This window comes from Vicia villosa, unplaced genomic scaffold, assembly GCF_029867415.1.
Source record: "Vicia villosa cultivar HV-30 ecotype Madison, WI unplaced genomic scaffold, Vvil1.0 ctg.000045F_1_1_3, whole genome shotgun sequence".
NCBI lineage: Eukaryota > Viridiplantae > Streptophyta > Magnoliopsida > Fabales > Fabaceae > Vicia > Vicia villosa.
In genome coordinates this window covers 307,839-364,181 of record NW_026704979.1, presented here as the reverse complement: position 1 = coordinate 364,181, position 56,343 = coordinate 307,839, and the positions used below count along the sequence as shown (strand labels likewise).

The 56,343-nt window shown below is 35.2% G+C and overlaps 3 protein-coding genes across 4 annotated transcripts; 2 read left to right on the top strand and 1 right to left on the bottom strand.

Annotated features, from left to right (window-relative positions):
* Positions 1-24,017: 24,017 nt before the first annotated feature.
* Positions 24,018-26,972, top strand: LOC131622978 (ninja-family protein mc410). 2 transcript variants are annotated; one of them, XM_058893981.1, is made up of 4 exons: positions 24,018-24,164; positions 24,350-24,520; positions 25,100-26,093; positions 26,242-26,972. In XM_058893981.1, exons 3-4 carry the CDS (start codon positions 25,118-25,120, stop codon positions 26,724-26,726), a joined length of 1,461 nt encoding a protein of 486 aa, XP_058749964.1. In that variant the 5' UTR covers positions 24,018-24,164; positions 24,350-24,520; positions 25,100-25,117; the 3' UTR covers positions 26,727-26,972. The 2 variants fall into 2 exon arrangements, with proteins under 2 accessions (XP_058749964.1, XP_058749966.1); XM_058893983.1 differs by lacking the exon at positions 24,350-24,520 and having other exon boundaries at positions 24,033-24,164.
* Positions 26,973-34,362: 7,390 nt separating this feature from the next.
* Positions 34,363-36,077, top strand: LOC131622971 (E3 ubiquitin-protein ligase ATL42-like). The gene has a single exon (XM_058893975.1). The coding sequence runs from the start codon at positions 34,436-34,438 to the stop codon at positions 35,612-35,614; it is 1,179 nt and encodes a 392-aa protein (XP_058749958.1). The 5' UTR covers positions 34,363-34,435; the 3' UTR covers positions 35,615-36,077.
* A 2,015-nt stretch (positions 36,078-38,092) lies between these two features.
* LOC131622977 (protein phosphatase 2C and cyclic nucleotide-binding/kinase domain-containing protein) lies at positions 38,093-44,750 on the bottom strand. Its single transcript, XM_058893980.1, has 15 exons — positions 43,459-44,750; positions 42,583-42,714; positions 42,010-42,240; positions 41,762-41,887; positions 41,591-41,653; positions 41,408-41,490; positions 41,086-41,317; positions 40,684-41,009; positions 40,328-40,403; positions 40,178-40,244; positions 39,790-40,067; positions 39,625-39,690; positions 39,368-39,489; positions 39,094-39,250; positions 38,093-38,864 (listed from the first exon to the last, which is right to left on the bottom strand). Exons 1-15 carry the CDS (start codon positions 44,503-44,505, stop codon positions 38,619-38,621), a joined length of 3,252 nt encoding a protein of 1,083 aa, XP_058749963.1. The 5' UTR covers positions 44,506-44,750; the 3' UTR covers positions 38,093-38,618.
* Between the last annotated feature and the right edge of the window lie 11,593 nt (positions 44,751-56,343).

Here is a 56,343-nt window from a genome sequence, read left to right as displayed (position 1 = left end):
TTCTCAAGAAATTTATCTTACCCAATAAAGACTGCAATTCTTTCTTCGTGGATGGAGACTTGGTTTCCATTATGGCTTTTGTCTTGTTTTGGTTGATTTCTATCCCTTTTTTGTGGACTACGAAACCCAAGAAATCACCTGCCTGCACAAAGAAAGCACATTTAAGGGGATTCATCTTCAAGCCATATTTCCTCATTCTTTCGAATGATTGGCTTAGATGATCGAGATGACTCATACCCGAGGTAGATTTTACCACGATGTCATCTATATACACTTGCATGAATGTTTCTATAAAGTCATGAAATATAGAATTCATTGCTCTTTGATAAGTTGCCCCAGCGTTTTTCAGACCAAAAGGCATCACAATCCATTCGTAAGTGCCTATTGCTCCTGGGCAACGAAATGCTGTCTTGGATACATCATCTTCTGCTATAAAAATTTGATTGTATCCTGAATATCCATCTAACATGCTTAAGTATTCAAAACCTGCGGCTGAGTCTACTAGCATTTCTGCTACAGGCATAGGATACTCATCTTTAGGAGTAGCTGCATTAAGGTCACAAAAGTCTATTGTCGCTACCGCGAAAATTAACAGAGTCGCCACTAACATATTTATCCTGAAAAGGAAGGGAATGCCAGCAAACCACAAAACAAAACAACGGTCTCACGACCAGAGAAAAAGGGTAAGGGAGTCGGTTACGCGAGGGGAAGGTGCTAGCACCCCTCGCGCCCATCGTACTCGATGGTATCCACGCTTGTGTCTAAACCTATGGGTGTGTAAGCAAAATGCGCTAATCTGGACTAAAATGAATGCATAATGTAGGGAAAAGAAAGTATTATGCTCGCACGGGCCCTACCCCGCTGCCTACGTATCTGTTTTGCAGAATCAGAGCTACCGTAGCTCGGCTAACTAATTTCTGTTTGTTTTGTGTTTTTTAGGTGAACGAGTTACATTCACACTCCGCTGCTCGACCTTTGGAGACTTAAGCTGGGAATGGAGCGGAAATAACAAGCTCTTAAGAAAAGAAAATGAAAGAGTGATTTGTGTTTTAAAGAATGCATGAGGAAAACCTAAACTAAGGGGGGAAAGCTTGCTACCTAATGTTATCATACAAAGGGTACCAGTCTAAACTAAACTAAACAACCTACGGGGGAAAAGCGAATGCAAACAATATAGCACACAAACGAGCATCCACTCGTGAAGCAAACAAACCAAAGGCACTGGCCAAGTGGTAGAAAGGCGGTCCCGCCATAGCCAAGGGGAGCAGCTCAACCCAAGTCAACCAAGCATTAGACCTCGCGAAAATGATCGGGCCATAGACAAGAGGGCGGACCCCTCTCAGCAACCAAACCGTCACGGATCGTAAAGGAAAACGGTGCGTGCGTACACCGAGCATCAACGTCGAGCGACGCGAGCTATAGGAAAGGCGGGGGTCCGGCTGCATGAACCCTTTACCTGACATACTCGATAACAAGATCTTTTGCACGTTCGGAAGCAAGCAACGCGAGGCGTGCGCATACCAAACAGACTCGATGAGACTAGGCGGGGGTTGATTACGAACCCTTGACCGCATGCCTTCCATGAGGACTTAACGGAGTGCCATATAGGACTTATTACACCGTGACTCCCTGCCGCAAAGCACAAATGTAAACACACCAACAAAAACAGAGCCTCTTTCGAGGGCTTGGCCAGATGCATGTCTAGGTCCTACTTCTCATGTTACAGGATGATGCGGAAAAGCGATAAAGCGCAAGAGAAATAAAATGAAACGGGAGACAATACTGAACGGATAGCAAATCCGCAATGAGCTAGCAAGTGTAAGCAAAGAGGAAACTTCACGTAATCTAACATCCAGCAAAGCCAGGAGTCCAGCATAAGCGTCAAAGCGATGCGGTGTGAAAATAAATCACAACCGCTATGTGGTGCGTATAAAACACAACCACACAAGCAACCTGCAAGAAATACAATCCAGACAATACAGGAGTATACATCTCAATGAATGAGAGATCGGATGAATCGCCTCGGGAATAAGTTCGTGTCCCACAAATAAAGTGGAACACGATGCAAATCAAGTCGCATCAGAAGTGAATTCGTGTCCCACAAATAAAGTGGAACACGAAGCAATCAAATCACAATCGAACCCTCTCAAAGTACCTCGCGCATCTCAGCAAACAAATCAGTAATAACAAGGAGACACACACCCGCCATAGAAAATAGAAATTAAATTCTAGAAAATAAGAGAAATTAAATTCTAATTAAATTCTAAAATAAAATCTAACAAGATTAAATTGTTTTTTGTGACATTTTTATCTAACAAGTAATAGAACAAAACTATGTACAAAACAATTAAATCTAACAAAGAAATATTACATGTTGTTATTATATTCTAAAACCAAGATTACATGTTTTTATTCGTTTTATCATGTAAAAACAAAAACTCAAAGATTTTACATTCTATTATCATGTCAAAATATAACAAAAACATCAATGATTTATTATACTAAAAGAGATAGAAGATAGACTAAACTAAAAAAAAACTAATCTAAACTAGAAAAGTTATGTACACAGGTGGGGTGAAAGTTGAAAATAGTGGTGCAGCCTGAGTAAAAGCGCAGGGCCCATGGTTATGGCCCAAGCAGAATGTTTTTGTCACAGTTTTTAATGTTTTATGCCAAAAATGGATGAGTTGCGGGCCTATGGGGATGTATGAATAGCAATTCGTTTGGCCCAAGGTGTTGATCCAAGTCATTCAGATTTTATGATCTAATCTTATTCAATTAATCACTAATCAAAGCCAATTAATAACAATTAATCAGAATTTCAATGTTAATGGGAGAGTTTAATTAAAAAGAGGATTAGGGCTTTTTACGTGAATGGCTACTCATCTTCTTTGAAACGGCGCCGGAATAGTTCTCCCCCTCCCATGAACATCGCGGCGGCGATTTCCTTTCCTCTCACTCCGATCAAACCTCTTGATTCATTCAATCTCATCATTCGTCTCCGCTCATCTCTCTGAGGTCTCACTCCTCTCTATTCAAGGACAAATGGCGCGGCGGCTATGTCCTCTCTGATCTAAAATCCGAGCACCTTCTGAAGCGAAAATGGAGGAGAATCTAGATGTTATGCTTCAAAACCTTCAAGTATGAGTATCTCCCAATCTTCACGCTCCTTTTCTTCTCCTCGATTTCTATCCTCTTTGCGTTAACCCCGCATCCTTCTCTTTCTGAATTCGTAATCCGTAATCCGTTTATATGCTTTCGTTGAAGCTCTGTTATGACGTTGAACGTGTTGCAGGTTGAAATCAAAGACGAAGATTGTTGTGATGATGTTGTTGAGGACGAAGATGCGTCGCGGTTATGATGCAGGAGAAATTTGTAGCGCTGATGATGAATTATTGGAGATTGCCGAAGATCGCACGAAGACGTGAATTCTTGAAGTGAGGTGATGATGAGTTCTCCGATTGAAGATGAAGATTGAATGGGAAGAGTTTGTTGATGACGATGCTTCAAAGATACTGGTGATTCAAGGACGGTGATTCTGAAGATTGAGTTCTTGGGCGTGATTGGAGAAAATTGGTTTTGAGAACTTGTTACGGTTAGTTCTTTTTTGGTTTCTCTGTTAGATTTTCTGTTATGGATCTTGTGGCTGATGATTGGAGCAAGGTTGAAGAAGAGTATTAGAGATTGAATGGAATCGAGAGAGAAGGTGGATGAAGAAGGTTCAGCGATTGTTTGTAGTTATGTTATGGCTGAGAATGGAAGATTGGGAGAAGAAGGTTATGAGAATCGGAAGGTTCAGAGGATGAAGAGAGAAAAACAATGAGAGATTGTTGAATTGAAGATGATGAAGAAGGTCGGTTAGAGTCCTCTGAAAAAGTTTGTTACAGTTCTGTTATGAGGTGTGCTTCCTTTTGTTTTCTGATTCTCCTCTATCCCTTTTCGTTAGAATTTTTCTTCTCGTTTTTCTCTTATCGATCTCCCCTCTTTTGTTATCCAATACTGAGTTTTTGATATGAACCGATCTTTTTTCTGCAGAGTGTGAGGTTTTTATTTTTGATGCAGCAAGTGGCGGCTTAGAGCTTATTGGATTGTATGGAAGCTGATTTTTTGTAATTGAGTTTAAAGATGGTCTTTCTTGTAATGGGCTTTGACTTCTCTTTTTTGTAATCAAACATGTACACATGAACTTTGATTTGCATAATTTTTGTAATGGTTTTTTGGATGAATGATATTTGAATGAAACGATGATGTTACTTGAATGAATGTGAAAATTGATAATGTTGAAATGGACCTTTGTAATTTTCTTGACCGAATTTGGATATAACTCTTTTGAACCTTAATGAAAATCCCTTCCCTTTGCGCTTCGATTCTTGAAATCAAGTCATGAAACAATATGATGCATACCACTTAAAAACGACTTTTGATTCATAGTTAAATGAGTGAACAAGACTTTGACAATGAGTCATATGATCTTGGGTGAACTTTTAATTTGAATCCAAATCTCGAGTGAACCCGAGGAATGAATGAAGATTGCATTGATGAATACTATGATGAGTTTTATGATCATGTAGTTTGCATTCCAAACAAAACCATGTGAATGAACCTCCCATCTATGATAATATCTTGTTCACAATAAGGACCTGCAATCATCGTCTCTTGCATCTTGACTCAATGATCTCAAAAATAAAGGGACTCTTTATCATTTTCTCTTGATTTTTAAACGACGAAATAAACGTCATCCATAACTTATAGCTCAGAGAAAGAGGGCAAATTTTGGGGTGCAACAGCTGCCCCTATTCAAACTTCTTGAACCTGACGAGCGAGAAACGAAAGTTTCGAACCGTCGAGGTGGAAGGAGATTGAATACCAGAATGAACTCGAAAATTTGCGCTCTTGATCAATAGAAGATTCCATCTTGCAATAAGAAGGAATGTACCACCCCGCAAGCAGGGAGAAAAAACTTCAATTGACCTGGATAATTAAGTAGCTCCAACTTGCGATAAGAAGGAACAGGCAACCCCATTGCTGAGGGAAAAAACTTCAATTGGACTGGGCACCAAGAGAAGGTCGACATCTTCGGTGGATCTGGATATCACAGCGAAACAGACGTCCTTGGCCGATCTGAAAATCGGAAATAAGAATGTCTTCAACTGATCTGGGGACATCAGGACTGAGCAGACATGTCTTCTTCTGGCGAAAATAAATCGTCAGGTGGGTGGATATCCTCAACTGATCGGAAACATCAGGATTGTGCCTTCTACTGATCTGGGGACATCAGGAAGAAAATGGATATCCTCAACCGATCTGGGGGCATCGGGAATTTTAAAGAATGCTTTCAACTGATCTGGGGACATCAGGACTGAGCAAGCATGTCTTCTTCTGGCGAAAATAAATCGTCAGGTGGGTGGATATCCTCAACTGATCGGAAACATCAGGATTGTGCCTTCTACTGATCTGGGGACATCAGGAAGAAAATGGATATCCTCAACCGATCTGGGGGCATCGGGAATTTTAAAGAATGCTTTCAACTGATCTGGGGACATCAGGACTGAGCAAGCAAGTCTTCTTCCGACGAAAATAAATCGTCAGGTGGGTGGAAGTCCTCAACTGATCGGAAACATCAGGATTGTGCCTTCTACTGATCTGGGGGCATCAGGAAGAAAATGGACCTCCTCAACCGATCTGGGGACATCGGGAATCAAGATTGTCTTCAACTGATCTGGGGACATCAGGACTGAGCAGACATATCTTCTTCTGAACGAACTAAATCGTCAGGGAATGGATATTTTCCGACTGATCTGGGGCATCAGAGGGCTTTCTCCTTCGGAAGATCTTAGAGATCCGGAGGCGGTTCTTTCAACTGAACTGAATTTCAGGATAAGAACAAATATCCTCAACCGATCTGGGGACATCGGGAATAGGAGTGTCTTCAACTGACCTGGCGATATCAGGAATAATAGACAGTCCTCTTCTGATGAAATAAATCATCAGGAGATATCTCCGACTGATCTGAGGCATCAGTGGGCTAGCTCCTTCGGAAGATCTCGGGAGATCCGGAGGCGATTCCTTCAACTAATCTGGATATTAGGATAGGAACAGATATCTTCAACCGATCTGGGGACATCGGGAATAAGCATGGCTTTCATCTGGTCTGACAATGTCAGGGAGAGGGAGACAAACTTCTTCTGACTTGGACATCAGGATAAGCGCCTGTAATGATTAGGCGAGTTGCTCTCTGGGAGGCGTTTGTATCTTGATAACTTTCCTGCAAAAAGAAACAGATATGATATGATTTATGCATGATGCATGTATGAATGTTTGTGGAGTAGTATTCCAATGATGGAAATGCTACACGCTTTTGAGAATGCTATGCGAATGATGCATGATTCGGACGCTGCTTGGGGAAACAACGGAGGAGCACTGAATTGTTGAAGAAGTCCTGGAGAGAGTATGGAACTCTGCGGGGAGGACAAGATGAGTGACCAAGGGTCACAAACTGCGAGCTGGCAAAGATGGATCAGAAATCTGCTGGAGACGATCAAATCTAGACGCGAGCTCTAATTGGGGAATAAATCCTGCTTGGGGATATGGACATCCCGATTAACTGCTTGGGGAATACCCTGGCAAACTTCATTAGAGAAGCAAATTCTCGACATATAGGGGATGTGGAGATAAGGCAAGTCATGGAGATAACTCTGATGGGGAGTGACCAACTTGCTTGTATAGGACGCATTCCGCTGGGGAAATCCTTGAAGGACACAGATTCTGCGGAGGATGCATGTGAATCTCTGCTGAGGAAAGACTCAGTGGGGAAGATGAATACTTCTGCATAACGATCCACTGAGGATATGAGAGATCCGCTGGGGATAAGGAACTTAGCATAAGAACCTTTTGTTTAGGCAACTCCACTGGGGAATAAGATGACTCTCTTGGGGAAAATAAGTCAATCTGTTGGAGAGAGAGACACTCTACTGGGGAGAATGAGGAATTCAGGCAAGGAACCTCATTAAGAGCTTGCTGGGGAATCAGATACCATTCAATCATGATCCAACTGGGGAGAAGATATTCCACCGGGGAATAAGGCTTATGAAGCATGGAGATTGCATTGAAATGTGCTTTGTTGAGGAGATGAGAATCTTGGAACAAAGAAAGCCTCATCTGGATGCACTCAGCTGGGGAATGAGAATCTCTCACTCGGCTAGATCCATCAACATGCTGATACGATGCACTAGCAAGGATGTACCTGCGAGGTAAACAGATGACAATGCCCCAGGATATAGCATGACGTCCACGGGATTTCCTCACATGGCAAAGGATAGTGATGCTCACCCACCATGGGCAAATGCAAGAGCAAACAGATTATCAGACATCTAAGCTTGAAACTTTCCAAACAAGCAATGGATTCACGAGTTGACAAGCAAGCAATGATTAGAACACCAAATAAGTATCGGCCGGAATATCAAACATGCATTGGTTCTCCAAGAGAATGCCACCAGGAAGTGGACTTAAGGGGTCAAGCAAGTGTTGACTTCAAAGGGACCAAACAAGTATTGGACTTTCTGCTTCTAACTGCTGAGGATGATGACCCTGACGGTTTTTAAGTTCATAAGTTGTTTAGCTCACACCCGAACTTTAAACTGAGCACCTCCTGATGAGGAAAGAATGTCAATGCATAGTGCTTTGCCCCAGCCTGTAGGGACTTTAAAGAAATTCATCTCGTAATGACTTCTCGAGATTTGTGCTATCATAGCCAACTTGCCCCAGTATCATGAACTTTGAAATCATGCCCCTGCATGGCCTGTGTTGGAGGTAGCTTCAACTGTGCTTGGGTGAATGCCCCTGATTACTCAACATTTTGAGAGATTCTTTGAATCTTGACCTGATTGCCTCAGATTGAGTGAAAACTTGCTTGTTAGAGTAATCAAACGCTTTTGTGCCCCTGAGGGTGATCAGACTTTGAAATATTGTTGCCTTTGCTCAACGGAGTTCGGAAGACAACTTGTCCTTCGGGAGGATACACTTTTTATCTGAAGCTCATGATGGAAACTTTCTTGGTGTTAAGCACTTGTTCATATGCAAAGAATGTTTATTATGAGAAATATAATTCTAACGCAAAGAGTATGTTTGTCTTGAAGTTTAAAGAAACTTTTTGAAAGGATGTCGTAACATCGAGTTTTTATGAAAGAAAGATGGTGTGATACCAACTCAAGCGTTTAGCGGATCTCCTAGGAGTCAGCTTACTGTATTCTCGTGTATAGTCTGCTTTCGAATTAACCCTGCTTCAATTAGGACTTTTAAGGGTTGTAACGTGGCCAGGTTCACGGTTTGAGAAAAAATGATTTTTAGGCTCAAAATATTTGGTGCCCACCCCCTTCATGATGTTCTCCATTCCTAAGTTCAGTTAACTTGACATGAGCATTCATCTTTCAAGAGGAGTTGGAAATGATTGAGGAATTAATGAGGAGTTCGGACATGGCAGTCACTTTACCTTTTGTTTTGGTGTCTGATCACACGACTTTGTTCTTTTGATGAGGATTCTTATTTTTTAATACTTGTTTTTCTTTCACTTTGCTTTTCTTTTTTTTTTGTTTCCCTAACTTTTGCCTGGACAAATTCTTTTGAATTTTGATTTGGATGTCCAGCGGGATGCCCTAATTTTTGCCTAAGTCACATGTTTTCACCTTGTTGACTTAGCGGGCTTTTTCTTTTTTTTCTCATTCTTTTTTTTTTGAACAAGTCGTGTGATCCTGAATCTCAGATTTGTTGGAAGTGATTATGACTGCCTGAGTCCTTGATTGATGAAGAATTACCATTGTGGTATCGTTATATTTTGACCTCCTGATGTGAGGGATAAACCACAGCGGCTTTGATGTTGGTCTTGACCTCTTGATGTGAGGGATAAACCACAGCGACTTTGATGTTGGTCTCGGCCTCTTGATGTGAGGGATAATCGTTGTGGATTTGACTTTCCTCAACCTTTTGAAAGATAACCATTGTTGTATCTTTAGACGCGTGCTCTTGATGAATTTTGAATGCTCGATCAGGCTAACTGAATACTACCCGCCCCTGGGTTAAAAATAAGGGTTTTTTTTTAATAGAAAAGAAACTCCTACTTCGAAGGCTCAGAGGGGTTATCGAGGGTCTATCTCCCTTATATCTCCAGTGTTTGGGAATTTGAAACAATGCCTGTACATCATCAACAGGGTTCTACTCAAAAGCATACCATTTGAGATTAGTGGTATTATGTTCATCATTCTCCCTACGGAGTTATCATGCTTTATTAACAAGAGTTGAGTATCACAAAAAACATAGAGAAACATATAAGAGCAAAAGCGAATGGATTTTTTCAAGACAAACATATCCCATGCATTATGATTATAGTTCAAAAATAAACAAGTTTTGCATGCAACTGTATTGAACAAAGCAAGAAAGCTTAAACATGAACATGCATGATGATTCAGCAGTTGCCAATGTTGAGGAAATCCTCTCCGTATGGACTTATTGCTTCCGAAGATATGTTAAGTCAAAAGAGAACTTCAATTCTGGCCTTCAGGTGCGAACGTGATAGCCTTTGAGTCAATCAGGTCTTGAACCTTGTCTCTGAATGACTGACAACCTTCAATCAGATAACCAAGTGCCCCTAGAGTGGAAAGCACACCAAGCATTATCATATGTTCATGCAGGACCCTTCAGATTACTTCCCAGCAGAAGATTTTGACAAAGCCATTCATAATTTGTAAGTGCTCAGCTTTAGGGATTTGAGTTGTACCAGTGGTGCACAAACTCAAGATACAAGGTGTCTTGCTTATCCCTCGGTCGGGAGCCCTAAATATAGCTGCTGAAATAGAATTCACCATCATGAATGAAGAAACATTGTATTTCTATCGGCGAACAACAATAGCCTTTAACACTTAGCCATCAAAGTCCTGACTTGAAACACATAATGGTTGTTGGGTAGGAAGCCTTTGGAAGTACAAGTTGCAAGTGATTCTCATGAGTTACTCCTTGAGGAGGATCAAACATTCTACTTGCGGCAAATGGAATGGGATTGACAGGTGGAAACCATTATGAATAGACACAAACGTCTCTGCATTGAGCAAGTCCTTGACTCTTTGTACCTCAACACCTTGTAAGGCTTGACATTATGATCAGGTGCCCCCAGGATGGAAAACACCAAGTATTGTCATCGAAATCAGGAGACCTATCTGTGGTGAGAAACATCCAAAGCATGAATCTTAACCAATTGAAATTCCATCAAGCAGGGAAGCAACTGATCATAAGGCATTAGGATTCTCATCAGCTTGTTACTCATATTCTCTCTGTCTCCGTTGACAAGCGACGTCTACTAAACAAGAAACTCCAGGAAGAGGTGACTTGGGATATGAAGCAGAACCTTGAGAATGAAAGGTGTCTCTGCAGAACACTTTTGATTACTGTCTGGAAGAAGATTCTGGCGAAGTCACACGGAATGTGTAATGCTTTAGGGATTCGAGCAATGCAAATGGTGCAATGCTCAAGATAGACAATGTCTTGCTTATCCCTCGTTCGGGAGCCCCAAGCAACTTCGAATACTTGCAAATCATAACATCACGACCAGGTGCCCCAGAATAGAATTCACACCCAGTGTCATTGTCATCCAGCAGAGAATTTGCAAACATCAATACGGTACGGAGCTTAACCAGTTGCAAATAAAGCAAGCATGGAAGCAAACGAGCATAAGACAAGTCTTAAAAAAGAATCCCAACTGAGCTTTCCTCTTGGTCACCCCACAAAGTTGTTTCATGACTGATCTTTGAGCACACAATAAGAACAAGTCAAGTCTCTGAGTCTAGAGATAGTGCCAAATCTGAATAAGCAATCCTCGATCCTGAACACCTGTTATGCATGAGATGTATGAAATGCATGATATGAATGCAATGCCATGCCATGTTCATTCGATTTCCAAGGAATTCTCATGTTTTGATTTTTAGCAAGAGATGAAAGAGCTTGACACGAGGCTTAAAGATATGATTCCTTGAAAATGGAAGGAACATGCATGCTAGTATGCTAGTTATTTTTTTTTGTACATCATTTTTTGGAAAGTAAATATGCAATGATGCAAAGTGGTGGGACTTGTTGCCGCCCACCAGGCATTCTGCACTGCCGGTAACACACATAGTACAAAGCCAAAGGTTCGGCCCCAAATGATATACCACACGGAACATAAAATGTCAATCCACGGAACCAAAGCCCATAGTCAATAACACACTGGAATAGAACACAGATTACCACTCGAACAAGAACCATAATACCCCACGAACAGGAACCAATAGTACACTCGAACGAGAACAGCGGTAACCCACGAACAAGAACAGCGGTAACCCACGAACAAGAACAGCGGTCACCAACAATGTACCTGTTAAATGATCATTGATTCCCGCCCCACTCACGGGTAAAATCTAGGCCAAGGTAAGGTCATGAAACGCAGTATACGGTCCGCCCGAAGGTAAGCATCATCACAGCGCGTAAGCGGGTGACGATAATACCTCCGTTTGAAACCACTACTCTGCTCGTGGTCACATAATCCATCCCGAGACGTACACCTCGAGACAAACCATGCTCCCACTCTATCCTAGGGTTCCTATAGTTCACACATAGCCTGGGTATTGGGCCTTTTACCTCTTGAAACACCCACCCAACAGACAGAGATCCAGACAGTCCAGAATATGATGCAGAAAAGTAAAAGCGCACATAGGATGCAATGCAAACAGATAAATATGCAAAGCAGTAAAAACACCCAATGATAAACACACAAGCGCTAGGATCGACTCGCTGAGTCCGGACCAGCAACAGGTCAGGATTTCCCCAGCAGAGTCGCCAGCTGTCGCTACCCCGCGAAAATTAACAGAGTCGCCACTAACATATTTATCCTGAAAAGGAAGGGAATGCCAGCAAACCACAAAACAAAACAACGGTCTCACGACCAGAGAAAAAGGGTAAGGGAGTCGGTTACGCGAGGGGAAGGTGCTAGCACCCCTCGCGCCCATCGTACTCGATGGTATCCACGCTTGTGTCTAAACCTATGGGTGTGTAAGCAAAATGCGCTAATCTGGACTAAAATGAATGCATAATGTAGGGAAAAGAAAGTATTATGCTCGCACGGGCCCTACCCCGCTGCCTACGTATCTGTTTTGCAGAATCAGAGCTACCGTAGCTCGGCTAACTAATTTCTGTTTGTTTTGTGTTTTTTAGGTGAACGAGTTACATTCACACTCCGCTGCTCGGCCTTTGGAGACTTAAGCTGGGAATGGAGCGGAAATAACAAGCTCTTAAGAAAAGAAAATGAAAGAGTGATTTGTGTTTTAAAGAATGCATGAGGAAAACCTAAACTAAGGGGGGAAAGCTTGCTACCTAATGTTATCATACAAAGGGTACCAGTCTAAACTAAACTAAACAACCTACGGGGGAAAAGCGAATGCAAACAATATAGCACACAAACGAGCATCCACTCGTGAAGCAAACAAACCAAAGGCACTGGCCAAGTGGTAGAAAGGCGGTCCCGCCATAGCCAAGGGGAGCAGCTCAACCCAAGTCAACCAAGCATTAGACCTCGCGAAAATGATCGGGCCATAGACAAGAGGGCGGACCCCTCTCAGCAACCAAACCGTCACGGATCGTAAAGGAAAACGGTGCGTGCGTACACCGAGCATCAACGTCGAGCGACGCGAGCTATAGGAAAGGCGGGGGTCCGGCTGCATGAACCCTTTACCTGACATACTCGATAACAAGATCTTTTGCACGTTCGGAAGCAAGCAACGCGAGGCGTGCGCATACCAAACAGACTCGATGAGACTAGGCGGGGGTTGATTACGAACCCTTGACCGCATGCCTTCCATGAGGACTTAACGGAGTGCCATATAGGACTTATTACACCGTGACTCCCTGCCGCAAAGCACAAATGTAAACACACCAACAAAAACAGAGCCTCTTTCGAGGGCTTGGCCAGATGCATGTCTAGGTCCTACTTCTCATGTTACAGGATGATGCGGAAAAGCGATAAAGCGCAAGAGAAATAAAATGAAACGGGAGACAATACTGAACGGATAGCAAATCCGCAATGAGCTAGCAAGTGTAAGCAAAGAGGAAACTTCACGTAATCTAACATCCAGCAAAGCCAGGAGTCCAGCATAAGCGTCAAAGCGATGCGGTGTGAAAATAAATCACAACCGCTATGTGGTGCGTATAAAACACAACCACACAAGCAACCTGCAAGAAATACAATCCAGACAATACAGGAGTATACATCTCAATGAATGAGAGATCGGATGAATCGCCTCGGGAATAAGTTCGTGTCCCACAAATAAAGTGGAACACGATGCAAATCAAGTCGCATCAGAAGTGAATTCGTGTCCCACAAATAAAGTGGAACACGAAGCAATCAAATCACAATCGAACCCTCTCAAAGTACCTCGCGCATCTCAGCAAACAAATCAGTAATAACAAGGAGACACACACCCGCCATAGAAAATAGAAATTAAATTCTAGAAAATAAGAGAAATTAAATTCTAATTAAATTCTAAAATAAAATCTAACAAGATTAAATTGTTTTTTGTGACATTTTTATCTAACAAGTAATAGAACAAAACTATGTACAAAACAATTAAATCTAACAAAGAAATATTACATGTTGTTATTATATTCTAAAACCAAGATTACATGTTTTTATTCGTTTTATCATGTAAAAACAAAAACTCAAAGATTTTACATTCTATTATCATGTCAAAATATAACAAAAACATCAATGATTTATTATACTAAAAGATATAGAAGATAGACTAAACTAAAAAAAAAAACTAATCTAAACTAGAAAAGTTATGTACACAGGTGGGGTGAAAGTTGAAAATAGTGGTGCAGCCTGAGTAAAAGCGCAGGGCCCATGGTTATGGCCCAAGCAGAATGTTTTTGTCACAGTTTTTAATGTTTTATGCCAAAAATGGATGAGTTGCGGGCCTATGGGGATGTATGAATAGCAATTCGTTTGGCCCAAGGTGTTGATCCAAGTCATTCAGATTTTATGATCTAATCTTATTCAATTAATCACTAATCAAAGCCAATTAATAACAATTAATCAGAATTTCAATGTTAATGGGAGAGTTTAATTAAAAAGAGGATTAGGGCTTTTTACGTGAATGGCTACTCATCTTCTTTGAAACGGCGCCGGAATAGTTCTCCCCCTCCCATGAACATCGCGGCGGCGATTTCCTTTCCTCTCACTCCGATCAAACCTCTTGATTCATTCAATCTCATCATTCGTCTCCGCTCATCTCTCTGAGGTCTCACTCCTCTCTATTCAAGGACAAATGGCGCGGCGGCTATGTCCTCTCTGATCTAAAATCCGAGCACCTTCTGAAGCGAAAATGGAGGAGAATCTAGATGTTATGCTTCAAAACCTTCAGGTATGAGTATCTCCCAATCTTCACGCTCCTTTTCTTCTCCTCGATTTCTATCCTCTTTGCGTTAACCCCGCATCCTTCTCTTTCTGAATTCGTAATCCGTAATCCGTTTATATGCTTTCGTTGAAGCTCTGTTATGACGTTGAACGTGTTGCAGGTTGAAATCAAAGACGAAGATTGTTGTGATGATGTTGTTGAGGACGAAGATGCGTCGCGGTTATGATGCAGGAGAAATTTGTAGCGCTGATGATGAATTATTGGAGATTGCCGAAGATCGCACGAAGACGTGAATTCTTGAAGTGAGGTGATGATGAGTTCTCCGATTGAAGATGAAGATTGAATGGGAAGAGTTTGTTGATGACGATGCTTCAAAGATACTGGTGATTCAAGGACGGTGATTCTGAAGATTGAGTTCTTGGGCGTGATTGGAGAAAATTGGTTTTGAGAACTTGTTACGGTTAGTTCTTTTTTGGTTTCTCTGTTAGATTTTCTGTTATGGATCTTGTGGCTGATGATTGGAGCAAGGTTGAAGAAGAGTATTAGAGATTGAATGGAATCGAGAGAGAAGGTGGATGAAGAAGGTTCAGCGATTGTTTGTAGTTATGTTATGGCTGAGAATGGAAGATTGGGAGAAGAAGGTTATGAGAATCGGAAGGTTCAGAGGATGAAGAGAGAAAAACAATGAGAGATTGTTGAATTGAAGATGATGAAGAAGGTCGGTTAGAGTCCTCTGAAAAAGTTTGTTACAGTTCTGTTATGAGGTGTGCTTCCTTTTGTTTTCTGATTCTCCTCTATCCCTTTTCGTTAGAATTTTTCTTCTCGTTTTTCTCTTATCGATCTCCCCTCTTTTGTTATCCAATACTGAGTTTTTGATATGAACCGATCTTTTTTCTGCAGAGTGTGAGGTTTTTATTTTTGATGCAGCAAGTGGCGGCTTAGAGCTTATTGGATTGTATGGAAGCTGATTTTTTGTAATTGAGTTTAAAGATGGTCTTTCTTGTAATGGGCTTTGACTTCTCTTTTTTGTAATCAAACATGTACACATGAACTTTGATTTGCATAATTTTTGTAATGGTTTTTTGGATGAATGATATTTGAATGAAACGATGATGTTACTTGAATGAATGTGAAAATTGATAATGTTGAAATGGACCTTTGTAATTTTCTTGACCGAATTTGGATATAACTCTTTTGAACCTTAATGAAAATCCCTTCCCTTTGCGCTTCGATTCTTGAAATCAAGTCATGAAACAATATGATGCATACCACTTAAAAACGACTTTTGATTCATAGTTAAATGAGTGAACAAGACTTTGACAATGAGTCATATGATCTTGGGTGAACTTTTAATTTGAATCCAAATCTCGAGTGAACCCGAGGAATGAATGAAGATTGCATTGATGAATACTATGATGAGTTTTATGATCATGTAGTTTGCATTCCAAACAAAACCATGTGAATGAACCTCCCATCTATGATAATATCTTGTTCACAATAAGGACCTGCAATCATCGTCTCTTGCATCTTGACTCAATGATCTCAAAAATAAAGGGACTCTTTATCATTTTCTCTTGATTTTTAAACGACGAAATAAACGTCATCCATAACTTATAGCTCAGAGAAAGAGGGCAAATTTTGGGGTGCAACAGCTATGCATACTCTTAATGAGCCATTCTTTTTAATTACAGGTACTATATTAGCAATCCACTCGACATACCTTGTAGTTCGGATAAATTTGCAACGCAAGAGTCTTTCGACTTCTGTCTTAATCTTCGAGTGAATCTCTGGCGCGAACCTTCTGGGAGTTTGCTTTATTGGCTTCTTCCCTTCTTTTATTGGTAATTTCAATTCGACTAAGTCTCTTCCGAGACCAGGCATCTCATCATAATCCCAAGCAAAACAATCTCTGTTGTCTTTCAACAATTTGATGATCGTTGCTTTCAACTCAGGCTCTAGTTTCGCGCTGATATATGTTATTCTCTTTTGATCATTGTCTCCAAGATTGACTTCTTCAAGAGGATCTTGGGCCAACATCTTTATGTTAGACGCCATTGGGTCTTTCTCGAATCCCAAAGGTTCTTCGTCGTATATTGCATCTAACCTCTGACTTGGTTCTTCTCTTATGATCTCTTCAACTGGAGCCGTGTCTTCAGGGAATTCGAAACTCGTACGTATCTCCAATTCTGTTGTTCCTTCCTTGATTGGAACCGTGTCTATCTTTGTACTTGATAGTTCGGCTTCGAGAGCCGCCTTTCTTTTGTTCTCGGCCACATAGGCCGAAATCTTTTCGAAGAACACAGACTCAGACATTATTACCGTCATCATCCCAGCCTGTTGGCCGTACTGTCTGATGATTCTCCAATGTTGCTGGATCTGGTGGACCATCCATGATCTCTCTATCCCATTGGAATCCATTTGGATGCAAAGTCAAATAGTACAATGCATTTCTATTTGGAGCATACATCTCTTCCGCAGCATGACAAGGACCTATGTTTGCCAGGTTCCTATCGAAGTTGGTTCTATTTACCTGGTTGACTTCAGCCATGTAGTAACTCTGATCAGCTTCGATATTCTCCACTATACCATCTTCTCTCCAAATCGTCACCCTCTGATGCATTGTTGAGGGTACAGCTGCTACACCATGAATCCATTCTCTACCAAGCAAAAGGTTGTAGTTTGCTTTTGCTGGAATAACCATAAACATGGTTGGCCTCGTAACTGAGCCTACTGTCAAATTGACTTGAACAACTCCCAATGTTTGTCCTATTTTACCTTCATAATTAGATAAGACCATGTTATGTGGCCTTATATCTGTATCGAACATACCAATTCTTTTCAGCATATATTGAGGCATTAGATTCACTGCTGCTCCTCCATCAACTAAGACTTTATTAATACCAACATTCTCAATCTTCGCCCTGATGTAAAGTGGCTTCAAGTGGTTTCGCATACCCTCATCTAGTCTTTCGAAGAAAGCATTCTGTTCTTCTACTACACCATTATTCAGCACATAGTAACACACAGGTCTGTGTTTTGTCATTTCTTCGATATCAGCCTCTTCACAGTCTTCTACTTCAACTTCCTGGTTAAACTCGTGAGGGAGTACAGATACTACATTACAATTAAGATTTATGGATGACACTCCATCGGAATCAAAATCATTTGTCATTCTATCCTCTTCTTTCCAGGAATTTGAACGCATCTTCTCTTCTTCATCTAAGAGTTTCTCAGCTTCGAACAACCTGCGTTCCACCGGAGGTTTGTTTAACTTTGCCCCCTGGTATGAGACTTGGTTGCTACTAGATTCTCCAACTTCTCTTGGCCTGTATTCCTTCTGAGACTTTTTTATCCTTTGATGCCTTCTCCACTGGGATCGAGACATAGGATTTTTCCCCTTATAATTCTCCAATCGATTCGCCTCTCGATTTGGTCTTTTAAATTGTTTCCTATATGCCATTGCAGTTCTTCCTCCTTGGTCCCAGCTTCGCCATTTGTTGGTTCTTGCATCAGCTTGTACCCACCTATCTCTGGGTGCATTCGCAGGGACTTTGAAAGTCACTCTTCGAGCTCTAGGGTGTGGACTATCAGGCCTCTTTGTCGGAGTCCATATGTCGAAACCATAAAGGTTAGGACGCAACCCCTGAGTTTCCCTACTCATATGGCAGTATATGCGTTCGAATGATCGTGCGAGTCTTTCATCATAGACTGCCCCACATCTGGGACACAGAGCAACTTCAGTGTTTCCTTTGTGGCATCTGACCAAAAATCCCACCAAGCTTTCATCCATTTTTGGATATAGTTGTAGCAGGGGATTTGGCTCTCTTCCTGGATGTTCCCATCTTTCGCGCCGAGCCCTCTCGAAGTTGGCTTCGACTCTTCGATTCAGCATGATCGAGCACCTTGGACACATCCATTGCTTACCACCGCTTCTCTCGTGACATTTCCAAAGATATTCTTTGAGGCTTTCAGTTTTTTGTGGAGCTTCAATGTCCCCATTTTGCCTTGTTAACCAAGTCTCTAATTCGCCAAACTCAGACACTGGGCGTCTGGCAGTGACCATGTTAACTGCTACTGGAGGAACTTCAGAGATTTGTATTTTCTGGAGTTTCACCCTGAGGTCTTCAGTGGCCTCGCTGCTTTCTTCCTTCGAGGCTTCAGTTATCTCTGCCTTGGAAGATTCTTCAACATCAGTATTGAAGATTATGTCATCATTTGGGCTTTCAGTAGCCTGCTTTCCATTGAACTTTGATTTAGTTTCTACAACTTCGACTTCAGACGCCTCTACCATGTTGATATCTTCTACCTCACAGAGGCTAGCGTCAGCAATGTTCAGAGGATTTGAATCTACCCTCATTTGATTCTTGGTTTTGTCAGCAAACTTCAACCTTCCATCATTGAGAGCATTTTGAATTAGATCCCTGAAAAGAAAACATTGAGAAGTTTTATGGCCTAAAAAACCATGATATTTACAGAAACCTCTTTTCTTCCGTTGTTCCAACGGAGGAATTTTGGAATTTGGGGGTAGTATCATTTGGCCATCTTTTACCAATAAATCAAATATTTCATCACATTTGGTAATGTCAAACGTATAAGTTTTCTTAGGGAACCTATCATTCTTATCATTTTCTACCAGGTTTTTTCCATTTGCTGGATTTAACAATTTGCAAGCATAAGGTGGCGCTTCTTTTAATTCAGCCAAGTCTATTTCGACTTCTTCAGGGCTATATGAATCATTGAAAGACTCCTCATCAACATTCTCGGCTTCGACGTACGCCACTCTTTCTTTCTTATAGCTTTTATTTGCCCTAGCTTTTTCTGCCTTCAGGCGTTCGACCTGTCGAACCCTATCTGCTAATTGGGCCATGTCCCTGAGGTATTGGGTATCTAGTTTCTTTCTTATTGAATAATCCAAACCACCCGCAGCCATTTCGACGAGTTCATGTTCCGGAACCGTTGTAAAACATCTTGATTTCAACAGGCGGAACCTATTTAAGTAGTCATCAATTGTCTCTGCGAATTTTCTTTTAACACTGGCCAATTCTTTCAGACTTATCTTAGTTTGACCCATGTAGAATTGCTCGTGGAACAACCTTTCTAAGTATGCCCATGCGTCTATCGAATTTGGTGGCAAAGTAGTGAACCAAATAAACGCATTTTTTGTCAGCGAACTAGGGAAATATTTAATCCTTAGATCTTCGTTTCCCGCTAAGTCTCCTGCTTCTGTTAAATATCTAGCAATATGTTCCACAGTTGACTCATTAGTTTCGCCAGAAAATTTTGTGAATTTAGGAACCTTAGTTCCCCTAGGCAATTCTGTTTGCATGATATAATCTGATATAGGGGATGTATAATTTGGACGTCTGAGTCCAGTACTAAGGCCATTATTGGCCATAACCCTTTCTATCATGGCAGTTAAATTATTTTCTGTGGCCAGATTTTCTCTTCTAACTCTTTGGACTATCTCATCTGGATGATCGTCCCTACCCAAAATCCTCAATCTGGGTCGTTCTTCCTCCATTTCTTGTCGAAAGGGGACGGTCCTTTGACTTGAATCCTCCAAGTTAATTACCGGAGTCCTTTCGAACGACTCCGTCCTTCGTGAGGGGCCTATATCCCTAGGAACCGTCCTAGGTGGGGGAACCATATCTTGCACACGTTCCAAAATAGGCCTCTCTTCTTGATTCACAGGCTGTTTGTCTTTCTTTTTAGGTGGTGGTACTCCCATGAATTCTGCCATTCGATTCATTTGCGATGATATCTTTTGGAAAATTTCTACGTTTTCTCTATTTGTTGTAGTAACATTTGCCATTAGTGGGTTCAAGACTGAAGTGAGTTCTCTGGCCAAAACCCCTACCATATCATGGTTGCTTGCATCCATTTCTTGTCGAAATGCTGCTTGGTTATTTGTGGTGAAATTGGGTATTTGGGTAGAAAAATTAGTGTTGCGTCCACTTCGACCCACTGAACTAACATTTGGTGAAAATGTCGTATTATTAGTTGAGGTGTTTATGGGTCTTGCCCCTCGGACGTCTGTTCCAAATGGGAATGGGTATGGCATTCCATATGGAGTATTTGGTCTCCATTCGAAGCCAGAACTTGTGCCTTGACCCATTGAATTGTTTGCAGCGTTTGTCCAGGGATACAGTACATCATCTGCACTTGTAGATGAGGGTGCGGTTGTCGATGCCGAAACTGGAACAGTTCCTGAATGTCCTGTAGTATTTTCAGGCGCAGTCTGGGAATTGTCTGCAGGTCTCGATCCATTTGGACCCGTTGCATCTCGTGCTTCTTGAGTAGAAGTCGAATTTGCCGCTCCTGATCCTGAACCTTGTGGGGGATCTTGATTACCCCCTGCACTGGCCGTAACGACCATTTTCCTGTTGTACCTTCGTTTGGGAATCGGTTGTGCACTGTCTTTTAATTTACCGTTCCTAAGGTTCATACAAGGTCTTGATATTGTCTAGACAAAAACAAAACAATTGATTAAAACAATCCGCGTGACACTGTCCCACTGGGCGTGCCAATTTGTTTACGGTGATTTCCGGTAAACAACCGCTAGTCTTCCAAACTATAATAAATATGATTTGGTTACTTGCAGGATCGACTAGATTGATCCTAGGACACATAGTCAAGAAGATTGTTATCAATGTTCATTTGAATCATATTCGTAATTTGTCCTCTTCGATGAGTATTGTTCGATTCAAGAATCTTGGTAATTGCTTCGTTATATGTAGTTATAACTTCAACAAGAAAAATAAATAACATAACATATGAAACTTAAAAATTGTTAAAACATAAAGGATCTTAAACTGCAGAAACGTTAAGAACTTTAAAAGTAAATGATCATGAAAGTAAATTCGAAAGTAAAATAAAGATACAGGAATGTAAATGACAAGAAATAAATGGAATGCAGTAACTCAGAAATGTATTCGAAAATGAAATACAATACACATGTATTAAAATGGTGGTGTCATACGTACATTTTCTCAGCGAACTCTTTCTCGTAACACTTGATACTTGAGTAAATATGTGAGTGATTTGTACAAAATGAACACACGGAATCCTAACATAAAGACCCCTATTTATACTAGTTTCGACCTTAACGGTCCTACACTAATCTGCTGCCACGTTTCTCATCAGAACTTCCAGCGAAGCCATCTGTTATTGAACGGTTACGAAACCGTCTTCGAATTTCAAATCTTCCCGCCTGAGTCCGTCTTCGACGCGTGGCAGTGTATTAAACAAACACTACTAAAAAACACGCTAAGTAGTAATACTTGAATACATATTCTATGAATTTTGTCTAAGTCCCGAAGACATATGCTTTCATTAGTCTTTCAGTGTCCACTATCTTCAGCGAACTTAGAAGTCTTTATTTTCGAAGCATGACCATCAGTAGCCATTTTTTCACTTTTTAAGGGATGGCCATCAGTAACCATCTTTCCTTCGATTCTCAGCTCCTTCGAAGGACAAACAATATAAAACGAAATCTTCAGCTAACAGGTATATATTGCCATTTAGAATTAATTGTGTAATTCCAAATTATATAATAGTGAGGAACAATGTTCTGATATGTAAAGCAAATTATATAATTCTTATATGTAAACCATATTCTGATATCATAGTGAGGAACTTAAACAATGTTCATGACATTAAAAAAAACAAAATAAGTAACCATTAACACCAATAAACCAAGAAAATTAACATTAACCAATACACTTATGATATGTAAACCAAATTATATGTTCTGATATGTAACCATGAAAAGTAACATTGCCCAATAAACTCATGTAAACTCAAAACAAATTGATTTTCATAACATAAACTCATAATAGAATGGATTACAACAGAGCGAATTACAAGTTCAAAATGCATTGTTGGAATCACAACATCCAGCCTTTAACCTATTAGAAATACATTGTTACAAAAATAATATTCAACCCTTAGCTCAGAATCCCAACCACAATGGACTTTTTAAACCATCCTCTAGCGTGGAGAACCTCATTCTTCAATATCTAAATTTTCTTCTCTTGCCTATGAATCTTGAAATCTCTTTCATCAACAATTACCTCATTTAACCACTTGTAGAAATTACAACCCTAATCCAACTGATTTGTGTAATTTCTACAATCCTAAATTTTCCCCAAAGTTCAAACTACTCGTATCACTTACCGTACGAAGGACACACCCATATTGGCAAAAACAACTCCTCCTCTTGTTTCTAAGAAGTATAGATCCAGTTGCTCCAGTAGAATTATTGTTAGACATTGAAGCACAGCTTGTCAACTTTGACAATGGAGAAGATGAAAATCCTAAAAAAAAAAAACTCAGAAAAATAGATGAAGGGAAAAAGATGAAACTTCAATACGTGAGAGAGCACGAGAGAAGACAAATGGACACTTAAAGGCATTTTAATATCACTTTGTTGAGTCAATAATGCCACATTGACACCACTTAACGTTTTTTTCGTGAAAAATAACGGAAATGACTTATAAAGGCATCAGAGTAAAATTAAGGGACCATAGCGTAATTTTTTTAAATAAGGGACTAAAGCGAAACAGTAAATTAAATTAATGTACTTGGTGACTAATTATGTCTAATCTATTCTAAATGTCTTAATTTTGTTTTTTAAGATAAATCAGACATGTTTTGCGTGTAACTGCATGGACTACTTCCTTGAGCCGAAATGACCATAATAGGTGGCAAAATTCTCCTCAAAAGATTTAACACTAGTGCATATACATCTGATTAAATTGAAAGATACACTTACCATCTAAATCAAACACTCTTGGACTGCATGCCTTGATTTTGTGTTTTTGATCTATTTTTTTCAACTTAAAAAGAATGACAATAATATTTAAAATAAACAACATAATTAATGTGAAAATAATTATAATTATATATAGTATAAAACATTAAAATCAATAGATTTAATGTTTTTTAAGATCGATATATATTTAAATAAAGGGAAATGCTAACGAGTGCCCCAGAGGCACTGGTTAAGAGTTTAAAAAGGTAAGTAATACTTTTATTTAATGTTTTAAAAATGGAAATATTTGACTTTTTTAAGGAATAACAAAGTTTGTTTTATTAAAATTACTTGTATTCAATACATTGAAGATTGAAATAACTAATTTATTTAAAGAATGTTTTCTTTATATGGAATGCTTAAAGAGTGCCCTGTGGCACTCGTTAGAATGACCCTTAAATAAATTTCTTTTATGAGATTGAAGAATAATATTTATATATAAATGAAATATTAAATGAAGAGGGTTAGAGTTTTTACAATATATGTTTTGTATTAATCACATGTGTTTTGTGTAGATTTGCTGAAAATTATTTTCAATAAATAAGATAATCAATGCAAAATCTATTTTAGTTGTATAATAAATATATTCTTTTGTATATTAATTTCAATGTTCTTCTTTCCTATATAAAATATTAAAAAATGTAAAATAAAAGTAAGTAAAAAATATTTTAGTCACATTAATTTCACATTTATAGGAACTTCACATGAGCTTGACCAAAAAAAACTTCACCATGAGAATCACATTGGCAAATGACAAAAATTTATAATAATTTTTTAATTTTCAAAATTTTAATTAAAAAAAATATTATCCTTTTCACCATTTTCTCTATATTTTTGCCCCACTCTCAATCTTCCACTGATCTCTGCAAAATGGAAACCTAACTTAGGGTTTGATTGATCATCACTCTTCTTCCAAATTTCAGGTATTTCCAATTTCTTCCTCTTATGCTATTACTCTTCTTCACTCTTCAATCATTTGCATCTGAACCCTAATTTCAATTTTTTACAATTTTTTTTATTTGTTAAAATTCTTCCCCAATTTTCTATCTCATAAACTAAGCTTCTAAGCTTCGATCGGATCCTGACCCATTTTTTGTTTACCTTAAAGGATTGAATTGGGACAAGAAAGGTTCAAAATTGATGATTGAAAGAGGTTGATCCTATAGGTATAGATTTGGTGTAATCTATTGATTTGAGCTACTTCAGATTAGGGTGGAAGGAACAAATTGTTCACATCAGTTGAGAGAGTGAGAAGGGAACGATTTAGATCAGGACTTAGGTGAGGTTTTAGCCTGTTTTACTTACTTAATTTTAATGCTTCTGAATTTGGATGAATATGTTTTAGGTCTAATTTGGTTACTTGTTTATTAATTTTTTTTTTTGTTTGAAAAGGAAATAATATTGGGTTTTGATTTTTGTGAGTTCTTAATGGAATCTGATCTGTTCTTGAGTATATAAGATATAGCAATTATTTGTTTGTTTTTAATTTTTTGTGTTTGATCCCTTATATGAATACCATGATTGTGTTGATAGCTTAATATTTTGGTTATTTGAGTGTGTATGAACTATGAAGCTCGGACACAGACACGATACCGCCACTGACATGCCGACACTAGTAATAATTTGAAAATAATAGAACATAATCACAAGTGTCTGTGTCAGCCCTTGTGTTTGGCGCCGACACGGACGCGTCTTTTTTCAGAGATGTCGGTGCTACAGGGTGCATGAGTGCAACTGATATGGTTTCGTTGTTTAAAATCAAACCGAATGTAGATATTTGAGGATGGTTAAAAATTGATGTGAGTTTAGTATGGAAGATATGGTGATTTAGTTATTTGTCTGTTTTGAATTTTGATAGGTTTGGAGATATTGCAATATGGAGGATGATAGTGGGCTCGAGCTTAGTTTGGGTTTATCTTATGGTGGTTCATCATCCAAACCGAAGAGCAAGAATGGAAGCTCGTCGGATACTAGGTCAGAAGAAGTTGGTAGAGGTGGCAAGATGGTTGATGATTTTAAGAGCATGTTTAATACTGATCCTCAAAAGCCAGAATCAATCACTAGTACCCGAAGGACTGATTCCGCAAAGCACGAGGAGAATTTCTTTAGTGACCTTTCCAAGGTCAAAGAAGATAATGCTTCTTTGAATTTAAACGGGAGAGGGTTCCTTGTCGGAAACAGCCATAATAAACCTATTGAAATTGACGAAAATAAACGGTTAGATGTAGTAAATAAGCGAAGGATGTCTTTTGATGACATACGTACTCAAAAGAGGCATGACAGCGATGTTCATCATGGTGATTTACATGACAGGGGAAGAGCTTCTCATATTTCTTTAACAGAAGATGGCTCGACTGCCGAAAATGAAGACGTGGCTGATTCGGAAGCTGAGAACTCTACCTCCAGGCCTCTCTCACACCATAGTGATGGTTCCAAAGGATTTGTTAGAGTCGGTGGTGCTTCTTCCGATGCTCCAAAAGAGATTCGTGGAGTCGCTGACTCAAGTGCCAACGGGCAGAAGAGATTCACCGCATCTGCAGAAAAAGATTTTAAACATGCAAACATGACTTATGGTTCTTCCTTCCCGGGTCAACCAGTGAATATGATGAATGTACCTTACACATCGGTAAAAGATTCAAATCCTGTTGGAGCACCAAGTTCTCAAATACCTATGCATATGATGCCGGCTGCGACTGGTGATCGTGCAGGAGCTCAATCTGTCAGTAATGGAAACTTGCCAATGATGTTTGGACATCCATACGTTCAGCTTCCTATGTTGGATAAGGATAGCTCATGGGGACGTCCGCAACAGTTTCATCCTTCCTTTGCCGGGAGAGGTCCAACTAACTCAGGTAACTGATTTTTCGATGGCTATTATTTCTTATTAATCAACCACATATTCCTAAGTGCATTATAGTGCATTATATAAGGAAAGTTAATTATAGTGCGGTTCAATATAATCTTGTTGTAATTACATAATGCATTATTGTATCGATACAGCTGCGTTACACCTAAACAATATATCTGAGGCCATGCCATATGAAGGAAGACCACTAGAACGAGCCAAAAGTGACGGAAAACAGCGTGTCACCGAAGAAGGCTCCTTTTCACAACCAGAAGATGTGAAAGGAAGCAGCACAAACCTCAGAGGCAAAGATGCATCGGAACAGTCGAAAGTAGAAGGTTCAACCATTGATTTTTCTAATATCAAGCCAGGGCTCGCTGCAGATGTGAAATTCGGAGGATGCGGTGCATACCCAAATCTGCCTTGGGTGTCGACCACAAACTCAAACGGGAAAACAATATCGGGTGTTACTTACAGGTACAACACTACCCAAATCAGAATTGTTTGTGCATGTCATGGCTCTCATATGACCCCCGAGGACTTCGTTCGCCATGCAAATGACGACCCAACAAACCCAGACGGCAATGCGGTTTCGGGAACCATACCAAATGGTAATCTTGGTTCCTCTTCTCACAGTTAGATTACTACCATCTACCATCCAGGCTGTACTCTACTATATTATTATAGTTCCCAACAACAGAATCTGGAATTTCCATAATTTTTCTGTAGATGAATGAGTTTTCTACAATTTTTTTTTCTATTTGCCTATTTCACTTAAATTACTTGTAGCAGCTGCAGTTAAGATTGTAGTTGTACTTAATAATGGTTGAGCTTTATAGCATCATCTATTCTATTAAATAGTAAACAAGCAAGTGATTTTGTATTAGCTATTACATTACATCAAAGAAGTGGTAATAACTATTAGAAATACTAGAAACTCATACACAACCGTGAGTACCAAAGTCTGAACCCTGATGTTAGCGTCTAACATAACAATATCGGTTTCTGCCTTGAGCTAGGATTTGCATACTTTTATCTTTGAGACTTTATATTATAAAATCAAATTTTTAAATGAGGACCTCCTTCCTTATTAGGAATTAGAAGGAAAGAGAGGATTTAATGCTGGTTTATTTTTATTCTTTATATTGTTGCTAGTTAGGGGTGGCAAACGGGCATGTCTGTCCCGTTTAGGTACGCATCGTAAAAGGCTGCAAAAAAAACGGGACGGAGCAAGACGGTCATAGTTGAGGGTGCGGGCCTAAAACCTTGGTCCGTTCCGCAAAAAATTAAGGGTGAGGCGGGCTAAGCCCGCGTGCCCTTACATTTTTAAGTCTAAAAATGTAAAATTTATGTTAATGAACGTGTCCGCAAAAATCCACATAAAAAACGGAGCGGGGTGGGGCGATCACATTAGAGGGTGAGGGCCTAAAACCTTGGGCCGCTCCGCACAAAAGTGCGAGCAAAACGGGCATGTCCAATGGGTCGGACCCGTTCTATCTCATTAACAAGTCACCACATACTTATTTTGTGGGAAATTATGTGATTAATGCAAAACAAGTCACCGTTTTACTTATTTTGTTAATGAGATAGAACACTAAGCCATTTTCCAAATCTTTCTATGTTTATGCACATTACTCCAAATCTTAGCTATTATCAATCATTTTGGATAGCCTTCTACCTTTCTTTGCTATGAAGTCTTGAAACATCACAGCTTTAATTAGGTAACAGAAGACAACCATGTCCTTTATTGTTAATTGTATAATTGCCAAAATCAACTTGGACAACTTTTTAATTGACATTCTTTCTTTTAACATTTTCCTTAGTATTTTTATAAAGTTTCTTGGAATAATAGCTATTTTGCCCCCTGCCATATGGGCGAAGTTTGAAAAACGCCCCTGTAAAAAAAAAAAAATTGGATTCGCTCCCTAACATATGAAGATTCCTCTGTTTTGCCCCTTCAAGAAATTTAATATTCAAAATTATTGACGTGGCAACCATTTTTTTATTTTTTTAAATTATTTATAATGATGTGGCATGCTTAGTTGGAATTTTTTATTATTTTTAAATTATTTATAATGACGTGGCAGGCTTAGTTGGAATTTTTATTATTTTTAATAATTTTTAATGACGTGGCAGGCTTAGTTGGAATTTTTATTTATTTTTTATTTTTTTTAATTCTATGTGGCATGTTTTATTATTATTTAATTATTTGTTTGTTAAAATGTCAAATATTAAAGCCAAAATTTTTGTCTCCCATGGGTATTGAACCCATGACCTATTAATTACAAGGGGGCACCACCAACCACTAGGCTACTTTACTTTTGTTGTTCTATTCTTACTTTAAGTACTTATATTATAATAAACTAGTTATATTTATCTACTTTTATCAAATATTATCAGTTACTTTTGTTGTTCTATTTTACTTTTGTCAAATATTAATGTTAATATATTTATCTAATTAAATATTTATTTTAATTAAATTATAAAATATATCAGTTAAAATATAATAGTTATATTATAGTTATTAGTTAACATTGTTATTAATTAATACTATTATAATTAATATTTATTTTACTGTTAAAATTAATTAAATTCTAAAATGTAAATTAATTTAGTTTTAATTTAAATTTGTTTAATTTAGTTTTAATTACATAAACTAATTTAATTTAGTCATGTTTTATAGGCTATGTTTTATAAACTAATTTAAAAAATACTGAACCAAATTAATTTAGTCATATTTTATAAGCTATGTTTTAAAATATACTGTTAATCATGTTTCATAGGCTATGTTTTAAAAAAATAATATACCTTTTAAACTAATGTAATAAACTAGTTTAAACTAATTTATTAACGTTATTTTCAATTAATAATTTAAATAATTAAAGTTATTTAAATAATTAAAGTTATTTAAATATTAACATTTTTAAATATCAATGATATTTAATAATTTTTAAATATTTATGTTACAATATTTTAAATATTAACGGTAAATATGCAATTCATGTAATATATTAATGTTAATATATTAGTTAATAAAACATATAATAAAAAATCATAACCTAAATAAATATATTAACACTAATATACTGGTTAATAAAACATTATCATTGATTAACAATAATATTAAAACATATATCAAAATATAAGAACCTAAATAAATATTTAATAAACATATTTTCAGAAATTACTATAATATAAGTACTTAAAGTAAGAGTAGAACAACAAAAGTAAAGTAGCCTAGTGGTTGTTAGTGCCCCCTTGTAATTACTAGGTCGTGGGTTCAATATCCATGGGAGGCAAAATTTTGGCTTTAATATTTGACATTTTAACAAACAAATAATTAAATAATAATAAAACATGCCACATGGAATTAAAAAAATAAAAAATAAATAAAAATTCCAACTAAGCCTGCCACGTCATTAAAAATTATTAAAAATAATAAAAATTCCAACTAAGCCTGCCACGTCATTATAAATAATTTAAAAAAATGGTTGCCACGTCAATAATTTTGAATATTAAATTTCTTGAAGGGGCAAAACAGAGGAATCTTCATATGTTAGGGAGCGAATCCAATTTTTTTTTTACAGGGGCGTTTTTCAAACTTCGCCCATATGGCAGGGGGCAAAATAGCTATTATCCCAAGTTTCTTAGGTTTGGTCAACAAAACAAATACAGTTAACCTGGCTTAATGGCCAGTCAATTTTCATAACCGGACAGAAATATATTAATAAAAAGTTGTAAAGAAAGAGAGTGAAGGAGTCATGGCAATAATAGAGCATTGATAATATTTTAATTCCATATAATTTTTTTTTTTAAGATTCTAAGTTTTTAGTTTTAACGAGTAAAGAGGACACTTTAATTGATAAATGTGTCAATAGTAAGGGTCTACGATCAAACTCGCGACATTCTGTTTTGGTGAATATCAAATCTGTATGAAGATTTTTTACATGACGTCCACATCGTGAAAACTGGAAGGTGCAACACCTGCTAAATAACACTGAAAAAGATATAGCAAATCTAAGTAGTGCTTGAACTTATCACTAAAGACTAATTTGATCAACATATCAGTTGTACTCTTTGAAGTATGAATCTTTTCAAATGATATCTATCTAGATGCAAGTAATTTTGTAATCTTGTGAAATCTTACATCAATATGATTGATCCTGATGTGATACACTTGATTATTTGTTAAATAAAGGACACCCTAATTATCATAATGCAAATGAAATCTACCCTCCTCAACACCTAATTTCCTAACCAATCATGTAACTTGTAAGGTCTCTTTTACAACCTCAAGTACTAGCATGTACTTTGCTTCAATTGTAGGATGTACCTAATCTCCTTTTTTTTTTTTGTTATTGATGGTTTTATTTTTTTTACATCCAATTGCAATCAATATCCTTTTTCCCTTAAGCATTTGAACAAGCTCTACTGTATGGTTTTTATTCAAAGAATCCATGTCCACCATAACACCAATTCACTTATCTTTCTCTCGACTAGTTATAGCCCAAGATTGGTGGGCAGATATTCAAAGCCGATAAGAATTGCATAAGTTATCAAGTATTCATAACCATATCTTTATGGTGGCTTGATCTAACAGTTCTTTGTTTCACGTAGAATATCATAATTATATACTCCACATGAATCTTCAAGCCCATAATGATTTTTGGTATCAAAGTATTGTTCAACTTGGGGTTTAGGTACTACTCGCATAATTTTCCTTCAAATAAGTATGTGGTGACTTGTTAATGAGATATAATACTAATCCAATTTCCTTTGCTAAAAAAACCTTTAGGAATCCATCATTCAACCAAAGACATTTATGTTAGTTACTTGTTTGTTTTTTCTGCCACACCATTCTAATATGGTGGTGTCTTCCAAATAGAAAAAAACCTTTGAAAACTATGTTCAACACAAATTTTTTAAACTTTGAATTAATGTACTCTGACATATTATCTTAATGCAGATACTTGACTTTTCTTCCCATTTGATTATCTACCATTGTCTTCCACAATTTGGACATGGTAAGACTTTAAGTTTCTACTATAAGAAATATATCCAAACCGTGCAAGAAAAATCACCATTGAAAGTCACAAAATACCTATAAGCATCCAATGAAGGCTCATAGGGCTCCATACATTATAATGCACACAATCGAAGTTTCCATTTGTTTTGTGCTTCTCGGTCTTAAAACAAACACAATATTGTTTCTCAAGTACACAATACTTGAAAAAATACATCTTTATAACTGTGAATATCATTCAATAGATTCGTCTTATAAGGTTCTATCATCCCACAATCATTGACATTACCCTGGCGCATGAGTCAAAGTTTGGTTGCATGATTATCAGACTCAACAAACACACCATCACCAACAACATTACTCCTTAACCGTTTCTAGATGTAACCTGTATTCGTATGTGCTCTCATCATTGTCAAGGCACCTTTGATGAACTTTATAATGTCTTTATCACCATCAGACTTATAAGAGAAATTATTTATAAGTAGAGTATATAAGGAAATCAAATTCTTTCTCATTTATCGAATATATTTTGACATCATTCAAGTTTTCACGTCACGTCATCCATAAGAGCTTTAATTTTCTCAAATTCAATGATAACATAAACCTTATCATCACTAAAATAAACAAATAACAAATTACCTTATGTGAAAGCGATGAACCACTCAAAGTGCAATGCAATGAGGTAAGAATATCCAGAGTAAAAAATATACGCTTTTGGTACTTGTTAGATGAAAAAAAAATATATATCCTTCAATGCAAGAGTCGTCAATTTAGACCATATTCAAAAGAATTATGAATCTTACTTTATGTTTAGACAATCCCTATTTCAATTCCCGATCTGTTTGCAACTAAAACACTCCACTAATTTTTTGTTCTTAGATTTTGAACTCTTATTTCAAAATCTTCTTTACCTTTTCTCTTTCCACGATCTTGGTCTCCCTAAACACACATATCTTAGTGTTGAGTTACTTCCTCTATATTTTGTCTCATTTGAGAAGGAGACAAGAGTGTAGCAGTAATTGCATCGAGAGTGATAATATCTTTTCGGAAGGTAAGAGTGGTCACCAAGTAATTATTGGTAACGCGCATAACAATGCAATTTTTTTCTTCGTCACCAATCTTGACGTCAAGTCTCATAGATTAGTTATTATGATGCTAAAGGTATAAATATGTTGTTGCAAATTGAATACTTCCCGCATTTTCACACAATATAGCCACTATTTCACAAACAGTTTGTTCATTAACATCTTAGACATATACTAACTCTCTAATTTATCTCAAACCGCATTCAAATATGTTATGTCTAAGATAACATACATTTCCTCGTTTAATACACATAGATGTATCAATCCATTGACTTCCTCTTACAACTTTGACCAATTCACATTTGTCATGTATACCAGTTTCACTTAACATAATATAATGTCTTTTGTAAACTCACTATTATGTTTGATACATCAATAATGTAATAATGTAGCTGAAACTACGTCATTCTATCAAAAAGCAATTATGTGGATCGATTGGTGTGTCAATCCGATCTTGTGTATTAGGTGAATTGTGTTGGGTGGGTTGTGGGAGATGTTTTTGACTCTCTTTTTGTAATTGTTGGTTAGCACCCCTTATACTTTTTTCTAATGCCATCTTTGATTATAAAAAAAATCAAGATTTACATAATGACATAAATTACTCTATCATAATAAGAGAAAAAAATTAGACCTTAGCTTCAGTTTAGACTTTAGCCTCAAATTTTATTCCTAGTATCAATTTAATTTTTCATGGATTTTTTTGGTTGATTATTATATCATATACTAGTATATATATTTTGAAAGGATGTAATGGTGAGTTACTTAAAATTCATGTCTTAGTGTGCCTAAAGCTTCAAGGGAAGTTGCCAAGGTAGACTTTGTAGAGTGTGATGTGGTAACAACTTTTGTCATTTTCATCATTTTACAAACCGACGGGGTTTGAATCCTTTCCATTCATTGGTAAGACAAATTAATAATTATGTTAATATTAAAAAAACAAGTATGTCAAAACTCTTATACTTATCATGAATTCGAATTCAACTTTAGACAATGTCAAAACTCTTACTTACACCCTTCCTTATGTGACTTTACTACCTTTCTATCTCATGTCATATATATATATATATATATATATATATATATATATATATATATATATATATATATATATATATATATATATATATATATATATATATATATATATATATATATATATATATATATATATATAAAAAATTTAGATAGTCTGGACAAAAATAATTAATTATGCTGGACCACCGACTATTCATCTATTTTAGTTGTACACTCTGTTTTTACTAATTTTGTTTTTAATTGTCTAAAAATTGACTATTAGATTGAAGAATATAAAAACAAAAAAGTAGGGGGTTGAGCCCATGCGCATGACTATAAAACCGTTTATATATATATATATATATGTATATATATATATATATATATATATATATATATATATATATATGTATATATATATATATATATATATATAAAGATTTTTTTTTAATTTATAAGTAGAAAGATGGCGTGTGGATTAAACTAATGAAATATGCAATATCATGTATTATTCATGAGATGACATAGACACCTACCAAAGTCAAAAATCAGAGTAAATACAACCATGGGTCACTATACCTTTCCATCACTACACAAATTAATACTATTATATTTATAATAACATAATTTAAAGGAAGAATCAAATTACAACACTAAACTTAATCCAACAAGAAACCTTGAAAACCGACACAAGGGAGAGTTGCCATTTGGGGTAGAATCATATAAAAATGTTCATGGACAACCTTACCATAAGAGTTTATTAATATTAATGAGGCTTCACCATTTTTTTTCTTGTCATACTATTAATTTTAAAAAGTCTTTTGTCAAACAAATTATAGTCAGAGATATTTAATTGCATACTGCTAATTCGAAAACACGACATTATATTTATTTATTTTTAAAGAGTAAATTTTTTATTATAAGATTATTAAAAAAAAAGTCTTTTTTTATATGAAGTGTGTATTTATTTTTCCTAACAACTACATAGATTAATCTTTAAAAATAAAAATATCATATTTAAAAAGTTAATTAATTAAATATAATTATATTAATCATAATAGTGTTGGACACCATTAACAAAAGTCAAACACCTTATACCCCTTCAAATAAATATCTTAAAAAAAATATCAACTATAAAAATTTGTCAAGCTTTAAAGCTTCAACTCACCAATTAGAATTTATTGATTTTTCCTAGAGAAATAGAATGCTTAGGGAGAATTAGAAACCATGAAACAACTTAATATTACCCTTTTGATTCTCTCAATCATATTCATCAATCATGTTAGAGCACAAACACAAAGTTCATCATCACAAGATGCTGTCTCAAATTTCCAACCAAGTCTTGCTGTTGTCATAGGAATCCTAGGTCTTATGTTTGCACTAACATTCATTCTTCTTATTTTTGCCAAAGTATGTCATCATAGACAACTACTTCCTCTTAGTGGTGATCCAAATAATCAACTATCAACTCTCATGAGATCAAGGTCAAGATTTTCAGGTATTGACAAAACATCTATAGAATCACTTCCTTTTTTTAGATTCTCTTCTCTCAAAGGTTCAAAACAAGGGTTGGAATGTTCAATATGTTTGTCAAAATTTGAAGATGTGGAGATTTTAAGATTGTTACCAAAATGTAAACATGCTTTTCATATTGATTGTATTGATCATTGGCTTGAGAAACATTCAAGTTGTCCTATTTGTAGAAATAAAGTCAACATTGAAGATGAAACAACCTTTGCATACTCAAATAGTTTAAGGATGTTGGTAAGTGATGAATCAAACATAGAGATCTTTGTCGAAAGAGAAGAAGAAAAAGAAAATCGACATGGTTCATCGAGATTTAGTATTGGAAGTAGCTTTAGAAAAATCGGAAAAAGTAGTATTAATGATGAAGAATTGCTTATACAAAAAGGATCAGAAGAACGAGAAGAATGTAATCATATATGTCAATGTCATACTGGTGACACTGGTAACAGTAACGTTTTTAATCAAAAGTGTCGGTGTTACAGAGATTTTCACAAACACAACCATCAGATTACTATATCTGATGTTGTGTTTAAGCATAGATGGAGTAATGTTAGTTCTTCGGATCTTATGTTTTTGAATTCGGAGATGATTAATGCTACATCGAGTAATAGATTCAACAACATGGAATCAAATTCTAATGATGGACCAAAATATGTGAAACATGATGGTGAGAAAAGATCAGTTTCGGAAATCACTGGTGTTTCTAGATTTAGAGAATTTGATATGAAGAAAAGGGTGTTTGGAGATTGTTCATTGGTTGAAAATGATGTTAAAGAGGAAAGAATAAGGAAGCTTTGGTTTCCAATTGCAAGAAGAACAGCTGAATGGTTTGTGAATAGAGAAAATAGGTCTCAACAAAAGTCATTTGTAGATGTATAATTCAATTTTCACCTTCCTAAGGTACATAACATATGTTTGGATTTAGCTCCAATAAATCTACGTTGTTTTTTCCCGATAGTATACCGTTAATACAGTGATTTATAAATTGCAGTCTGCATCCGCAAATAGAATTACAACATAATAGTTTTAGAGGACTCGGCGATGGGACAGTGGCACAACCCTAGTTATGAACATATTTATTATTTATTTTTGTTTGAGTTTCTTTGCTTCATTTATTCTTGTTATTTGTATCAAACTTGGTTAGTGCTTTAATGCTAGAAAAAAAAACAGAAATATTTGTAGAGTTAAAATTGAATGAATTATTATTTTTTGTTTTTTTCAATTTATTTAATTGATATTGGATTAAATTACAACATGACAGCTTAATGTTGCTGTGATGAATAAGTCATACTTTATATGCCTTCCATTATTTTTTGCTTAAGATATTAAATTGTGCATTATTAACAACTGAACTTAAGCAGCAAGTAGATGAAATTCCACCCTGGTTTCATAAATAATTATGCACTTCTTGTACATCTCTAAAATCAACAACATTGCATTTAATAGCTTAAAATGACAAAATATTTATAAATATAATAAAATTGAAGTATCTAAAATATTTATAGTTAGTAGCTGAATAAAAAAATCAGATGCAAGGGTCACGGGTTTGAATTTCAGTCACTAGGTCACATGATAAAAAAAAAATTTAAAAATGATATCTTCTTTATTTGTATCAGTACCAAGCGTTGACACTTGAAACGTTAATTAAAAGTATAATTAATCAAAATCGATTTCAATTTACAATTTTGAATACATTCTCTTAAACGTCTAATTTTTCAAAAAAAAGTTATTTTAGTGTTTCTTAAACTAATCACTTTGTAAAATATTTGCAGATTTTTTTGTTATTTAAAAAATGAAGCAAACAAAAATAGTACATTTAGTGTGTCCAAAATATTGTCAACATATCTCCTGAAAAATAGAATAAAATCCATGTATTCATGAAGTTTTGTAAACCAATTACTTGTGTCCCAATTATGCATGAATTTATGGAGTAAGCAAGGTATGCAATTCAAATGCGCAACAAATTTAATAAGCTCAATGTCATTGTCTTGACGGCACAATAAATTAATTTATTTTGAGCCACAACCGTGACATTAATTTAATAGATCACAAAATATTATTAAGGCATATTCATTTTGCTTAAAGATATGGATCGACATTTCAAGTATTTTAAAATTTTCAAATAATTCACACAACTCATTTAAATCTGATAATTCATTATATAACGGGCCAGTTTGTTTCAGCTTTAAAAAAATAGATTTTTTCTTTGTATTTTTTAAAATAGATTTTCTAAAATCGTTTTTCAAAATATTACAAGTTTTTTATATTCGTTTTTTCTAAAATGAAACACTTAATTTGACATCCTATAACATAAACATACATAATTAAGACAAAAATTTAGTCAAAATCATAATTTTTTCAAAAAGTTGTATTTCAAAAATGATTTTTATGAAAATCTATTTGAAATAGCTTCAAAATTAAGTGATTTTTTGAAATTTTGATATCCAATTTTTTTCTTCATAAATAGATGAAATACCTAAAATCACATTTTAAGAATAACTATTCAAACAAAATTTTCATTTGAAGCTTTTATATAAAGTTTCTTTATAAAAATTTTTTTCACAAAATTTGATAACACTATTAAAATCATTTTTAAAAAAAGCCAAAACAAACGGGCTCGTAAAAATCATTTTGGTGAATGATTATGTAAGATGGGAGTTAAAATTCATTATAGAAAGAATGTGACATGCAACTCTATATAAGACCAAAATGTTCTGTCATAAATATGTAAGAAAATCACATACACAGCCGTAAAAATCAATGTTTGAATTCTGATGATGACATTTAACCTAATAATATTAACTTCTGTAAGTTGAACTAGGATTTACGGACCAAAATGTTCTGTCATAAATATGTAAGAAAATCACATACGCAGCCATAAAAGTCAATGTTTGTATTCCGATGATGACATTCAACCTAATGATATTAACTTTTGTCAGTTGAACTAGGATTTACGGACTTCCACTCAATCATTTTGTTAGGAAGATTCTACACAACGTGTGTGATGCAATGATACCTTTAGAATGTTAAAATTCAGACATAATGAATTATGGTCTATTGTCTAAAGCTTAGATTAAGATAGAACAATCCTTCAAATACTTCTATACAACCAATCATCTTCATAGTATCTTGCTCCCCAATGCAACATTGCATACCATTGAAAACAACAAAGTAGTTAAATGACTAACACAAATTAGAAACTGAAAATTAAGGTATGCAAAGGACATCATGAATGAAGAAATGAGGTGAAAATTGCACTATGTTTAGCACATGCAAAATTTTCATTAGGCAACCTAACACTAATAGGGTTGAAATGAGGTGTACCATGGTGACTCAAGTAGAGAAGCATAGCTCATACAATCTAACTAACTTTCATAACAGAAAGTGACTATTATAACAGAAAATGGAAAACAATATTACATTATGTCCACATGAGATCAAAAATTCATAAATTACTTATATCATTAAACTGAACACAAAAACAAATTCAATCATGAACACATATATATTATTTACAACATAAAAAAGAGCAACTATAAAAAAAAAAATAGTATAAAGTTAAAGAGATAAAGAGATTAATAACATATATTAAACCTATCCTACCCATTCAGCAACAAAAAGATTGAACTTGGGAGGATATTCTGGCTCTAATGCTCTCTTTGCATTTTATGGTCAATTGCATTCTTAGATTGCAACTTATCCAAACAAGGAAGCTTCTTTTTCCATCCGCACAGACGCTTCGAAAGTATACTTCCAAAAATAGTACTTTTCTTTTGCCCTATGGAAGTATAGTTTCGGACGAAAACACAGTTGTTTCTCGTCCGGAAGTATACTGTAGGGAAAAAGAAGCTCGCGACTTCGAAAAGTAGATAAAGTCATTTTTTTACCAATCTTCAAGCCATTCAGGCACATTGAGTTCTTCTACTTCTTGTGACGGGGACTCTATAGAAGCACTACAATCCTCCAAACGAGCTTCCAAATATTGTGTTACACGAGAAGTAATTTCAGGAGGAACTGGAAAAGTGCGGTTTCTAATCGCTTCCCAGTCGATACCATTAAACCATAAGTGATTCTTAACAGAATCGGAACCTTGGCTACCAAGTCTTGTACTTTCTTCCACCTCAAGTAACTGACCAAATCAAATATAGAGTGTTACGTATACATAGGTATTCTCATCTCAAGCATGCACCGCGTATATTTTTTATACACAATACGACAACGAAATTCGTCAACAATCTTGATGGTTAATGCAATTCAATTACATGGTTAATGAATATAACTAAGTGAGGCAACTCATTAACCATCCACAAAACACAATTAACAGAAATCATATATATTTTATTTCTTGGTATATATACCTTGGAGATGAGATCAGCAGCTTCAGGGCTAAAAGTGTCTGGAAGATTTAGTTTTCTTTTTGCAATTTTGGCAACTGTATCGAGTTCGTTTTCTCTCCAAGATCCAAATGGCATTTCGCCCTGCAACATAAAATACACTAAAACTCCCAACGCCCACCTACACATTATCATCAATAAACTTGTCAGTTCTGTAACACACCGACACCGATGAAAAAAGGTGTGTCCGTGTCCGTGTCGGTGAATCGATGGTTGTTTATACAAGTTTTAGTTATACCAGTCGGCAGGGAAACCGTGGCCTTTTCCCAAAACAATCTCTGGAGCTAGCGAATCTGCCATCCCGCAAATTGTGAATGTTCGCTCATCAGATAGTTTCTTTCCAAATCTGAAGTCTACCAGCTACAAACAGCAATATGCATTTACGAAAAATTAATAACATGATAACATATGAATCATGATGTCATTATTCCACAGCACGGCTGCCATTAATGACACCGATAAACATGAAAATGGTGAATAAATAAAATTTCAAACCTGTATCTGTCCTGTTTGATCCAACATCAAAACATCAGATGAAACACCTCTATAGAGAACACCATTCTGCAATTCAAATACGAAATGCGCCGAGGAGGAAAAGTTAGATCATCGTATCCACTAGCCGAAAAAGCAAGGCAGAAAAAAAATAGATACAAGACCGACCTTGTGCAAGTCTTCTAAGGCAGTAACAACAGAAGCAGCGCAAAATTGGGCTGCTGATTCGCTAAAAGGACTTGAGAGTATGGAAGACAACGGGCAGGCAAGACGAGTATTTAGCAGTATTCCAGCACATGAGCGGTCAGCAATGGTGCGTAAAACTTGTGGTACACAAGCTGAAGAGCTCATACCCTTAATCAAATCTCTCTCTTTCAAGACTTGTGATTCTTTTCCTAGTCTTTTCACTTTCGACTTGGAAAATTTCTTCAAAGTAAGCACATTTTCTACAAGAAATATGATTTCATGCAGTAAATTGGTAAGAAAAAACAAATCCAACATTTTTTTTTATCATTAGTCGAATTCTAAGCGAGAAACTTATAAAATATTTATCTACCTGAGTCTCTTAAGTTTGCGAGTCCAATCTCAGAACAATCAGTGGAATATAGCGTCTTTCTCCACTCCTACCAAAGAAAAAATCCATAAGCTAATTTGTCAATTGCAAGTACAATTTATCCAAATTTAGAAAGCAACGAAATACTGTTACCAAATCCGTGAGCTGGACTTTATCAAGGGATGATAATTCAAAGTTTTTAGTCAATTCCTTGGAATTGTCTCTCGACCTATTGTCAAATTAACTCAGTGTCAGCGATATAAAGCTTGATTTTAAGTGCAACATATAAGAAAATAAGCAGAAACGAAAGTAGCATCGACACTTCAGATTTAAACCATGACTGGTTTCGACACCAACACGACACCGACCCATTACATTCAGTCATTCCATTTTTAAAAAAAATTATGATTGGAGTCGATGTATCAGTGACAATGTCGTGTGCAGTGTCTGTGCTTCCTAGGAAGAAACCACTAAGCTATTGCTTGATACATGCACATATTAAGACATACTTGTGATCTTCCTGAGTAATCTTTTGTAAGGGGCCAATAACGGATTCAAATTTCTCCTTTGATAGTAAAGCACATACAACATCATCGATAGCAACAGCAGTTAAGGAACCAATGTGTTCTTCATCAAGAAGGGACCATTCACCGAAATAGCTTCCCTCTGGCTTCTCTATTGACAATTCTGTTCCATGTTGTTTATCATCATCATCATCATCCTCATTTTGAATGTCATTATTGAGACTATTGGTATTTGGACTTGTCAACAAATCGGCATCGAAAGTTATTTTTACTCGTCCCTTTTGGATGATGTACAATGCAAGGACTTCATTCTGCAAAGACATACCGAAGAAGCTAAAGAAAAGAACAAAGCAAAATGCACAAAAGTATCTAAGCAAAAATTCTTACTTTATCGATTATTGTCTGTCCACTTGAGAAGGAAACTTCTGTAAGGGAGTCGGAAATTTGACTCAGTTGTAAAATTGATAATCTTGAGAGGAGATCTACAGACCGAAGTAACTTCAACGATGATAAGTTAGAGAATTCCGACATTAAAATCCCTCGAAAATCTTCTCGCTTTAAAGCCCAAAGAGTTCCTTTTGTTACGGCACGCACAGAAGCCTGGAGCGGTTTGTTGTACCTGTAACACCACATTTCAGATATTTTTCACGTCTAAAAAACTACAACAATTTAGTAGAAAGTCCACAAAAGAGGTGGTAGAGTGACTCACATAAGAGCGAGTTCCCCGAAGCACGATAATTTTTCGGCTGTGTAGCTCTGCAAAACCCTAGGAACCTCACCATCTTTTTCTTCCTGTCATAGTGATAAATGTGGAACTACAATTGTAACACATCGCATAGAAACAGACAGAATTCTAGACAGGACTTAGGTACAAATAGCATCCTTTATATACCTGAGTCGCCAAGACCTCAAATTCTCCGCTTCCGACAACATAAAAGCAGTCACTTTCCCCACCCTGCAAAGTATAACTTTTATCACACTTCTACACTTATAAAGGGAAACTTCAATAAGATTTAGTGCAAGTTCAATTCAATAGTCCTAAAATGCATTTTAGGAAAATGACCTGTTTGACTATAATATCCTCAGCTTCGACTTCGACTCTTTGCATGCAATCCAATAAAACATGACACTGAGAATCAGTAAGTTTTCGGAAGAGAAAATGATCCTTCAATGCCTGCTCTATGTGTACCTGTTTCATACGAAGATGAGTCAAAGAGAAAATAAATCTACAAATTTATAGCAACACATCAATGTTTGATATATCAATATCAATAAACAAAAATGAAAAGCGAAAAATGAATTGGGATTTACTTCTTCCTCCCATGTCTTTCTGTGTGCTGAAGATGGAGGAACCCAACCTTGTCCATTCTCAAGAGAATTTTCAATTGCTCGAAGGCGTGCCCTTGACAATTCTTGCCTTACGCGATGGTTTCTAGCATTCCAGCCAAAGGTGGAAGGCGACTCTGAACCTGTCACCTCTACAACCTTAGGGGCAGGAGTTTGTAAGACATCGCGAGAACTTGCCGAGTGAGCAACAGCGGGCTGATTCAAAAGACTGAATTAGTTGCCAATAAATAATAAACAAACAAGCAATCTTGTCAATTGCACATCGCAAAAAAATAATTATTTGTTTACAATACGTGGCAATGAACTATGAAGCACGGACACCGGAAACACAACACCGACACTGACACGTCAACACTGGTAATAGTTTGAAAAAAATGAATAAATTAAACGTAATCACAATTGTCGGTGTTGGTTTCGGACACCGACACAGACACACCTTTTTTTAGAGGTTTCGGTGTTACAGAGGTAATGAATACTGAAACATTTCTAGCAAACAATAAATGTAAACAGAAGCAGGAGATAAGAAAAACATCATACTTCATTTAGGCCATTTATATGCACAATGATTACTGTAATATCATCTGTACGAGTCTCGTACTGTAGCCAAAGTCGATAAGATTCTGCCACTATTGCAGCACAAGCATCGCGCGGATCTTTGAATTTTGCAACCTGGAAGCAAGATAGGAAATTAAGAAACAAACATTCAACTTAATTGAATGATAAACCAAACCTAGTTCGACAAATGCTTTTAATCAAATTCACAGAAAATAGTTCTATGAAGGAGAAAGATTTTCAGCACTAAATTACCAAAAGCATCAACCAATTTAATAATGTGGATCTCAGCATTGAGATTTTAACCTTTTTAGTTACACTTCTCAATTATTAATCAGACTAAATTTCTTTCTCCACACCTTCTATGAGACAAACTTGCCAAAAAGTCGAATAATGCATATGTGCCTCTTCTAAAGGTTAGAGAAAATTCCTCATTTCCAATTCCAAATAGGAGAGGCGCAGTACCTAACTAATATCAATAATGCTAGATCCCGATTACTACCAAAATAAGATAATTTCATGAGTGTTATCAATCCTAGATCACAGAAAATAGCAGTTTGTTCAAATTCCTCTACGCAACAACGGTGTTATAGTGTGTGCCGATATAGTTATTATTTGACAACATTTAGTGCTAAATAGCGCATCGGAGAACAATAGCAATTTGTAATTTGTATAAGTTCTGCTATGTTATAGGCACTAATTAACAACACTGAATAACTATTTCAACAACTTGCTTTTTTAGCAAACCCAAAAGCAAATTGTAATCATATAAAGAGTAAAAAGCAAGACATATTTTCTCACAAATCACAAACTTAAAGCAAGAGAGAGAAAGAAAAGTGAAATAAAAGAAGTTGTGCCTACCATATCAACCACAGTTTGGCTAGAAAGAAACTCAAAAACTCCATCACTAGCAATAACAAAAAATGGATGATTATGTGTGAGTTCAAAAGTAACAATCTCAGGAACAGCAACAACACCAATACTCTCCGCAATAGAATCACCAATACTCCTCGTAAACGCAGTACCAGGATACATCCCGTTCGGAACCCACAACCTAGGAGGATCACCATCATCACCTTCTTCATCACTACCCCAACATTGAACATCAGGATTCTTTAACCCTTCAATTTGATCCAAAGTAAGTACCCTAGCACCACAAAGTTTCACTCTTTCCAATTCATCAACCCTAAACGGTGTCTGATCAATCGACAAATCAACCGCCACAACACCACCCTCACCACCACCACCATCTTTCCCTCTCTTCTCAGCTATAACCGCCCTCGAATCCCCACAATTCGCCACATAAACCGTTCTCCCTCTAACCAAAACTGTTATCGCGGTCGTCCCACTCATATTATCGTCTAAAATATCACTATGCAACTGTGAATTCGTCGCTAAAAAAGCCGAATGACAAGCCTCAATGGCATCAACACTAAACTTAGAGTTCCTCAACAGATTCTCACAAAGCTTACGCTTCACAAACTGCGAACACTCTGCTCCGAACTCACCATGACCATCGAAAACACCGAAAAAATGATCATTCACATCATTCCCAAAAGGTGTATGAATACAAAAACTATCCTGATTGGCCTTATCAAGAGCATCAGGATAATAACCACGTTGTGAAAGATAAGAATACCGTAATTCATAGTTATAAGAACCAATTCTCACTGTTCTTGACCCATCAGCAGGTAAAAACTGTGATGAAACCCTAGCTAATCTTCTAATTCCAGCTTCTGAATCTCTTGTTAAGCTTAATTGATTCAATTGATCTCTAACTTCACCTTCAAATGGTGAAAAGGGATTAACTTCATGAAACTCATGTCTTGAAATTGAAATTGCATCATCGTTGATGCTAGAACCCTTGCAAGTGTCACCTATGCAAACTCTTGAGTAAATGCAACCCATGAATCAAAATCTGAACTTGGAGAAAACCCAGATTTTAGAATTTGCATTAACGTTGTTGGTGGTGAAGTTGATCAAGTTTGATTGAGTTAAGATAAGAGAAGTGTTTTGTGTTTTTTTGTGTTCTTTTTGTGTGTTTTTTTTTTTTTTTTGTGTTTGAAAATTTGAGTTTGGAGTTGCAATTTGGTAATGAGTGTGGATGAAATGGAACTCAATTATTAAAAGGAAAGGAAATTTTTTGGATGATGATGAGCCACAAAATTGTTTGAAATAAATGAGGGAGTTTCACTTGGGAAATAATGGTGAATAAATGAAAATAATAATTTTGTAATAGTAAAATACTAGTAATAATAATAATAAATTTAATAGTAGAATTTATGAATAAATTAAATTATTAATCAATAAAGTAGTTCAACTTTAAAAACAATGAATATTGCTAACTTAGATATTATTTTCAATTTTACTATGATATTTAAGATTGTGTATATAAATAAAATAGAATTAAATGAATAAATGGCATGGAACATATTTGAATTGATTAGTCAAATTTAGAGTTCTTAATATGTTGATTAACAAAAATTTGAAAATTTTAATAGAAAGTGTAGCTAAATAAATTTTCAAAATTAATTATTAAATTAGTTAAGAAATAATTTTTAATTGAGAGTGTAACTGAATAAATTATTCAAAATTAATTATATATAGCATCTTAAATTAGTAAAAAAATTATTATTATTTATAGTGTTTTCGATTAGTCAAAAAGTAAGTGCTTATGGTAAAAAAGTCATTAAATTTAAATTTATTATTAAAAAACATAGAAGTTATTAGTAAATTGTTTTAACAGTTAAAGAAAAAAATAGTCAAATTAAGTGTATAAGTCATTTTGAAAAGTTTATTGAAAGCAACTAAAACTGATTTATGGGTACACCAAAAAATTCTTTTTTTTAGGTAATTAAAAAATTCTTTTTAAATACAGTACTTTAACCAATAATTTTAGAGAAACTCTAATGTCACCCCTTTGTTTCTTATGTATTATGCGCGTTGTCAAAAATGTCTCCTGTTTGTGTAGATGTATCTTTGAAAGTATTTTTTTATTTCAAAATTCAATTGTTCTGTAGGTGTATTTACGAAAAATTTCAACAATGCATCTACAGAAACATTTGATCTTATATTCACGTCAAAATCTTCTTCTCCTTTATTCAGCAGATGAGGCTGGGAGTTGTTCTATTAATCTTCTGTATAAGAATCTCACCCGTGTGGCTAATTAGGAAGTGTGTGATGATTGGAAAAGCATATGGAACCTCCAAGTCCCGGAGAGAGTCCGATGCTTTGTGTGGACTATGAAGCATAATCGTTTGTTAACTAATAGCCTTATGAGTACTTCTGATTTTGGTAGAGATGGTTGTCTTCTTTGTGGAGCTGCCAGAGAATCATCAATTCATGCTTTAAGAGATTGTAAAGTGGCAAGAGATTTTTGGGATAGTGTTGTCCCTAGCAGCAACAAAAGGATTTTCTTTCAAGTGAATTGGCAGGATTGGATCACTCTCAATCTTTGTGGCTACATGCATAAAGATGATGATTGGTGTAATTTATGGGTAGTTACTTGTCATACTCTCTGGAATTGGCGCAATAAAGAAGTGCGTGGTAGAGATTATCACAAGCGGATAATGTCAGAGAAGGTATTATGAACAGATTTTGTCAGTACAAGGAAGCTACGCGTTTAAACTTGAATATTATGGACAGGAGGAAGGAAGTAAGGAGCATTACCTGGTGTGCTCCTATGCAGGCGTTCGTGAAGCTTAATACCGACGACGCCCATAGCTTGAATGGTATGTTCGGATGTGGTGGCATTGTGAGGGATGATAAGGGCTCTTGGCTTGAAGGATTTTCGAAAGGTCTCAGAATTTGCAGTGTACTTACAAGTGAATTGTGGGGTGTCTATCTTGGAATCAAACTTGTTGCTGAGCTTGGTTTTAGGCGAGTTGAAATCGAGATAGATTCTGCTAAGGCGGTAAAGTACATCTATAAAGGAAATACTAGAATCATGAATGGAGGGAATTTGGTTGTTCAAATAAGAGCACTTATGAATAGCTTTGAGATGGTGGAGTTACATCATAACTATCGGGAGACCAATGTTTGTGCTCTTGCTCTTGCTCTAGAAGGCGAGAATCTAGCTGGAGGAATTATTCATTATGGAGAAGCTCCTAGTTAACTTATTCCGCTAACAGTGAAAGATTAAGAGAAGCTTTTCTCTTCTAGGACTATTGTTGTTTAGTGTTTTTCCTTTCGGGCCTAGGCCCTCCTTATCACAAAAAAATGTATATACATGATTTAATTTCTCTATGAGAATTAAAAAAATCACTATTAATACTCCTTTTGTTTTATTTGACTCGAGTTGACTCATTTAAAAGATCTCTCGTTGCAAATTTATTGGTAGATAATGTGCAAATACATTTATAAATGTTCTTTAAATTTTTTATATTTGCACTATCGTCGTTAAGTTCCTAAACCCTGACTCACTTAAGTTCTTACAATAGAAACACATTCTTTCTATTTTAAAATAAAGGATTAATATTTATTTTCACCGGTGAAATTTGAAAATTTTCTATAAAAAAATTTTAAATTCACTTTTTTTATTTATTATTTATGAATATTTATATGTTTTTGCCTCTTCATTAAACTCGGTAAAAAAAATGTGACAATGACATACTAAAATATTTTAATATTTTCCATTTAAATTTAAATTACGTGGGTATTGATTAATGAATAGCATAAAAATAAAAAAATGATGTCATTTAAATGACTAATTAGTTATATTTTATATTTTTAATTTGTGTGAAAAAGTTTAAGACACATTTGTTTTATTTATAAAAGAAGGTTTTTTTGTCAAAATTTTTTATATGAAAAAAGTGATAGTAATAATAATTAGAGATGTTAGTGGTTAGGTGTTGTTCGATGAAAGGAAAGGAAATGAAAAGTGAGAATTGAATAATAAGAGTAGCAATCAATATTGGAAAAGGATGAAAAGTGATGGTGGAGTCATGGAGTGAAAAGAAAAGAGAGAGGAAGAAAGGGTTGAATTATGAATGTGTTGTTTTGTCGTGACTTAAGAGTGCATGTGTGGTAAGGTCATAGTAACAGCTTTTTTGTTTCCTTTGATTTGATTTTAAATCAACTTTTTCCTATTGTTTCATTCAAACACTTCATGCGCCCGACAGCAATTTTTATTTTTTTAAGAGTTTGTGAAAAAAAAAATTAGGATATTTTTTTGTTCACAAGTTTGGAGGGGAGGAGAGAAATTCGAATAAGAAGGATTGAATTAAAAATATATATAAATTTTTTTTGGCAGAGCTTTAGAGGATTAACTCTTATTCATAATAGTAAAAATTCTCTAATTTGAAGAATTTGAAATTTGTATTAAAAATTCTCTAATTTGAAGAATTTAAAATTTATATTGAATTAGAGTCAAAGAAAATTGTGAAAGTATAAAAACTAAATAGTGGATTTTTCCAACAAATGACTTTCATTATTTTTTAACTAGTTTCAATTTTTTTTATACTACCTCTAACACAAAATTTTTATAACTAAAAAATATATTAGAGGAGAAGTTTGAAGAATTTTGAAAGGTTTAAATAAATTGTCTAAATATAATTTATAATATTATAGTATTTTAAAAGTTAAAAAATATTTTAATAATAAATACTGTTTTAATTATTTTGAACAAAATATTTCTCTAAAACATTTAAAATTTCTATATATTTTCTAAAAAAATCATTTTTCGAATCTCTTCTTTTCCTTCCCTTCCGATCTCAAACAATACATTGCATTTATTAAACTAAATATACAGTTATAAACATTGTCATCCATTTGTTGTTAAAATTTAAAAAATTGTTTCAAATAAAAAATTATTTTGATAAATTCTCAATTAACATTTTTCATAGTTTTTTTATTAAATTTTTTTATTGTGATAATTAACTAAAATATTTATATTATTAAATATAAAAAAAATTATAATCTATAACAAACAAACTTTAGAGTAATTCTTGTTTAAAATTTGAATTTAATTTTTATGTAGAAAAATGTAAACAAAATAATAATAATTTATTATTAGTGTATCAAAATCAATAAAAATTTTAAGGTTTAATAACACTTGAATAAAATCGCAAGGGTCTTTCATATCACACCAACTATATTTTGTATTAATTTAACAATGACAAAAAAAATGATACATCTCAATCATTATATTAATTCATCAATAAGTAGCATTTGATGAACAAACTACAAAGAATGTGGACTTTATATCATTTCTTGTAAGATCTACATTAATTCTGCATCATTTTTGTGGGTCCATGGATCTATGGATTCAGGCAAAACCATATATACATGGTTGATATTCGTTATTCAAAAGGTAAATACGAAAAGTTCATCCATATTTATATTTCATTCATTATTAACAATAACACCTTGAATTTCATTTTTTAGATTCCTTATAATGGTTGGTCCCTACTTTCTAGCTATTTTTTTTAATCATTTACTAAAAAAATGTGTAGTAAGTCATTTATAATTCGGAGCATTCATCGTCCTTACATATAATCGGACGAGTTTCGTGTGAAGTGTCACATTACACAGGAACATTTCTAACTACTCATATTATATAAAGTTCACCATACTCTATTTTAGGTATTCTATTCTATCACACACACAATCAAATTACTTTTTCATTCATTCACTAATTTGAACATTGAGGTTATATCTTTGCAGGTCCATGTCCACTCCACTGTATAGGGAGCTCACTCCACCATATATGAATTCAAGCTCTTTCAATCTCCGCACAATGACGCTGTCAATGGAAATCGAATTTTGATTCTCATGAATTTCCACGATTAACTTCTCTAATCATAAAATAATGAATCATTACTGAAATCTCGCTTTGAAGAAGGCAATGGAGTCTGATTCACCTACTAAGTCACCACAAATTTGTTGGCTTCAAGATCATTCTCTTACCTCGATGTCTCTCCAATCGTTGGTGGATCATCATGCAAGAAAGAAGATTTCGAAAAGCATCCATTGTGGAACTCTTCAAAATCGCTGATGGTAGTTAAGAAATGGGAAGAATACAAACATATCTTAGAGTTTCGAGACCGCGAGAAAGTGGATGGAGTTTCTAACGGGATCCTTCCATTAATTCAGGGTCGGCCCAATTAGTCTGAGCACCCGGCTCTAAGTTTAAAAATAGGCCTAAATTAAAAAAATTATAATTTTAAAACTTATAATTTTACACTTGCTTTTAGAAAATTGAGATAAAATCATAGATGCTTAAAATAAATTATGATTTTACATCTGTTTTTGAAAAAATAGATGTAAAATCTATTGCTTTTGTAATTAAAAATAATAATTGGATTCTCTAGAATTTGGGGTCCAATGCTGCAGCATAGGTTACACATGAGAAAGGTCGGCCCTGCATTAATTGTAATGCTACCATAGCGAACCACTTAATATATTTCGGTTTAAACTTCTAAGGCTTATACTATTATAGGTTCATATCATTATCAATAAGATTAACAATAAACCAAACTAACTCAACATCATTCTTCAAAATTTAACTTGATAACTAACTCATTAAATTAGATTTGTGAATTGAGTGAGCGAAATTTGAATTTAAAATTAAACCCGTAAACTGAATGAACATAACTTGAGTTAAAAATTAAGATTGTTACCTAAATAAGTGATCTCATATATAATTTGACTTTATCGATTCATGAGCCGACTCAATTCTATAATAAATATTTTATACTTGGGATAACTCTTATTATAATTCAATCTTTAACTTTTTAAAAAATAAAAATTGAAATTGTTATTGATTTTGACTTTTAAAATATGTGTTTTAAGCAAATAAATTGAACCTAGTTGTTTCGTGAATTTGAAATGAATATAGTTTAAGTTAAAAGAATGTTAAAAAAATTGAGTTTAGTTTCAAGATGAATCAATTCTTATAGAATTAACTTTTGTAAAGCCGACCTAGTTTCGGTCCTAATTGATAATCATGTATATTTAAATATATGGATTGTAACCACTTCAGAAGATATCCTTTGTAAAATTGAAAATAGAACAAAATTAAAATAAAATTCTAATGTTTTTAATTTAAATGTTCATTTAATACAAATTGAAACACAATTTTACATAGGATTTTGTCTAGGAAAATATTCATATTAATCTTACTTATTATGAGACATAAACACATAGAGTTAATTTGATAGGTGAGGTGGAAGAACCCAAAAAATGAAGTGATAAATAGATCAATAAGTATTACCATGATATTATAATAAGAATATATTGAGATCAAAATAGTAGAATTTAATTTCACTGTATTGATGTATTTTGTTTTTGTCTCAAAAGTAGTGAGTGTGAATAGGATGGGTAGTGCAAAATGACAAGCTAGTAGGATACAAATACAATCAAGAACAAACATAGATATCCAAAGAAGTTGAGGACTTGATGCATTCTTCCTTCTATCCAAAACAAAATAATAATTAAATGACAACCAACTAGGTTGGTATAGATGTTGAAATTCTACATTCTTATTTAGGCTTAAGTTCACAATTTCTTTATTGATATGTTATATGTAGGAGTATTTCTTTATAAATTGGTTGTTCTCTATGATTTTATTTGGCAACGTCTCCACTAATTTAAATTTATTAAATTATATAACTTGGTGTGAAACTGAACAAAACCATATAAGAGAAAAAAAAGAGAGAAGAAGATAACTTATTATATTGTTTTCATTTAAGGTGTATGTTAAAAAAAAAATGAGTCTTATTTACAAGATATATGAAATAAAAGGAAAATCAATACGAAATCTATCTTCTAATTAGTGGAAATCCATAGTCATGTTATTTATAATACTCTCCCTCATTGTTCATAAAGAATATGTCTTGTTAAAATTTTATTAAAAAAAAATTATTGAAAGAAAAAGAATACAATATTCTTTTAAGATAAATTCATTTCTCCTCCTCAGTTGAACGATCATTTCATCGATGATTACGATCAATCTTTTGCACTAATTAGTTAAAAGTTTCACTAGGGAGTGACTTTGTGAAAAAGTCTGCAAGATTATCACATGAACAAATTTGTTTGATGCTTATATCATCACTCTTCTAACGAATTTGTTGGATGCTTATATCACCACTCTTATGAAGATCATAAGTGAAAAAGAACTTCAGAGAAATGTGTTTTGTTTGATCTCATTTAATGTAACCATCTTTCAATTCATCAGTGCATGCAGTATTATTTTCATATATGGTTGTTGTATTTATTTTTCCAAAATTTAAACCACAGGTCTTTTGTACGTGTTGAATTGGGGATCTCAACCAAACGCATTATCGACTTGTCCCGTGAAGTGTTAAAAGTTCTGCATGATTAGATGAAGTTGTTGCTATGGTTTGTTTCACATATCTCCAAGATATAGTTTTGCCACACGTTAATAGATAACCTGTTGGTGATCAACCATTATGAGGATCTGACAAGTAACATGTATTTGCATAACATATTAATTCAAATTTGGATACTTTGGAATAAAATAAACCCATGTCCATTGTACCTCGAAGATAACAAAGTATATGTTTGAATCTGTTCCAATGTCTTCATGTGGGTGAAGAGCTATATCTTGCTAATAGATTGACAACAAATGATAATATCAGGATGTGTATAATTAGCAAGACACATCAGTGCTTCAATCGCACTGAGATATGGTACTTCAAGACCAAGTAATTCTTCATCATTTTCTCGAAGTCTAAAGGGATCTTTCTCCACATCCAATGATCTTAAAGCCGTTAGAGTTGACAACATATGACATTTGTCCATATAGAAGTGTTTTAACACTTTTGCTATATAACTTTTTTGATGTACAAATATTTCATTGTGCAAATGTTTAATTTGTAAATCTAGAAATAATTTTGTCTTTCCTAGATTCTTCATCTCAAACTCTTTCTTTAAGAAATTTATAGCTTTTGGAAGCTCTTCAGAAGTTCCAATTATATTTATGTCATCCATATTGACAACTATTATTGCAAATTCTTCTTCATACCTTTTTATAAAAATATAAGGAAAAATGGAGTTATTTGTATATCACTCCTTTAGCAAATATTCACTGAGACGATTATACCACATGCGTCCAAATTGTTTTAGCCCATAAGAGTTATTTGTATAGCATTCCCTTAGCAAATATTTATGGATATGTGTTCACTATGTTTGGCACAACAATCAGTTGGAAAGCGGCACTTCAGAATGTTGTTGCCTCATCAACCACTGAAGTGGAATATATCGCCCTTACTAAAGTTGTGAAAGAAGCATTGTGGCTTGAAGGTTTTGCTAAGGAGCTGAAACTTCAAGGTCGACTTATCATTGTTAAATGTGATAGTCAAAGTGCAATACACCTATTGAAAAATTCGGCCTATCATGAGCAAACCAAGCATATCGATGTGAGGCTGCTTTTCATCAAAGAAGTAATCAAGCGTGGAGAAGTCCAAGTGCTGAAGGTTTCAACAGATGACAATGTTGCTGATATGATCACCAAGACATTGCCAAGTTGCAAGTTTTCCGACTGTATGCAGTTGATAAAGCTGCATGAAGAAAGTTAGTTTGTTCCCATGATGTTATATAGTTTGTTCCAAAGTGGAGATTAGTGAGATATTTGATTAAACTCTAATATGGTCGAAGGATAGCTTCTTGGTTCAAAAATTTGACAAGATCTTAACATGTTGTCGAAGTCTGTTCACATCCTGTAGTCGAAGTCGAAGTATGCTAGATTGTTAGCATGCCGAATTGGGTCAGTTTGTTAAGCCTAATTGCTTTAGTTAGCTTCTTCCCTAAATTAGCTTGTGTAATGGGTCTGTTTGTAAAAGTACATTAGTTTAGTGTGTTAGTTTCTTATAAATAGCATACTAGTCCCTCATCATTGCACAAGGCAAATCATAATTAGGATTAAAGAGGTTATTTTTTATTCTGTAACACTTGTAATCTTGTTTCAAAGAGAATAGCAATTTATAACCAATTTCATTGTCTTCTTTGCATTTGCAAGGTTTCTTGGTATTCAATAATCCGTTTATACTTTGTTCTTGACATTGTTTTTCACAACAGTGCATAATGTTTTTATGTGAAAATTGTTGTTTGTAACAGGTGCAGGTATCATTTCTTGATTTCAGTTTAGCATCCTTTGATATTCATCAATAAGAGTGTTTCAATATACTCCAAGGAATACTTTGGCGATATCAAGTATCAATTGTTTGTAAGGCGGGGATGGAAGTTGTCCATTCTTGGTGGAGTTGGAGAAAGATAGCTCGCAGAAAAAGTTGGGAGTTGTCCAATGAATGCTTAGCCATGACAATCGCTCAGAATAAGAAATTGGTAGGATCAAGGGGTTGATAGCTTCACACGAATACTTGGAGCAGAATGATTGTGTATGTGAAGAATCAATGGATCAAGGTCTCTTGAGATCTTGTTTTGTTATCAGTTTAAAGTGTCTGCATCAACAATGTGGTTTATTGTTTAAGATCGTGATTATTTCCCGATGGTTTTAACAGCATTGAAGAGTGGATTAGACAATGCGAGGACGACAACTGAACCACTATATATCATTGTGTATTTTTTCTTCTTCTCTTACCTCATTTACTTTTCAGGCATTAACTACCTTACGCCGTGAAAAGTAAAAGAGTTATTCTTTCTTGGGTCATAGAGATGATGGTTATCTTCATCGACCATTTCAACATGCCTGTTATGATAGGGCACATCATCTCCCACGTTCCTTGGGCAAATGGGTAATGGGACCGAGTCTTTGACCATTGTTGGATCATCATGAGGAGGAAGTATTCACATTGGGTCAAATAATTACCTAATGGTCAAAGACTCACCCAAACAAGTGAGAGAGATACCACATATTCACCCAAAACCTTAAGACAATGGATGTATGGGTCATATCACTTATAAAGTGTTCAACCTCCATTTTTCCAAGCAATACGGGACTTACATAACTCACACTTTTTTTTATCAATAATCTCCCCCTCAAGTGTGAGTCCATTTACTATGCTCCCCCTCAAGCGGAGGCTCTTTCATCCACATGTACCGCTGTTGACAGACATCCTTACCACGTCACAGGTACTTCAACGGGACACACCGCTTGACCACCATCATATTAGGAAGACTTTTGATACAATCAGTCAGTCCCTTACTCGAACCTGACTCAGATATCACTGTTGGGCTATCATGAGGGGGAAACATTTATATTGGGTCAAATATTTACCTAAAGGTCAAAGACTCGTCCAAACAAGTGGGAGAGTCACACCATATTCATAAAAAACCTAAGGCAATGAGTGTATGAGTGATCTCATTTATAAAGTGCTCAACCTGCAGTTTTTCAAGCAATGTGAGACTTTCACAACTCACACTTGTTTCTCAACACCACAACCTCTTCAACTAGGGAAATATACTCAACTTGAGTTGTTGATAATGCAATTATCGATTATTGAATTTCTTTTCAACTTATATTTGTTCCAAACAATGTAAATGCAAACTCCGACAAGGATTTTCTAATGTCCACATTATCTACATAATTCTAGTTCACAAAACCCTCCAAACCTAATTTATCTTGAGATATCTTTGTCTACTTAAAACCAACCTTCAATGGACCAATTAAAAACCCCAACTCCCACTTCAAACTTTTCAATGAACTCCAACGCTCAAGTGAGTAAAGTTAGAGAGGAGTAACTTGCAAGAATAGAATGAATCGTACTTTGGTGCAACGTGATGTCACACTTTTATATGAACGTCAGTTAAATATGTCCTCAATAATTGCGGCACCAGATACAGAAGACCGTCAAATTAACTTCAACGACCAAGATGAGTACGATGTTTGGCTTTCGTGCTTGGCTCTAGTGAGAGACTATTTGTTTGTCAATCTGAGTGAACAAAACTCTAAATTGGACGTTAAGAATAACCGATTTTATTGACTTGTTTTGGCCGATCCAAAATATTTACAAATATTTTAATTTTTTAGGGTATCGTACATACCTACATCCGTTCTTAGTTCTTACTCCCTTCGTTTTATAAAAAGTGTCATATTTAAACAATGCACGGTTCTTAAGAAAATGATTAGATGTGTTGGTTTTGATGAAAAATCTAATAGTATCATTTACTATAATACCCCTATTAATTGTAGTTGACTAAAGTAAAAGTTAATGAATAGGGGTAAAGTAGTGGAAAAATAATACTACCTCCGGTCTCATTTATAAGAAAAAATTCTCTTTTTAGATACATTGAATAAATAATGTATCTAGACAGTATGTGGTCCAGATACATTATTTATTCAATATATCTTAAAAGAGAATTTTTTTCTTATAAATGGGACTATAGGGAGTAATAAATAACGCATTGAAGTTGTAAATGAATAATTATTTTGAGACATAAAAAAAATGTAAATGAGATAATTTTTATGAGACGGAGGGAGTAAGTTACAGGATCCACTCCGTTCACACTCAAACACAACAACTGGCATGCTATTCTGACCTACCTGCTCTTTTTCTCCCATTCCTATTGCCTTCCTTTTCCTCCATTCATTCACCAAAAAGTCACATCAACTTTAGAATTTAGATAAACCTCATCGTCACCAAACCTTATACATTAATTAGGCACCGTCATTCGTTAATTAACTCATAACCATGGCATTTTCTGGCTTTATCCATGCCACGTTTTATCATCAAAACTGTAAGAGGTCATTTTATCGATACTTATTTTTTTATATGTTATTTTTACATGCATAACCTCATGCCTTTATTAGATTAATTTGTTTCATAC

Coding starts and splice junctions, on each gene's coding strand:
- LOC131622978 (XM_058893981.1), top strand. CDS start 25,118: ATGGAGGATGATAGTGGGCTCGAGCTTAGTTTGGGTTTATCTTATGGT. Junction 26,094..26,241: donor GAGAGGTCCAACTAACTCAG/GTAACTGATTTT, acceptor GTATCGATACAG/CTGCGTTACACCTAAACAAT.
- LOC131622971 (XM_058893975.1), top strand. CDS start 34,436: ATGAAACAACTTAATATTACCCTTTTGATTCTCTCAATCATATTCATC.
- LOC131622977 (XM_058893980.1), bottom strand. CDS start 44,505: ATGGGTTGCATTTACTCAAGAGTTTGCATAGGTGACACTTGCAAGGGT. Junction 41,888..42,009: donor GAAAGACATGGGAGGAAGAA/GTAAATCCCAAT, acceptor CGTATGAAACAG/GTACACATAGAGCAGGCATT. Junction 41,318..41,407: donor TTCGGGGAACTCGCTCTTAT/GTGAGTCACTCT, acceptor GTGGTGTTACAG/GTACAACAAACCGCTCCAGG.